Here is a 72,089-nt window from a genome sequence, read left to right as displayed (position 1 = left end):
TTTCGTTTCACCCGACCACTTTGATCCAAAAAAGTTACTGCAATCTGTGAAACCTGTTTTACCACACTTAGTAAAAACTGCAGCCCTTGAATATTGGCGGCTTACATTTCCGGCTTAAAGAAAACACACGCCGTAGAACTTCCCGGTTTAAAAAGAACCATGTTCTGTAGAATCCTCCGACTTAACTGTAGTAAATCCGTAAATAATCAATTTACTCTGAATCCCCTGCGGCTTAAATAACCCACCGTATCTGAATATATATCATTAGTCCCCTTCATAAGCCGCCATTGTAGTTTGAATGATAATCTCCGACTTACAATTAACCCGGACACTTTTCTCTTTACCATAGACCACCAACCTTCACCATGCCTCCCAAGGCTCCCATCACTTGCAACTGGATGAGATCCAATGTTACTGACGACACCCTGGCCAACTTCGTTAAGTCCGGATATCTGCCCAAGAAGGAAGTGATGTCCTACCGTGCCCCTGATCCGTCCGAAGAAAGACCACAGCCGAGGGACGGGGAGGTAGTGATCTTTGCGGATCATATGAGCCGGGGCTTCGCACCGCCCGGCTCAAAATTCTTCCGGGACGTGCTCAACTTCTTTGACCTTCGGCCTCAGGATATAGGACCCAACTCCGTGTCCAACATCTGCAACTTCCAAGTCTTTTGCGAAGTATACCTTGGAGAGGAGCCCAGTTTGCTGCTTTTCAGAGAACTGTTCTACTTAAACCGCCAAAACGAGTGCGCGAACGGGCCAAGTCTGGAATTAGGCGGCATCTCCATCCAACGGCGTAGGGACTGTCTATTCCCTTACGCAGAGCCGCCAAGCCACCCCAAGGACTGGAATATGACTTGGTTCTACTGCCAAGATACGTCCCCGGCTGACGAGAACCCGCTGCCCGGCTTTCGCCCAACACGCCTAGAGCCGACTCATCCGCTATCCGACAAACTGACTGTCGCGGAACGCCAGCCTCTGCTTCCAACGATCAATAAGATCAAGGCCCTGCTAGGCAACGGTCTGAACGGAATAGACCTGGTCCGGGTCTGGATCTCATGGCGGGTGATCCCATTGAGCCGCCGCCCCGGTTTAATGTGTGAGTACACCGGGCGAAAGGATGACCCGCAGAGGCACAGTCGCAATGATCTTCCAGAAGACGTTGCTGAAGAAGAGACCAAGGCTCTGTTAAACGAGAGCCTGGCAGACTGTGGAAGAACCGGGCTAGCCCCGTTCTGCAAGACCAATCCAGCCCCAGCGGTAAGCCGCTGACTTTAACCTTTCAACTTCTTTTGCATGTCACCTTGCTCTGAACCATTTTAAGAATTCATTACTGTATTTCTCAGGCTGATGATAAATTCTGGCGGGTCAAGTATGACCATGAGGCGGCCAAGAAGGCCAGGAAGGCGAAGAAAGCCGCCAAGAAAGCCGCCCCTCGCAAAAAGGGAAGCAGACCCACTGCTTCGGAGCTACTGCAATTAAGCGACAGCTCCGAGTCAGAGGTAACCCTTAAACCTTTAAACTCTTGCCATATTTGTTGTTTGTTGCCGTCCGCCTTATCAACATTTTGCTTATTGACAGGATGACACCGGCGCCAGTAACCCGGTGGTTGAAGAGGTAATGTCACTTTCCTCCGACTCAGAGCCTTTGCCACAGCTGAAAGTCCGAAGAGTAACCCGGAAAGTAAGCTTTTCACATCCATTAGCTCATCAAGACCCTCAATTTCTTTTGAAGCAGCAGGTTCACGAAAGCCAGCGTCACACCCGGGCCCGCAAGGACACCGACCTCTCCGTCGGGTTACCCGACGCAACAAGGAAGCGTCGCACTGAGGTTTTTTCTCACCTGTACCCTTTTCATCCGTTGGCGGGTGTCATCCGTCAGCCACTCAACTCTTCTGACTCCAATTATCAGGAGACCTCCCCCTCTTCGGATGACTCCATGCAATCAAGTCTGCCGGCCTTCAAGACTGCACCCGGGTAATAACAATCTCCTTACATTACCTGTCTGTATTTACTCTTTGTATGCCTTACACTTCTGCCTTTTCAGTGCCTAGGCAAAGCTCACCAAAAGAGCAAAGAAGACCAGGTCAGCCGGAGTGCCGGACTTGCCTGAGCCGGAGGCGACGGCTCAAGAGCCGCCAGCTACCTCCGCCCCCGAAGCCACCATTCCCATGGACACGGCGCCTGAAGCCCCTGCCCCGACTACCAAGACAACGACCGAAGCGTCGGTTAACCCGGAGGCCTCCGGCTCAGCCCCGCCAGCTGACGACCCGGACGTGGTAATTACCCGGACGGAGTATGTTGAGCCGGGGCGGCCGACCGTGCTGGCCAAATGCTCCGCGAAGGGGGAGTTGCTGCAACCCCACCGGGTGAATCTGGACCTCTCCAGCTACACCGACTTGAGCATTGGAGAGCTCGTCTCTGGCTACATCAGCCAAGTTCACAAGAGCCGGGACGCCGAGATTGCCATGGTCAACCAGATCCAACAAAAATCTGAGGTATCCTTCTGCTGTCTTCTTACTTTCTGCATAGTGACCCTTGCCATGCTAGCCCCCAAGTCGACAACTTATACTTGAATATGTTGTAGACTTAGGCCCCGGCTTACTCAACTAAGCCGGCAGTACGTAGATAGATACGTTCAATATGCATTAGCCCCCAAGTGCCAAGTGTCTTTGCTTGGAAAGTGCTTGGGACTTATAGAATGACTGTTAATAACCCGGAAATATATGCAGGCTGTCAGCAAGAAATTAGAGTCGGACCTTGCGGATCTCAAGAGCCGGCTAAAGACACAAGAGATGGAGACCCGGAAGGCAAACGCCAAGTTTGTCTCCAGCATCGCCGCTCAAGAGAAGCTGAAGACCGAATTTGATGCTGAGCGGAAGGCCTGGGCTAAGGAGAAAGCCGCACTGGTGACCCGGGCAGAACAGGCGGAGAAGGCCATCACTGAGAAGACCGCTGAGCTCTCCGGCCTAAAGCGCCAGGTTTCCCAAATGGTGGCTGCTATCTTCGGTAAGTCGCCTCGCCGGCTTTCATCAAGTCTGTATATGTTATGATTCATTCTTGTCACCGGCTTATCTGATCTTTATTAAACAGGTCCCAGGAGTGCCAACCTCAACCAGAGCGTGGTCACCAAGTTAAAGGCCGTGTACACCCTGGTGGAACAACTCTACACCGGGTCACAGCGCGCCTTAGCTGTGGTGGCCCTATCCAACGAGGTGCCAACCCATCTGGCCGAAGTCCTGCGCCGGCTCGCTGTTCTGCCGCAGCGGATCCAGGAGCTACGCCGAGCCTCCGCAAGAGCCGGAGCAATGGCCGCGCTGAGCCGGGCCAAAGCATTCCTGCCGGAGCTAGACCCGGCAGACATCGCCCTGGGTTACCCAAGCCTGAAGGAAGACGGCTCAGCCTTCGACCAGAAGGACTTCCGGCATGTGTGAAGGTTGTACGCCCGGTGGCCACCATCATCGGGAATGACACCGACTTAACCAAGTATCAGCCGGGGTACAACGCGGAGAATCAGAGGATTCCAACCCCTCGCTATGAAGCTCTCAATCTGATTCCTCCGGCTCGTCAGCACACCTTCGCCCCGGAGATTGACCCGGCCGGGTTAATTGACGAAGAAGCCCAGTTCGAAGCTCTCACCGGCATCAACTGGAAGTCGTCAACCTTCGAGGTCTTGGGATCAGCCGGAGAAGAAGACAGGAACGAGCCGGGGACTTCAACTCAGCAGGCATCATAAAGCGGCTGGCGGTTCACCGAACAACGCTCCATCCTTGAGACTTGATGAATTTTGTAATAGAATAGGTGCAACAATTTATCTCTGCCGTGCCATCGTGCATGTAATGAATGCTGAAATCCCTTGAAGTTATCCTTTTGGTGTTCCTCCGGGTCATAATTATCCCTTTGTCCTTCTCAACCTTAAAAGGTGCCTTTAAGTATCTGCATAGAAAGGCAAATCACAAATCTCAAGGCGGCTTACCACCCTGAGAATCAGGTGTTTGAGATGGATAACCCGGAATATGAATCAAAAAGGACTGGTTCCTAAGTATACTCTGGACATAGCCAAAATAACACACTGAACAGCCTGTATGCATCTTTCGGTTAAGATAACCCGGGCAGCAAGGTTGACACCTTAACTCTGATTTACTTGCCTTAATGACACCCATGACGTGCAACTAACACTGTAAACCAAAGTTAAGCCGGCAAGTGAGACCCGGTCATGCACACCTCAGAATAAACTTGTGAAAAAAACAGAAGAACTTAGGGGCTTCCGGTTCGAATACGACCAAAGACCCGGCCCCAAGGGGTTAAGCTAAGATTCGGATACGATCATATAGCCCCCAGTGGGTGTGGCGATGCCAATCAAAAGGGTACCGACAGCTATGTTCTCTTTGGTTCAAATACGACCCATGTTTGAACAGGAAGCCCCCAAGTGATTCTTAAAACTGTTTAACGACGCTGATTCGAATACGATCCACGTTGGTTCTCAGAGGGGTTAAACTATGATTCAAATATGACCAAAGGTAACCTCCCAATGAGCTCGGCACTTCGCCAATCAAGTGGGTATCGACAGCTATGTTCTCTTTGGTTCGAATACGACCCATGTTTGAACAGGAAGCCCCCAAGTGACCTTACTGCTTACGGCTAGATTCGAATATGACCATAAGCCGGATCCTCCTTTAAGTCAGCATGTAAAAAAGCAACACACGCATATTTGGAGGAGAAAAAAGGACAGAGGTCCTGCTTTATTGCTTATCATGATATATACATGTGTGAGATAAATATGTACACCACGAGAGCCGGTAGCTCAAGTGTAGTAAGGCCGAAGCTGAGCTATATTCCACGGCCGACGAGTCTCCTCCTCAGATTTACGCGAATCTTTATGCTCCCGAATATCAATGAGGTAATATGACCCGTTGTGCAAGTTCTTGCTGACCACAAAGGGCCCTTCCCAAGGTGGGGATAACTTGTGTGCATCTGTTTGATCCTGGATGAGCCGGAGCACAAGGTCGCCTTCCTGGAAGACCCGGGATTTGACCCGGAGGCTATGATAACGGCGCAGGTCTTGTTGGTAAATCGCTGAACGGGCTGCTGCCACATCACGCTGTTCGTCCAACAAGTCCAGAGCATCTTGGTGCGCCTGTTCATTATCCGTCTCAACATAAGCCGCCACACGAGGTGAATCGTGACGGATGTCACTGGGGAGGACTGCTTCTGCTCCATAAACCATGAAGAAAGGTGTGAAGCCTGTAGGCCTGTTAGGAGTAGTGTTGATGCTCCATAAGACGGAGGGCAACTCCTCCACCCAACAACCCGGCGTCCGTTGCAAAGGGACCAAAAGCCGGGGCTTGATGCCCTTCAGAATCTCCTGGTTAGCTCTCTCAGCTTGACCATTGGATTGGGGATGAGCCACTGAGGAAATATCAAGTCGGATATGCTCTCGTTGACAAAACTCTTCCATAACGCCCTTGGATAGATTGGTGCCATTGTCAGTTATGATGCTGTGCGGAAAGCCGAAGCGGAAAATCACCTTTTTCATAAATTGAACCGCTGTGGCTGCATCGCACTTGCTAACTGGCTCAGCCTCCACCCACTTCGTGAATTTGTCAACTGCCACCAAAAGGTGGGTCTTCTTATCCTCGGACCGTTTAAAAGGCCCAACCATATCAAGCCCCCAGACCGCAAAGGGTCAAGTGATCGGGATCATCCTCAACTCCTGAGCCGGCACATGAGCCCGTCGTGAGAACCTTTGACAACCATCACATTTACTGACCAAGTCCTCTGCATCAGCGTGAGCCGTCAACCAATAAAAACCATGACGGAAAGCCTTGGCCACAAGAGATTTTTAACCGGCATGATGGCCACAATCCCCTTCATGGATCTCGCGCAAGATCTCTTGACCTTCCTCAGGAGAAATACAACGCTGAAATGCCCCTGAAACACTGCGATGATGCAACTCGCCATCGATAACAATCATTGACTTAGCCCGCCGGGTTATTTGCCTGGCCAGAGTTTCATCCTCAGGCAACTCTCCCCGGGTTATATAAGCCAGATATGGCATTGTCCAGTCTGGTATGACATGAAGAGCTGCCACCAGCCATGCCTCCGGGTCAGGGATAGCCAAGTCCTCCTCTGTAGGCAACCGAACTGAAGGGTTATACAGGACATCCAAGAAAGTGTTAGGCGGCACCGGTTTTCGCTGGGAGCCTAGCCGGCTTAAAGCATCAGCCGCCTCGTTCTTCCTGCGATCAATGTGCTCCACTTGGTATCCCTGAAAGTGCCCAGCAATGGCATCAACCTCGCGGCGATAAGCCGCCATGAGAGGATCCTTAGAATCCCAGGTGCCTGATACTTGTTGAGTCACCAAAGCACCTTACTCGGCTTAAGCTCATCTCCTTAGCCACCCGAAGACCGTGGAGCAAAGCCTCGTATTCAACCGCGTTGTTAGTGCAAGGAAACATCAACCGTAGCACATAATGGAATTTGTCACCTTTAGGGGAAGCCAATACAACACCAGCCCCCGAGCCCTCCAGCTGTCTGGACCCATCAAAGTGAATAGTCCAATAAGTGTTATCTGGCCTTTGCTCAGACACTTGTGACTCTATCCAGTCATTGATAAAATCCACCAGAGCCTGAGATTTAACAGCAGTGCGTGGCACATATTTGAGGCCATGAGGTCCAAGTTCTATAGCCCACTTAGCAATTCTCCCTGTAGCCTCTCTGTTCTGGATAATATCCCCAAGAGGGGCAGAACTGACCACAGTGATGGGATGACCCTGAAAATAATGCTTGAGCTTCCGGCTCGCCATGAACACACCATATACGAGCTTCTGCCAATGCGGGTACTGCTGCTTGGACTCAAGAAGCACCTCACTGACATAATAAACCGGCCGCTGAACCGGATGCTCCTTACCCGTCTCCTTGCGCTCCACCACAATAGCCACACTGACAGCTCGTGTGTTTGCCGCCACATACAGTAGCAAGGGCTCCTTATCAACCGGAGCAGCAAGGACGGGGGGCTCTGCCAGTTGCTTTTTCAAATCCTCAAAAGCGGTATTAGCTGCATCATTCCAGACAAAGTTATCAGTTTTCTTCATCAACTGATATAAGGGCATAGCCTTCTCACCCAAACGGCTTATAAACCGGCTTAAAGCAGCGATACGACCCGCCAAACGTTGAACGTCATTTATACACGTCGGTTTAGCTAGGGAGGTGATGGCCTTGATCTTCTCCGGGTTAGCCTCAATGCCTCTGTCAGAAACCAAGAAGCCCAATAGTTTGCCTGCAGGAACACCAAAAACACACTTGGCCGGGTTAAGCATCATCTTGTAGACCCGGAGATTATCGAAGGTTTCCCTTAATTCATCTATCAGGGTTTCCTCCTTGATGGATTTAACCACAATATCATCCACGTAAGCGTGAACATTGCGCCCGATCTGTTTATGAAGACAATTCTGTACACAACGCTGGTAAGTCGCCTGTGCACACTTGAGTCCAAAGGGCATAGACACATAGCAGAAGGCTCCAAAGGGAGTGATGAACGCCGTCTTCTCCTGGTCCTTAACTGCCATCTTAATCTGATGATACCCGGAATAGGCATCCAAGAAACTTAAGCATGCACAACCTGCCGTAGCATCAATGATTTGATCAATACGGGGGAGAGCAAAAGGATCAGCCGGACACGCCTTGTTCAAGTCCGTGTAGTCCACACACATCCGCCAGGTGCCGTTCTTCTTGAGCACGAGCACCGGGTTAGCCAACCACTCTGGGTGAAAGACTTCAACGATAAACCCGGCCGCCAAGAGCCGGGCCACTTCTTCACCAATAGCTTTTCGCCTCTCTTCATTAAACCGCCGAAGGAACTGTCTGACCGGCTTAAATTTCGGATCCACATTGAGAGTGTGCTCAGCGAGTTCTCTAGGTACACCTGGCATGTCAGAAGGTTTCCACGCGAAGATGTCCCTATTCTCACGGATGAACTCGATGAGCGCGCTTTCCTATTTCGGGTCCAGATTTGCACTGATGCTAAACTGCTGAGACGAGTCACCTGGAACAAAATCAACAAGTTTAGTCTCATCAGCTGATTTAAATTTCATTGCTGGTTCATTCTCCGTGGTTGGCTTTTTCAGAGAGGTCATATCTGTTGGGTCAACATTGTCTTTGTAAAACTTCAACTCCTCTGTAGCACAAACAGACTCTGCATAAGCCGCGTCGCCTTCCTCGCACTCTAGAGCCACCTTTCGGCTGCCGTGAACTGTAATAGTCCCGTTGTGACCCGGCATTTTGAGCTGTAAGTACACATAGCACGGCCGTGCCATGAACTTGGCATAAGCCGGCCGTCCAAATATAGCATGGTATGGACTTCTTATCTTGACCACCTCAAAGGTCAGCTTCTCCACCCTGTAGTTGTTCTCATCACCAAAAGCCACTTCCAACTCGATCTTGCCGACTGGATAAGCCGACTTACCGGGTACCACACCATGGAAGATAGTGTTTGACTGGCTGAGGTTCTTATCGACTAGCCCCATACGACGGAAAGTCTCATAATAGAGGATATTGATGCTGCTGCCTCCATCCATGAGTACCTTTGTGAACTTATAGCCTCCCACCTGAGGAGCCACCACTAAGGCCAAGTGGCCCGGGTTATCCACCCGGGGAGGGTGATCCTCCCTACTCCACACTATAGGCTGCTCAGACCACCGTAAGTAGCGTGGAACCGCCGGCTCAACAGCATGAACAGCTCTCTTGTGAAGCTTCTGATCCCGTTTGCACAAACTGGTGGTGAACACATGATACTGTCCACCGCTAAGCTGCTTTGGGTTGGTCTGATAACCCCCTGCTGCTGTTGAAGACCCTGACCAGACTGTTGATTAAAGCCCCCTTGACCGTTCTGAGGACCGGAATTTGAGCCGTCGCCCGGGCCATGAAAGCCGTCGGCGCCTGAGCCGCCGCCTGGGCCATTGTAGCTCTTAAAGGCCTTCATGATTGCGCAATCCTTCCACAGATGAGTCGCTGGCTTTTCTCTGGAGCCATGCCTCGGACAAGGTTCATTCAACAGCTGCTCCAGCGTTGGACCTGACCCGCCTCCTCGGGGAGGGGGCCTCCCCTTGCGTCGCTGATTGTTACCTTGGGAGTTGGCGTTGGCTACAAACTCTAGGCTGCCATCGGCCTTACGCTTGCCTCCTCCTTGGTTCCCCGGGTTAAACTGAGGAACCTTGTCGTTGCCATTCTTCTTTCCCTTCCCTGCCCTTTCATCGTCTGAAGGGGGATCCTTGGTACCATCGGAATCGGCGTACTTGACAAGAGCCGCCATTAGGGTACCCATATCGGTGCAGTCGCGCTTGAGCCGCCCAAGCTTCATCTTAAGGGGCACAAAGCGACAGTTCTATTCCAACATTAAGACTGCAGAGCCGGCATCCATCTTATCTGATGAATGTATGATCTCCTTGACCCGGCGAACCCAATGGGTCGTGGACTCACCCTCCTGCTTCTTATAGTTAGTCAAATCCACAATTGACATAGATTGCCTGCAGGTATCTTTGAAGTTTTGAATGAACCGAGCTTTCAGCTCAGCCCAAGACCCAATGGAGTTTGGCGGTAACCCTTTCAACCACGTGCGGGCAGTTCCATCTAACATCATGGTGAAATATTTGGCCATGGCCGCCTCACTGACCTCCAGCAATTCCATAGCCATCTCGTAACTCTCAATCCAAGCTGCGGGTTGTAAGTCCGCTATATAGTTAGGCACCTTCCTAGGGCCCTTGAAGTCCTTAGGTTGACGTTCATTACGGATGGCTGGTACCAAACAAGGGACACCCCCGGTCCTGGTAGAAATTCCCACATCAACGGACGTCGTCGGATAAGCCGGGGGGGTCTGATAAGCCGTCAATTGAGGTGCCTGCTCCGCCTCTTGCCGCGCTTGGTCTGTTGCGTAGAAGGCTCCATTGAGCCGGGCCATGGCCAGGGGGCGGGTCATGGCGTCGTACATTACTTGAACCGGTTGCTGAGACCATGTGCCGGCTGTAACTCGGGCTCTGGCCTGGACGGGGGGTCGAGTGGATCCTGTCGCGGCTGTAGGAGTACGCCTCTTGTTGCGCTAGTGCCGTCTGCAGGAGTTCCCTGACCCAGCGGGTTTCAATGGCCGCCGGAGAATCGCCGTCAACGGGGAGAGCCGCCAGCCGTGCTGCCGCAGCTACCATGTTCTCCAGCGGGTTATCATAATGACCCGGGGGTATTGGCACATACTGAGGCGGGGCAGGGGGCACCTGGGGAGGCCCCATCACTCGTGGCTGAATAAGGGGTCCAGACCCGGGCGCAATGACCCCTGGCGGGTTACTAGACCCTGCACCCGGCGTGTTGAAGAGATTGCGTGGATCGTAAACCGGCGGGAGTCGAGACTGGGCCTTCCGATGCCTCCTTCTCATGACCTCGTTGGCCGCGTTCTGATCCATCGTGAGTTGGAAGGACTGCGCCTGAATCAGCTGGGTCCGGGCGTCGAGAGCCGCCCGCTCCGCACCCAGCCTGATTCCTTCTGCTGCCAGATCCTCCTTAGCTTTTACCAGATCCAATTTTAACTGTGCCACCTCCGCATCATGCTGAGCTTGATCCGCCGGGTCAACCGCGGCGGTTAACAGGGTCGTCATCTTGTCCGTGAGATCCATCAGCACCTGAGCCGGAGAAGGCACCAGGTTTCCCGATCCAGCAGCGGGGTTCTGAATAGGCTGTGCACCAGCCATAAAAACTCCGACCTGACTTGGCGGCTCAAAAAGGTCCGGAATGCTGTCGCCATCGGAACAACCCATGAGCCTGCCATCTTGAAGTTGGTACAAAGAGTTTGACTCATCAGTGGCCGACTCGCCGTCAGAGCCGGCGGCCGCCTCCTCACCGGACCCGGACGGATCAGAGGGCCCTCCATGGATGCATCCCACAAAAACGCGCCTTAAGGCAGGCCGGGCCCGGGCGGGTTGTGCGCGCTGAGCCGTTTCGATGAGGTCGGCGCAGAGATCCGGCTCGGGGCCCGGCTCACCAATCTTGCCAATGAAGACATGAATTGTGCCAAAGGGGACCCGGTACCCGTACTCAATTGAGCCGGCGTCGGGGCCCCAGTCCGCATCGTCGATATAGAGCTTGCCGCGACGACTCTTGGTCATCCGGCCCACAGCGTATCCCTTGAGCCCTTCGAAGCTGCCCTTCAAGAACTCAAATCCACCGTGCGCGAGCCCCACGGTGGGCGCCAACTGTCGTGGAATTGTCACGGCAGATGTCCTCAAGCTAGGGCTTAGCCGTGGAGCCATCGCAACTAGGAAGCTTGAAGGGGTTATGCGGGACAAGGAACACGAGGATTTATACTGGTTCGGCCCCTTACGGTGAAGGTAAAAGCCTACGTCCAGTTTGAGGTGTTATTGATTAGGGTTACGATCGCCAGGGAGCTAAACAGCTATGCCCGGTTCTCGATGAGATTGTTGTCGCCCTTAAACCGCTGCCGGGTCATCCCTTTATATAAGGAGGCTGACACCCAGCAGCCCTTAGAGTCCCGGCCAGCTCATAAGAGTGTCCGGCTCGGACTCTAAACTATACTTGCCTTATACTACAAGTTCTGCTATAATAATGATGGTAACTACAGGCTCTAAGCCATATCCGGGTCTCAGCCCATCTCTGGCCCATCATCTTGAAACTTGGCTCCGGGCTTCTGGCAATGACCATCCAAAGAGTAACCCGGCCCCTCCTGTCGGGTGACTCTAAGGTCTACATCCTCAACAGTCATCATGGAGGTTTTCAATGTGTCCAAAGCCACATTGAATTCCTCACAAGAGACCGCGGTTCCCCCATCGGCCGTAGACGAGACCGGAGTCACACCGGAGTGCTCCTCCCCACCGTCTACGGTGTCAACCATACTCTTCGGGCGGCAAAGTCCTTAATAAAGAGACGAGGCTCTGATACCAATTGAAAGGATCGATATAGTTGACTAGAGGGGGGTGAATAGGCAACTAACAATTTTTAGCTTTTCTTTACCAATTTAAACTTTGCATCAAAGTAGGTTGTCTAGATATGCAACTAGGTGAAACCTATATGATGCAACAACAACAAGCACACAAGCAAGCAAGGGATATAACACAAATAAGCTTGCACAAGTAAAGGCACGAAATAACCAAGAGTGGAGCCGGTGAAGACGAGGATGTGTTACCGAAGTTCCTTCCTTTTGAGGGGAAGTACGTCTCCATTGGAGCGGTGTGGAGGCACAGTGATCCCCAAGAAGCCACTAGGGCCACCGTATTCTCCTCACGCCCTCTCACAATGCGAGATGCCCTGATTCCACTATTGGTGCCCTTGGAGGCGGCAACCGGACCTTTACAAACAAGGTTGGGGCTCTCTCCACAACTGAATTGGAGGCTCCCAACGAAACCACGGAGCTTCACCACAATGGAATGTGGCTCCGAGGTGACCTCAACCGTCTAGGGTGCTCAAACACCCAAGAGTAACAAAATCCACACAAGAAAGTATGGGGAATCAAATTTCCTTTGGTGGGTGTGTAGATCTAGGTCTCCTCCTTCAATCCCTAGCAAATCAACAAGTTTGAGTGGCTAGAGAGAGAGATCGGGCAAGAGAGCTTGAGTGGCATTAATGGTGGAGTGAGAGAGGTAAGAGGTAAATGTGGTAGGTGGAAGAACCACCCTTATATAGCAACCCTAAAAATCCAACCATTACTGCGTTTTCTGTACTGCAGCAGTACAACCGCTCCTTGTCCCGATACAACCGGGACTCACGGTATACCTGCAGAACCCTACCAGGCGGTACAACTGGGCGACTAGGCGGTAGTACCAGTTCATGTGAACAACTAGACCAACCGCCCAGCCACCGCTCAACCACCACATTGAAACAGTAGGGAGTCACCCCTGAGTGCGGTAGTCGAGCGGTACAGGACCGGTGCAACTGCTTCGCCTTGGGCGCTTGGGCGGCTAAGTCCTGAGCAGTAGAACCGCTCAGGGCACCGGTGGTACCGGTAAGCGTGGAACGACCGGACCAACCAGGCCACCACCGCCCGAGTACCGCATCAAAACAAAAGTTTTACCGGTAGTTGGGCGGTACTCGGCCGGAACAACCGCCGCAGTCTTTGTTGAGCATGGTGGAGGTACCACCGTCCGGGAGCAGCGGTACAACCGCTCGATCAAGACTGGGAAAGCGCCAAGAGCCAGCGGTACAACCGCTCCAGCGAGCGGTACAACCGCTGGGAAACCACAGCAAGCAGTATGATAAGAAGGGAAGCACTCTCTCTCAAAACTAAGGAAGGCAAGAGAGGGGTGAGGCAAGTGTACGTGAAAAGATTCCCCAACTCCTTCCAATGTGGATTCCCTCTTGATAGTACGGGTTTCCTACGACCAAAAGGATAAAAGCATAGAAACCTCCTCTTCGATCTTTTCCTTCCGAAGAGAGTGACTAACCGTTGTAAGTCTAATCACGGGGAACCTGAAGCACTTAGCACATGATTAGACCAACAAAGGGATGTCATCATCATCCAAAACACAAAGTAGGGAAATGCCCTTACACCTATTTAACGTGAATGCATCTGTTTCTAATGCATAAGCCCAAAACGATAGTGGTAAATCGGTAAGAGACATCATAGATCGCACCATATCTAATAAAGTATGGTTACGACGTTCGGACACACCATTACGCTGTGGTGTTCCATGTGGCTTGAGTTGTGAAACTATTCCACATTGTCTTAAATGAAGGCCAAACTCATAACTCAAATATTCGCCTCCGCGATCTGACCGTACAAACTTTATTTTCTTGTTACGATGATTCTCCACTTCACTCTGAAATTCTTTGAACTTTTCAAATGTTTCAGACTTGTGTTTCATTAAGTAGATATACCCATATCTGCTCAAATCATCTGTGAAGGTCGGAAAATAACGATACCCGCCACGAGCCTCAACACTCATTGGACCGCATACATCGGTATGTATTATTTCGAATAAGTCAGTGGTTCGCTCCATTGTTCCGGAAAACGGAGTTTTAGTCATCCTGCCCATGAGGCATGGTTCGCAAGTATCAAATGATTCATAATCAAGTGATTCCAAAAGCCCATCTGCATGGAGTTCCTTCATGCGCTTTACACCAATATGACCTAAACGGCAATGCCACAAGTATGTTGCACTATCATTATCAACTTTGCATCTTTTGGCATCAATATTATGAATATGTGTATTACTACGATCGAGATTCAATAAACCATTTACATTGGGTGTATGACCATAGAAGGTTTTATTCATGTAAGCAGAATAACAATTATTCTATGACTTAAATGAATAACCGTATTGCAATAAATATAATCCAATCATATTCATACTCAACGCGGACACCAAATAACATTTATTTAGGTTCAACACTAACCCCGAAGGTAGAGGGAGTATGCGATGTTGATCTTATCAACCTTGGAATCATTTCCAACACACATCGTTACCTCACCCTCAACTAGTCTCTGTTCATTTTTTTAATTTCCTGTTTCGAGTTACTAATCTTAGCAACTGAATCGGTATCAAATACCCAGGGGTTACTATGAACACTAGTAAAGTACACATCAATAACATGTATATCAAATATACCTTTGTTCACTTTGCCATCCTTCTTATCCGCCAAGTATTTGGAGTAGTTCCGCTTCCAGTGACCAGTCCCTTTGCAGTAGAAGCACTCAGTCTCAGGCTTGGGTCCAGCTTTGGGCTGCTCCCCGGGAGTGGCAACTTGCTTGCCATTCTTCTTGAAGTTCCCTTTCTTTCCCTTTGCCCTTTTTCTTGAAAATAGTGGTCTTGTTAACCATCAACACTTGATATCTTTCTTGATTTCTACCTTCGCCGATTTCTGCATCGCGAAGAGCTCGGGAATTGTTTTCGTTATCCCTTGCATATTATAGTTCATCACGAAGTTCTAGTAGCTTGGTGATAGTGACTAGAGAACTCTGTCAATCACTATTTTATGTGGAAGATTAACTCCCACTTGATTCAAGCGATTGTAGTACCCAGACATTCTGAGCACGTGCTCACTGACTGAGCTATTCTCCTCCATCTTGTAGGCAAAGTACTTGTCAGAGGTCTCATACCTCTCGACATGTGCATGAGTCTGAAATACCAATTTCAACTCTTGGAACATCTCATATGCTCCGTGGTGTTCAAAACGTTTTTGAATTCCCGGGTCTAAGCCGTAAAGCATGGTGCACTAAACTATCAAGTAGTCATCATACCGAGCTTTGTCAAACGTTCATAACGTCTGCATCTGCTCCTGCAATAGGTCTGTCACCTAGCGGTGCATCAAGGACATAATTCTTCTGTGCAGCAATGAGGATAATCCTCAGATCACGGACCCAGTCCGCATCATTGCTACTATCATCTTTCAACTTTTCTCAAGGAACATATCAAAAAAAGGAGCTATATCGCGAGCTTTTGATCTACAACATAGATATGCAAATACTATCAGTACTAAGTTCATGATAAATTAAGTTCAATTAATCATATTACTTAAGAACTCCCACTTAGATAGACATCCCTCGAGTCATCTAAATGATTACGTGATCCAAATCAACTAAACCATGCCCGATCATCACGTGAGATGGAGTAGTCTTCAATGGTGAACGTCTCTATGTTCATCATATCTACTATATGATTCACATTCGACCTTTCGGTCTCCAGTGTTCCGAGGCCATGTCTGTACATGCTAGGCTCGTCAAGTTTAACTCGAGTATTCCGCATGTGCAAAACTGTCTTGCACCCGTTGTATGTGAACGTAGAGCTTATCACACCCGATCATCACGTGGTGTCTCGGCACGACGAACTGTCGCAACGGTGCATACTCAAGGAGAACACTTATACCTTTATATTTTAGTGAGGGATCATCTTATAATGCTACCGCCGTACTAAGCAAAATAAGATGCACATAAGATAAACATCACATGCAATCAAAATATGGGACATGATATGGTCATCATCATCTTGTGCCTTTGATCTCCATCTCCAAAGCACCGTCATGATTTCCATCGTCATCGGCTTGACACCTTGATCTCCATCGTAGCATCGTTGTCGTCTCGCCAACAATTGCTTCTACAACTATCGCTAACGCATAGTGATAAAGTAAAGCAATTACATGGCGTTTGCATTTCATACAATAAAGCGACAACCATAAGGCTCCTGCCAGTTGCCGATAACTTTTACAAAACATGATCATCTCATACAACAATGTATATCACATCATGTCTTGACCATATCACATCACAACATGCCCTGCAAAAACAAGTTAGACGACCTCTACTTTGTTGTTGCAAGTTTAACGTGGCTGCTACGGGCTTCTAGTAAGAACGTTCTTACCTACGCATCAAAACCACAACGGTGATTTATCAAGTTCGCTGTTTTAACCTTCAACAAGGACCGGCCGCAGTCAAATTCGATTCAACTAAAGTTGGAGAAACAGACACCCGCCAGCCACCTTTATGCAAAACTAGTTGCATGTCTGTCGGTGGAACCGGTCTCATGAACGTGGTCATGTAAGGTTGGTCCGGGCCGCTTCATCCAACAATACCGCCGAATCAAAATAAGACGTTGGTGGTAAGCAGTATGACTATCACCGCCCACAACTCTTTGTGTTCTACTCGTGCATATCATCTACGCATAGACCTGGCTCTGATCCCACTGTTGGGAAACGTAGCATGCAATTTCAAAAAGTTTCCTACGCTCACGCAAGATCTATCTAGGAGATGCATAGCAACGATAGGGGGAGAGTGTATCCACGTATCCTTGTAGACCGAAAGTGGAGGCGTTTGACAACGCGGTTGATGTAGTCGAACTTCTTCTCGTTCCAACCGATCAAGCACCGAACGTACGGCACCTCCGAGTTCTGCACACGTTCAGCTCGATGACGTCCCTCGAACTCTTGATCCAGCAAAGTGTCGAGGGAGAGTTCCGTCAGCACGAAGGCGTGGTGACGGTGATGGTGAAGTAATCCGCGCAGGGCTTCGCCTAAGCACTACGTGAATATGACCGGAGGCATAAACTGTGGAGAGGGGCGCCGCACACGGCTAGGAATCAATGTTGTGTCTTCTAGCGGTGCCCCCCCTCATATATATAGGTTGGAGGGGAGGAGAAGCAGCAAAGGGGGCGCCCCAAGTAGGAGGAATCCTACTTGGGCGCCTCCCAATTTGGCCTCCCCCATTCCATATTCATCCGGAGGGGGAAGGAAGGAGGAGGGAGGAGAGAAGGAAGGGGGAGGCCGAATCCCTCCCCTTCCTTTCCCTCTTCTCCTCTTTCCTTCCCCCTTATTTTGGCCTACATGGGGTGCACCAGCCCCCTGGGGGCTAGTTTGTCCCCTTCTTGGCCCATTAGGCCCATGTAGTTGCCGGGGGGATGCCCGAAACCCCTTCTGGTGACCCGATATGTACCCGGTACCCCCAGAACACTTCCGGTATCCGAATATCATCGTCCTATATATGAATATTTACCTCTCGACCATTTCGAGACTCCTCCTCATGTCCGTGATCTCATCCGGGACTCCGAACAACATTCGGTCACCAAATCACATAACTCATATAATACAAAATCGTCATCGAACGTTAAGCGTGCTGACTCTACGGGTTAGAGAACTATGTAGACATGACCGAGACACCTCTCGGGTCAATAACCAACAGCGGAACCTAGATGCTCATATTGGTTCCCACATATTCTATGAAGATCTTTATCGGTCGTACCGTAATGACAACATACGTTATTCCCTTTATCATCGGTATGTTACTTGCCTGAGACTCGATCGTCGGTATCTTCATACCTAGTTCAATCTCGTTACCGGCAAGTCTCTTTACTCGTTCTGTAATGCATCATCCCGCAACTAACTCATTAGTCATATTGCTTGCAAGGCTTATTATGATGTGAATTACCGAGAGGGCCCAGAGATACCTCTCCGATACTTCGAGTGACAAATCCTAATCTGGATCTATGCCAACCCAAAAACACCTTCGGAGATACCCGTAGAGCATCTTTATAATCACCCAGTTACGTTGTGACGTTTGATAGCACACAAGGTATTCCTCCGGTATCCGGGAGTTGCATAATCTCATAGTGGAAGGAATATGTATTTGACATGAAGAAAGCAATAGCAATAAAACTGAACGATCAACATGCTAAGCTAACGGATGGGTCTTGTCCATCACATCATTCTCCTAATGATGTGATCTCATTCATCAAATGACAACACATGTCTATGGTTAGGAAACTTAACCATCTTTGATTAACGAGCTAGTCTAGTAGAGGCTTACTAGGGACACGGTGTTTTGTCTATGTATCCACACATGTATCAAGTTTCTGGTTTGGCCAACTAGCTTGATTTATCTTGCAATGGGAGAGATGCTTTGTGTTGGGTTCGATCTGACAAAAAGGGACATGCCACGTATTTGTATCGATGCCATTAAGGATAAAAATATGGGGTTTATTCATATTGATTGGGTTTACTTTGTCTACATCATGTCATCTTGCTTAAGGCGTTACTTCGTTCTTTATGAAGTTAATATTCTAGATGCATGTTGGATAGCGGTCGACGGATGGAGTAATAGTAGTAGATGGAGGAAGGAGTCGGTCTACTTGTCTCGGACGTGATGCCTATATACATGATCATTTCCTTGAATATCATCATAACTATGTGCTTTTCTATCAATTGTCCAACAGTAATTTGTTTACCCACCGTATGCTATGTTCAAGAGAGAAGCCTCTAGTGAAAACTATGCCCCCTCGGTCTATCTTTACCATATGTTAAAAACCAAAAATACCGTGCTGCAATTTAGTTACCATTATTTTATTTTGTGTTTTTGTTTATCATCTACCATTATCGAACTTGATCCTTGCAATTAACCGCCGAGGGGATTGACAACCCCCTTGATCGCGTTGGGTGCAAGTATTTGTTCTTTTGTGTGTAGGTGTTGTTCACGAGGTCTTGCATGATTCTCCTACTGGATTGATAACCTTATTTCTTAACTGAGGGAAATTATTATCTCTATTGTACTGTATCATCATCTTCTCTTCAAGGAAATCCCAACATAGCTCACAAGTAGCATGGCGCGCCGAGACAGCGGCTCTGCCATCGGAGAAACCGAACGGGCGGTGAGGAAAGAGAGAGAGGGATTGCTTGTGAACTGGCGAGGGAGGTGACAGGAAGGAGTGTGGGGAGTTATGAGACGTCACATCGTCTCCCGAGCTTCCCCAAGCATGTAGGCGCTCGCCAAGCGTGGCTCGAGCGAGCCTGACTCGCCAAAAATGGTCGATTTGGTCGTTTCTCCAGAGCCAGGCCTAGACCTGCTTTGAGGTTCGTGCGGTCCAGAAATCAGATGCAACCCAGGCAACAAACTAGCCAAAAATTTCCCGCGCGTGCCCGGCTGGACCTAATGCAGCCTACCAAACGTATTCTTAGGTTCCTTTTGCTGTTGATCCATTGAAGTTTCCTAAAGAAAACAAGTTTCCTTGAAGCCAGCAAGAAGAAGGCCAATCAGTTTCTCTTACAACAAAAGATAAGACAGGCTAACCTGATCGATAATTTAGTGTGTTGCTGCGCAAACTATTTTGCTGTCAACAATATGTGTGGGGCTTCGCTCGCGTCTTCGGCGCCAGAGTCTTGACAGGGAGTTCTCGAATAATGGTACCCTGGCTCCGCGCAAACTATTTTGATGTCAACAATAGTGCTAGCTCTCATCAATGTTACCACTGATCATTGTTAGCTTTGATTAGTGTTATCATTGATCATTGCTAGTTGTGATCACTATTAGCACTGATCAGTGAGCATTTGCACCGCCAATGATCATCTGTGATTGCTAGCTCTGATCATTGGCATTTGTTGCTAACTATTGTCCACCATGCGTCGGAGGAGCGTAGGTCATCTTCGGCACAGAGGGTGTGGTGTGTGGAGGACCTCGTCCCCACAAACTGGTGGCTGAAGAGGGCGGTGGTTCCTGGCAGGGTGGACTACATGAGCTTGCCGCTTGACGCTGGCAGGAGGCCAAGGACCGGCCACATGGAGGGTGCACTGGAACCTATGAGGTTCTACATGCAGATCTAGGACCAGGAGGACATCACCATGCTTGTCATCCCGCCTGCCTTCAGGCCAGTGATGAAGCAATGGCTGATCCTTGGACCTCCTCGCTTCGTTAGCCTCTTCGCCAACAAGTGGTGCGAGTTCTAGGACCAGGTGTAGATGTTCAAGGGGCACATGATGCTCGGGTGCGACTGGGAGTACTTCTGCCACAAGCACAAGATCATCCCCGGCGACCTCCTAGTCTTCAGGCTCTCCGGTCTGGGGTTGAAGGTGCAGATCTTCAACGCCAACATCTCCAACATCTGCAGGGTCTGGTGCTCCAAGCACAGCGGCGTCGGCGACATCTCTTATGCCATGTAGTCTGTCTATCAAGTATGAATTGAAGTAGTTTAGGTCCGAACTTAAGTTTGAACGTCTCTTTTGCTATGAACATGTCAATATTTTGCCCAGGACCAGCACCCTAGGTCCAGTAGGGGCATGGGATGCCCTGCTATTTAAACTTGTGCTAGTAGTGTTCTTATGTTGCTTATGCCTAGCTTATCTGCTTGTTTTCAAGTTTTTGCTCTGTTCTCCATGTTCTTCTGTTGTTGTTCTTGATTGTGTGTGTTGTGTGCTGTCAAATGGGTGATACATTTGAAAGGTGTGAGCAGACGAAGTACTTGTGCACAGTCAAACAAATATACTTTGCATCTGCTCACCCCTAAAGCACAAACACATGCAACCAAACAACATGCGCCCATCTGGGCCTTGATGCAATGCAGGCAACCAATCAACATGTAGATATTGATTTTTTTTCTACATATGCTCAACCAGGCCCAACTGGGAAAAGCATGCAAATGGGAAAAAAAATGATGCAGGTAACCGAACACATCCTATGTGACGTCTAGGCCCCGTTTGCCGGGTGCAGCGGCGTAGGAGATCTTGAACAGAGGTAGGCGATGGAAAAATCGAATGATAGAAAACAGTGCGTAGAAATAGTAGATTTGTTTTTTGTCGATTTGGGTGTCCCCTCTACCAGCCTCAGCCCCGGGTGATCTGGACTTTGATCTTTTGAGTGATCTGGTTACAATTTGGTTTCATCTGATTCGGATCTTATCTCTGTGCTTAGATCTAAACATGTATCTCCTAGTTTTCTTGATAATAAAAACCGTGCAGACCAGCTTTCCCCGCTCCCCTCGAACTCCACAAAAAGCCAAGTGTGTACTTCTATCACAACAATCTCATCCGACAAATTGATTACTCTGTACATGAATAATACTGAAGCCTGGATCTGAAACTTCATGTACTAACCTACCATTTCAACTCCATAGGCGTGTGGACATCTTCACTTAAGGAGCAACCTTCACTTTTTTTTGGAGACAACAACCTTCAGCTTAGAACATAAGCTAGCAGATGAGCATCATTGAGAATTTGAGACTAATGCTTTGATTCGCGATCCACATTTCTACTCTGTCAAATTTAGGCATTAACATATATATACATACCCCACCTAGATCTACGGTTCCCCAACCTCCAGCCGCCCTGAGGGCACCCGGAGACGGTGGTGGAAGGACCAGAAAGATGAAGATGCCGCCGATTACTCCTCTCTACTGTAGCTCTCGAGAAGAGTCTCGTACTCGTAGGCTGGCTGGGCACTAGGAAAGAGTGTTGTTGGGTCAGTTGAAAGGAATCTCTGATCCTAAAATTCTGGAGGCCCCGCATCGCTCTTCACGAGCAACTCGGGTGGCGACCAGCCTCGCCGCCACCGGCCTTCTCTTCCTCCCCTCTTCTCCTTGCCGCCACCAGAGAGGGCCGGAGGGCAAGCCTCGAGTCTCCCAAGGATGGCGACACGGTTGTGGGCTTCCTTGGTGCGCGGTTGCGAGGCGACAGCGTGAAGGCATGGTTGAGGTGTGATGGTGGGCATGCTCGAGCCGGGCGTAGTGCTCCGATCAGGAGGCACGGCGTCGTTTTGGCTGCCGGTGCACTCCTGGTGTGGGAGGCTGAACTTCGCGTGAGCGCGCATCAGTAACGGGGATCTGTCTTTCGTGCTCTAGATCTGGCCATGTCGACCCATTGGCCGACGGGCATGGGCCGAGCTCTTTTCGGCGAAGTGGTAGTCGGCGGTGATGTGCTCTGACGTCGGTGTTGGTCCGAGTGGTGACCACTCTGTCTTGCAGCTGCAGCCTTACTGCAGATTGTGGTGGCCACCAAAAGGTCTTCGTGAGGGTTCTTCCTTCAGATCCGATGGTTGTCTTCGATGATGAGACGCAATCTATGAACGACGGCTTGACGCAGAGGGCTTGATACGCTCGACTGATTCTTTAGGGTGAAAACTTAGAAAAATCTGGCCTTTGGTAGTTAGTTTCGGTGACAGCAACGCTTGAGTGTCGCTTCGTTCCTGAAGGCGTTGTGGTTGAAGAACATCGTCGTCCTTATGGTTCATAAGATGTTTGGTGCGGATAAGATCATTGTTGTAGTTTGTCAATCATGGATTTTTTTTGCGAAAGAACTTTTCAATCTATTCATCAATTATGGCAGTACAGAGAACATTAGAGGTAATAAAATTACAGCTAGGTCCATGGATCAACTAGTGACGACTACAAGCACTAGGGCCAGGCGAAGGCGCACGGCCGTCATCGCCCTCCCTCACTGGAGTCGAGCTAACCTTGTTGTAGTAGACAGTCGGGAAGTCGTCGTGCTAAGGTCCCAAAGGACCAGCATAGCAATCATTGCTGATGAAGAGAGTTGTAGATTAAAAATGTCAAACCTACAACCACACGAACGAAGACGAACAAAAATGGATCGAAATAGATCCACTGAAGACCATCACCGACTGAATCCCGCGAGATCCTACGAAGATACACCTCCGCACATCCTCCGACGATGCTATTCGCATCATTAGGATGGGATAGGACATGTAGACATTATTCCTACTGAGAGACATCGCCATCGCCACACAGCCCCAACCAAGACATTGAACTTAACAAAAATGAGAACAGGGTCCCTCCTGCCGACGGAGGGCGAGGCCCTCTACACTCCACAGCCCAAAGACCATTGAAGGTGGGGCGGATCACGGCGGCATCGGCGGGAGGAGGAAGAAGACTTTTCTTGAGGAGGAAAGACATCTTTTCTTCTCTCTCCCTCTCCAAAAACTAGTTTATCTGCTTCTTCAGGTCACGGCGGCACCTTGGCCTGCTTGCGGACCTGCCCGGAACTGACCGAAATTTGCAGGCCTAACAAAGCAAAACAGTCGGTCCGGTTAGTAGAAATAGGCTCGAAAACAGGCCCGGTCCCGTTTTGCCTCGGTCTGCTCGGCTGACCGATTTTTTTTGTATTTTTCTGAAATAAAGGGACGAGACCCAGTCTATTTCGTACTCTATTTTTTTTTCTCGATAAATGGTGAATTTTATTGGCTGAAATGAAGTATTAAAAAGATATACACAAAAAGTACACATCGGTCTCTGCATAGTTAGGATGCACACACCAAGCTAACACACACACAAAACACACCGACAATAGCAAAGTCATGTATGACCAAAGCTATATGTAGGCGAGAGAGAGAAAAAAGAGGCCAGGTCTATAATTGGCAACAAAGACCATATTGGCACCAACCATGTTATGACACCACACAAACGATGAGGTTTTTCAAGAGCAACGCCTTTAGGAAGGGAGCGACGCTCAATCGCCGTCGTCATCAGATTCAACCACACAAGGCTAAAATCTAGATTTTCACCCTGAAGAATCAGTCCGAGCATATCCAAGCAATGCCTTCAACAAGGTAACGATGTAAAAACATCGCCATTGCCAGGTATAATCCAATCCATTTCGTACACTGGTTTAGGGGAACTTTTGCTCCACGTAAGCTTTTGACAGGCAAGAAATCACCTGAAACTTCCCGCCGCGTCGTCGCCCCGAAGGAATGCTGCCGCCCGTCCGCCACCGTCACCCTCCCGCGTCAACATCGCCCACTGCCGCCCTCCCGCGCCGCAGCCGCGCCACCACACTGTCTCGTGCCGCCCTTTCCGAAGACCGTCACACGTGTTACTGACGGACGGGCCCTAGGACATTTATCTAGTTGTGTATCATGAAAAGTAAAATAAAAAATATTTAGGGGAAGAAGTCTATGGGATCTGACAAAAATAGCTTTCAGGAAACTTCCGACATAAGTAGTTTTGTTGGAGTTGATGATGGCGCCTACCTAGCTGGAACATACAACCAGGGAGGGTTTTTTCCATCATGGATGATGGTGTAATCTTTTGATAAGATCTATATTTTGGTGTAAAACAGTAGTTTTTTTTACCGTGTTGGATGTGTTGTATGCATCATGTTATGCAGAGATCAGACATTCGTTCAGTATGGTTGTATCATCTCGATATATCGATTAAATGAATGAAAATATCCTTTATCAATTTTTTATTGAAGCCATCTTAAATAATTTAAGCCCATAACCGAATCTACTGTTTGGAGGCTGTCATGATGATTAAAGGACGTGCTACAAATAAATCTAAGTATGCATTTTATTATTGGAGAGATTATTAGTAGTCCGGGACAGAGAGATTCTTGCATTGCTCATACTCGTCGGAACTGTAATATTGTTAGTCATGCATTGGCTAGTTTTGGTAGATTGCAACGCCGGACTATGGTTTGGCTTTGTTCTGGTCCAGAGGAGGTCCTGGAACTTGTTGGACGAGATTTTAATGTGTGATTTTGAGTAATGCAAGAATTTATTTCACAAAAATAAATAAATGGGTGTAAAATTAAAATTTGCGTCGCCATCAGTATGTAGCTTAAACTTGAACTAAATACTGATGGGTACAAAAAAAATCACATCCTTTCCAAGCGGACTTTACAGTGTTCTCTCTGACGTGGCAACCCTAGAATTAGCAATAGAGCACTATGTATTAAGAGTAGTTCAGTCAGTCGTCAACCGCTGTCCATAGACTATTCTTAGTTTAGACGTCGCTATAGAGACCTATCGGATATCAAGAAAAATCCAATTTTGTGGATACGGCGAGTCGACTCGGCGCACAGATGACAATGAAGTGGTACCAGCAAATTTTTAGATTTGTAAATCTGGAAAGGTACTTTTTTGATAAAGATCTGAAAGAATGTACTCTCTCCGTTTCTAAGTATTTGTCTTTTTAAAGATTTCCAATTGACTACATATGGATGTATATAGACATATTTTGAAGTGTAGAGTCACTCATTTTGCTTTGTATGTAGTCACTTGTTGAAATTTCTAGAAAGACAAATATTTAAAAACGGAGGGAGTAGGTACGTATGCACATGCATCCATGCATATGGAAGAAGTTTTATTTATGTGAATCATATCTTTGAAACGGCTTATAATAATCTTGCTTGTGCCCCTATATACAACTTTACCTTATCCAACAAAAAATACAACTCTACCTAGTATATACATATTCTCAAATCTCAGATATCACTGACTTCTCTACTGTTGAATAGGTCACCATTTTTCTTAACTTGCACGCAATGTCCATGAATTGAGCAAGTGTAAACGTAACTAAGAGTCTGCACAGTCACACGGAGCTTATTACAAATGGATAAATATTTACTGGAAAAATCTCTTGGTTGGAACCCTAAATCCCTTGGAATATACTATTCCCTCTGTCTCGAATTACTTGTGACGAAAAGGGATGAAAATGAATATATTTAGAACTAAAATACATGTAGATACATTCGTTTCTGTGACAAGTAATTCCGGACGAAGGAAGTATAAAATATGATGCCAATCACCATTGGGCGTCGGCAGATCACAATCCTTTACGCTGTTCTAATTTTAAAACTAAATAATATGTTACAATGGTTGATGCCGGAATGAAACCAAACGTTGTAGTGTCATTTTTTGCCACAACACGAAACTTGCGCAATATTGTTATAAATAGTGTGGCAGTTAAGTGAATTGGATAATGGCCAATGGGTACCATGATGATGACTTGTGTGTACCTTGTCCCTATCCACCTTTGTTAGGTGGCACATCATGATCATAACTGTGCTCAGTCGTCCAAAATATGTAGCTGGTCTGCCACGTGCTTACATAAGGTTCTTACTATTATGCTACAGCACCTAGCAAGGAAACTATATGTGTATGAAAATATCTTTCAAGAAAGTTTACTCATAAAAGTTTCAAGTATTTTCTAAGAAACTGGACCAGGAGGGGGAGAAGCCCCTACCGCTTTTAATTAAAATTATTAAGATTAAGAAAAAAAATGTGAGACCCATGTTAGAACCGAGGTTCAAACCCGCGCCGACTAGAAGGCAACGCTGCACTCTGACTACTGGGGGCCTAAGAGCCCATTCACAAGTTTCAAGTATCTAAACTGAGCATTCCGTAAGTTTTAATATTCAAGTAAAAACTGATTTGCCTATTTCTCCGCGGGTCGCTTTTTTCTTCAATATCGGGCATAGCGGGAGGAGGTAAAGATAAATGTAGTGCAGGATTTAGGGGTACGGGTTCAAAAATATCTTCTGATCTTCTCACAACTATTTGAATTAGAGAAGACTCATTTATACGTGTCGTGTTTTGCCTAGAAGGCCCCCTTCTGATATTCTTTTGTTTGTGAGGTCATTTGTTGTTGTTTCGCTAAGTCGTTTGTACTCGTTCCTTCTTCTATGATGATCACATGCAATTCCCCTTCATGGTTTCTGCATGCTTCAGAAAAAGAAAAAAAAACTGCTCTTCTACTCTGTGTCGTCCAAGAAATGCAATGTCGGTCAAGCACATGCTAATGTGTCATGTTAATTACTTAGTGGAGAAGATATGTGTTACATTTTCTAATGGAAACTTAAGAAGTTGGGCCATCAATAAAGTTCTAGCAGCCAGCAGGGACTGTTGCAATTGGTTGATAAGTTCCTCTCGTAAGAGTACTTGACTTGTTCTATTTGCTCACATGCAGGTTCATGCATATCACCACACGCTGTTCCTTGCGCCAGCTCTGCCAATCTGCGGCTATTTAAGCACACCCATCCATGCTTCCATTGACAAAGCAACTCACCATGGCTTCCTCTTCCTCATTGTTTCTCCTTGCAGCCCTCCTTGCGCTGGCCTCATGGCAGGCCACTGCCTATGATCCTAGCCCTCTTCAGGACTTCTGCATTGCCGACATGAAGGCGCCTGGTATGCACGTGCGCGTATACATGTGTGTCCTTAATTCTAGTGATGTTGTAGTTAATGTTGTGATAGCTTAGCATTGATCACACATGGAAGGTTACTACATGCTGATAATATATAGTTATAAAAGCATTATTACTACATGCTCAAGCCATACACATTTCTTACTTTCTAAGCTTTATGCAACTTTCTCTATGCATGCAGTGCGAGTAAATGGGTTTGCTTGCAAGGACCCAATGGCCGCGACCCCGGAAGACTTCTTCAACGCAGCCATGCTCGATCAGCCTAGGGATACTAAGGCCAGCAAGGTCAGGTCTAACGTCACCAACATCAATGTCATAAATTTCCCTGGCCTCAACACCCTCGGCATCTCGCTGGCTCGCATCGACTATGGACCATTAGGTGTGAACACGCCACACATACACCCCCGTGCCACTGAGCTCCTCACAGTGCTTGAGGGGACACTCTACCTTGGATTTGTCACATCCAACCCAAACAGGCTCTTCTCCAAGATAGTTAAGAAGGGCGATGTATTCGTATTCCCAAAAGCAATGATCCACTTCCAAATGAACCTAGCGCATGACAAGCCAGCAGCCGCGTTGTCCTCGCTCAGCAGCCAAAACCCTGGAGTTATTTCTATTGCCAATGCAGTATTTGGATCAAAGCCACCGATTTCGGATGATGTCTTAGCCACGGCATTTCAGGTGGAGAAGGATCTCATTCACTGGCTCCAATCTCAGTTCTGGGGGAACACCAACTACTAAATATTCTCTTTTATCTGGGCATATGGGAAGTTAATATGTAATTATATATAGAATAAATGACATGCAATACGTATGCATGCATGGTTGCGAGCTGTGAATTTTTATTTTCTTTTTGAATCGTGACAAGATATGTTTTTTGTCAGATTCATGTCATAATGTGCTGGTGATGTTTTCACTGTTTGATGAATGGAATACAGAGGTGCTCCTTTCTCTCGTTGCTTTTTTTTTTGCGGGAACCTTTCTCTCGTTGCTGATATAGAGATCCATGATGTTAATGACAAAGCATCAATGATTGGGCACGCATGTTATTTCTAGACACAGTTTACATGTACATGGAACTTGTTTTTGTCTGACAAGTGATTTGTTTACGACCGAGCTTCATTCCCGATCCTCGCGTCGCCCGACCCGGGTGACTCGGGGGAACCCAGCCGCCGCCGGCTCGCCACCCCTCCTCGCCCCTACCCCGCGTCGCCGTCGCAGGAGGGCCGGCCGGCGAAGCCGCACCGGGCCCTAGGATGGCGGCGGCGGGGCTGTTCCCCCCTCCCTTGCCCACCTACCCTCTGACCCGCCACGCCCCCAGATATGTTCCTGGCGGCGCCGGCGGCCCACACTGACGGCGGACGCGGCCTCCCCCAGCGGTCCCCCGGCGACCTCTTCCCCGACCTGCTGCTGTAGCGGGTGGCCTCGCCCCGGCTCTTGGCGCGTCGTGCAATTCCGCCCCGGTTGGATCTGGGGCCTCCCCCAGCTGGTTGTGGTGTTCCCCGGCCGTCCCGCCGTGGCGGCCAGGCGCGCCCTCCTTGCTGCGCCCCCTCCCCACCCCGACCCCCCTCCACTATTGACGGCTTCGGGTCAGCCCCTCTTCGAAGGTGGCCTGGAGGCTCACGGTTGTACCCGGCGGCCGCTACTTCCTGTAGCGCGCCGGCCGGGAATGTGGCTGCGTGCGAACCTTCTTCATCATCCACTCACCCCGCAGGGGCGGCTTCGACCCAGCGGCCAAGGACCTGCGTCCATGGTCGGCCGGCGTGGCTTCGGATCCGGCGCAGCCCAGGAGCTGCGCTATCTCCGGCTCCTATGGCTCGCTGACTCCTTGGCATCTCCGCACCCAACACCCTGTGGTGCCCTTGGTTGGCCGTCCATCCCGGTGCATCCTTGGGTCCGGCGCGCTCCGGGAGTTGTGTCCCCTTCCAGCTCCTTTGGCCCGTTGGTGCCCTTGCTGCTCCGGTCCTAGTGGCCTTGATCTGCGCTCCCTTCCAGATCCCGACTTGTCTGGGGCTCCGGCCACCGTCGCATCCACATTGCATCCCATTCCGCTCAGCCACGCAACCTTGTCCTCCTCCAAAGCTCGCACGTCCGGCGACGACCGGTGTCTTCTTTGGCATTGGGCGTGACTCTCCTTCCTGCAGTCGCAGTTCCGGCCTATGCTTGACTTCCTCTTCTCCGACTTGTGCTCCGACGGCTTGGGATTGCTCAGAATTTGGCCAGGGAGAAATCCCTGCATCTTGTGCTGGCAGCAGCGACACTCGCGGGTGCCGTTCCCTTCTTGGAGGCGCTGTTATGGCCATTATCTGTGCCCCTCTTCGAGCATCAGGGGAAACCCTAGGTCCGGTATTCCGGACCGGACGACGACGGCGTCTTGGTGTCGTTCTCCTTCGTGAAGGCGTTGTCTTGTTTGCTCGCGGTGTCCTTGGTGCTGTCTTTGGGGATGTCGGTCGTCTAGTTGTTGGTTGGATTGCTTCTTCGGTCGGAGAGTTTAGCTGTGTTTTTTATGTTGGGGTCGAGTTTCTCATGTTTCTCTGTTTCGTGCATCATGTTCACGCCTCTTGCGTCCGTGTCATGTGTCGTATCATCTTATGTACTCATTCTAACTCCTTCTATCAATGAAATGATACGCAAGCTTTACGTATTTGCGGAAAAAAAATGATTTGTTTACTGAAACCAAGAGATGCAAACTTGTTCCGTGGCGGGAAATCATTTGGCATGCCGGAAAATTAAGACGTCGACCTTTAACGGATTAAGCAGCATAGATAGAAGAGCAGGGATATAAGTAGTTGTTATGATGTACTCTAGTGTTAAAAAAGTCTTACATTATAGAATGGAGGAAGTAGTTGCTCGCTACCAAGTAGTACATGCATTCCCAATAATGGTTACAGGTAAACACAAAAGATGGGGCACACGCAGACACGCTGGGGCTATCCATGAGTATCATTGATCAATAAAGCCGAGCAGTGTTGAGCTACATCCATACGCTTCTTTTGTGCTTACCCTTTTTTTGTTCTTGATAGATTGCGTAGTAACATGGTTATTACAACAAGTTATCAGCACCATAGTGCTTGGTAATCACGTGCTCCCACACATTATTTGAATTTTACTCAGGTATTAATCGCTTTGTTTTTTATCTTGATTGAACAACGCCGCCATCAAAACAACTGTTATTGGTGATCCTAAGAAATAAAAACAAAGCAACATGCACTGGAGGGATCTGGTGCTGGAATTTAGTCTATTTTGGGACAGCCCAATAACTATTTCAGAAATTCCTAAATAAATTCTAGAGGCCCACTTAGCCCATTCGTGCAAGGCAAGGGACACTACTAAAGTTTAGTCCCACATTGCTAGTTTAGAGGGAGTTGGACCTCCTTATAAGGGAGGTTCTTTCCCTACTTGTATGAGCATGAGAACAAGAGGGACATCCACGCGCGCTCCTCCTCCGCCGCTCGCCACGCCTCGGCGCGGGTTGATGTAGTGGATATTGAATACGAACGCTACACCCTTCGGTTGCTGCCTGCTCCCGGTGCGGGAGAAGGGTGATAAGGTTTTTGGGGAGCACTCCGCGTGACTACTAACTTCTACTTCCCCGACATCGATGACATGGCTGGAGAGGATGTCGACCCCAAGTCCAGTGCTTTTGCTGCTGCTGTCCCGTACGTGTTCTTGCTCTTTCTGTTAGAAGTCCTGGCACAGTTCTTTGCTCTAGTTTCTGCCCTACATATGTTAGGTTCTACTTTATATATGCAACTTCATCTAGTGGCTGTTCTAGATGTGTTTAGTTCAAGTTCATATATGCACATGCTATTTACCTTCTCTCTGTCAGATTGCATGACTTGCTTTATCTCTGCTATATTAGTCATGCTTTATCTAGTATTTCCATTAATAAAATCATTCGGTAAATTGCTCATATTTCCAACAATCCAAAAACCTTATTATAGGCAATTTACCCCGAGTGGTTTTGCTGCTTCCATGAGACCTCCTATGTTTGAGGGTATCCACTATAAGAGGTGACGTGTGAGAGCAGTCTTATGGTTTCAAACCATGAGTTGCTATGATGCCACTCTTGGCAAACCTGAAGGAGAGCTTGATGCTCAACAGGCACAAGCTTTTCAGAAAATGGATACTCTGTTTAAGGCTGCTCTCTTCAGTGTTCTTGGTGAGAACATAGTTGATGCTTATGCGTCAATTGATAATGGAAAAGATATGTGGGATGCACTCGAGGCCAAGTTTGGGGTCTTGGATGCTGGCACGGAGCTGTACATCATGGAGCAATTCTATGATTACAGGATGACTGAAGAGCGCTCCATGGTTGAGCAAGCTCATGAGATACAGTCATTTGCTAGAGAACTTGAGCACTTCAGTTGTATGCTACCGGACAAGTTTGTTGCCGGAGGTATCATCACTAAGCTTCCTCCTTCGTGGAGGAACTTTGCTACCTTACTGAAGCATAAGAGACAGGAGTTTTCCGTCCCGGATCTCATTGGCACTCTTGATGTGGAAGAAAAGGCGAGAGCAAAGGACACACGTGCTCGAGGCATTGAGGGAGGATCTAGTGCCAATCTGGTACAGAAGAAGAACTTCCAGCCCCACAAGTTCAAGAACAAGGGCAAGTTTGATGGTAAAGCAAAGTTTGATGGGAAGAACAAGGCTGTGCAGCACACGAACTTCAAGAAGAAATGTGTTTGTCATGTGTGTGGGGATCCTGATCATTGGGCTCCTAGTTGCCCTAATTGCTATGACAAGCGTCATCCTGGGAAAGGCGGCAAGACCGCTAATGTTGTCATTGGAGACACTGACATGAAGGACGCTGGGTATGGTATATTTCCCACTATTCTTTCAGTATGTCATTCTCCTGATTGGTTGATTACACGGGTGCTAATGTGCATGTATGCGGTGATATTTCCATGTTTTCGTCTTATCAGACCGCAGGGACTTCAACCGTGCTGATGGGCAACGGTTCAAGTGCTTTTGTTCGTGGTGTTGGCACGGTCGATCTGAAGTTTACTTCGGGGAAGATCGTGCGGCTGAAGAACGTGCATTATGTCCCCTCCGTCAATAAAAGTCTTGTTAGCGGATCTCTTCTGTGTAGAGATGGCTACAAGCTTGTCTTTGAGTCGAGTAAATTTATAATATCCAAGTATGGAACCTTTGTTGGTAAAGGCTATGAGTCAGGAGGCCTGTTTCGTTTATCCTTATCAGACGTTTGCAATAAAGTTGTTAATCATATTTGCAACAATAGTGAATCAAATGTGTGGCATTCACGTCTTTGTCATGTTAACTTTGGTTGCATGTCGCGACTAGCGAAGTTGAACATAATCCCTAGTTTCACCACTGTCAAGGGATCCAAGTGTCAAGTGTGTGTGCAAGCTAAGCAACCTCGTAAGTCTCATGTGACTGCGGAAACGAGAAATCTTGCACCACTAGAACTCATACATTCAGATCTATGTGAAATGAATGGTGTTTTGACAAAAGGTGAAAAGAAATATTTCATGACTTTAATTGACGACTCCACTAGATATTGCCGTGTGTATCTTCTGAAATCTAAGGATGAGGCTTTGAACTTTTTCAAGATCTATAAAGCTAAAGTGGAAAACCAACTTGATCGGAAAATCAAGAGGCTTAGGTCCGACCGTGGTGGGGAGTATTTTTCCAATGAATTTGATGTTTTTTGTGCGAAACATGGTATAATCATTGAGAGGACGCCTCCCTATTCACCTCAGTCAAATGGGGTGGCCGAAAGAAAGAACCGTACTCTAACAGATTTGGTTAACGCCATGTTAGACACATCGGGTCTCTCCAAGGCATGGTGGGGGGAGGCGATATTGACTGCATGTCATGTCCTAAACCGAGTTCCCACAAAGAATAAAGAGATAAATCCATTTGAGGAATGGGAGAAGAAAAGATTAAAACTCTCTTATCTACGAACCTGGGGTTGTTTGGCGAAAGTCAATGTGCCAATTCCAAAGAAGCGCAAGCTTGGACCAAAGACCGTGGATTGTGTTTTCCTGTGATATGCTTTTCATAGCATTGGTTATAGATTCTTGGTTGTAAAATCTGAGGTACCTGACATGCATGTCGGTACGATCATGGAGTCGAATGATGCGACTTTCTTTGGAGATATCTTTCCCATGAAGGATATGGCTACCTCATCTAATCAGGAGATGCCTAGTTCATCGAATCAGAAACCAGTTACAATTACTGAACCTGCCATTTCGATGGAACACTTTGAAAATCCTGTGGACGAGAACAATGAAGTTCCTACTAGGAGCAAGAGACAGAGGACTGCAAAGTCCTTTGGTGATGATTTTCTTGTGTATCTCATAGATGACACTCCCAGTTCTATTTCAGAGGCCTATGCATCTGAAGATGCTGACTACTGGAAGGAAGCGGTTCGTAGTGAGATGGATTCCATCTTGGCGAATGAAACTTGGGAGATAACTGATCGTCCTTATGGGTGCAAACCTATAGGATGCAAATGGGTATTCAAGAAGAAGCTTAGGCCTGATGGTACTATTGAAAAGTACAAGGCACGGCTCGTGGCTAAGGGTTATACCCAAAAGGAAGGTGAAGACTTCTTTGATACTTACTCACCTGTGGCTCGACTGACCACTGTTCGAGTTCTACTTTCACTAGCTGCCTCACATGGTCTTCTCGTTCATCAAATGGATGTTAAGACTGCTTCCCTAAATGAAGAGTTGGACGAGGAAATTTATATGGAACAACCAGATGGGTTTGTACTAGATGGTCAGGAAGGAAAAGTGTGCAAGTTGCTGAAGTCTTTGTATGGACTCAAGCAAGCACCCAAACAGTGGCATGAGAAGTTTGAAAGAACTTTAACAGCTGCAGGCTTTGTTGTAAACGAAGCTGACAAATGTGTGTACTATCGCCATGGTGGGGGCGAGGGAGTTATCCTTTGCTTGTATGTTGACGACATACTGATTTTCGGAACAAATCTGAATGTTATTAAGGAGGTCAAAGATTTCCTATCTTGCTGTTTTGAGATGAAGGGTTTAGGAGTGGCTGATGTCATTCTAAACATCAAGTTGTTGAGAGACGATGATGGTGGGATTACATTGCTTCAATCTCACTCTATGGAAAAGATCTTGAGTCGCTTTGGCTATAGTGACTGCAAGCCCTCTCCAACACCATATGATGCGAGTGTGTTACTTTGAAAGAATCAAAGAATTGCTAGAGATCAATTGAAATATTCTCAGATTATTGGCTCGCTTATGTACTTAGCCAGTGCTACAAGACCAGACATCTCTTTTGCTGTTAGCAAACTGAGTCGGTTTGTCTCAAGATGTGCATTGGAAAGCTCTAGAGAGAGTTTTGCGTTATTTGAGAGGCACTACGAATTATGGAATTCACTACACCAGGCACCCAAAGGTGCTTGAAGGGTATAGTGACTCAAACTGGATCTCAGATGTTGATGAGATAAAGGCCACGAGCGGATATGTATTCACTCATGGTGGTGGCGCTGTTTCTTGAAAGTCTTGCAAGCAGACCATCTTAACGAGGTCAACAATGGAAGCAGAACTCACAGCACTAGATACAGCTACGGTCGAAGCAGATTGGCTTCGCCGGCTCTTAAATGACTTGTCGGTTATTGAGAAACCTGTACCGGGTATCCTTATGAACTGCGACAATCAAACTGTGATCACGAAAGTGAGCAGCTCAAAGGATAACATGAAGTCATCAAGACACGTCCAGAGAAGGTTAAAGTCTGTCAGGAAAATGAGAAACTCCGGAGTTATTGCATTGGATTATATCCAAATGTCTAAGAATCTGGCAGATCCCTTTACTAAGGGTCTATCACGTAATGTGATAGATAATGCACCGAGGGAGATGGGTATGAGACCCGCAATATGAGTTGTTCATAGTGGTAACCTAGTCTATGTGATCGGAGATCCCATGAATTAGATGTGGAAGACAAGTTGTTGGTCAACTGAGAGGAGAGTATCCTTACTATTAACAATACCACTCCATGAAGATGCAATACTCTATTAATCTGCATGGCAGGTTGATGTATATCTTAATGTGTTCTAAATGGCTCATTGAAGCAGAGATGTCGTCCTGCAGAACATCTTTTGAAGAACGCACCTATATGAGTCTGATTGTTAAACGTCGCAATCTATGAGAGTAGGGTTCTCTCTAGTAAACTCATGAAAGGTCTCGAAGTATGACGCATAAGCTCCACTCGCGGGGAAGACCCACGGTAGCCACGTATCGGTCAAGGCTTTATGTGAATCTAGATTCACAGAAAACTTGCAGTTCAAGGCCCAGTCCACTGTTCAAGTTGCTTACTAGTGTAGCATAGAGTTCTAGGTGGAAGTTCAACTTAACAGTCTCCACTGTAGTACCGGTATATAAAACAATGTTTTGGAATCAAAGGAAAATTTCGGTGTGCCTCTGGGATCTAGTGGGGGATTGCTGGAATTTAGTCTATTTTGGGACAGCCCAATAACTATTTCAGAAATTCCTAAATAAATTCTAGAGGCCCACTTAGCCCATTCGTGCAAGGCAAGGGGCACTACTAAAGTTTAGTCCCACATTGCTAGTTTAGAGGGAGTTGGACCTCCTTATAAGGGAGGTTCTTTCCCCACGTGTATGAGCATGAGAACAAGAGGGACATCCACGCGCACTCCTCCTCCGCCGCCCACCTCGCCACGCCTCGTCACGACACGACACGCACGGCGCGGGTTGCGGGAATGAGCCGAGCCTATGTCTAAATTTTTGCCACGCACTACGGGTATACGAAAGGTCACTCGGGAGCTGGAAAGTTTTTGTTGTAGTGGATATTGAATACGAACGCTGCACCCTTCGGATGCCGCCTGTTCGTTTCATCTCCCTCGTTCCCTTCAGCTCCTGGCGCAGCCTCTCGCCTCCTTCTCTTGCGCCTATAAAAGGGAGGTCGCTCCTCCCAGAGAGACGCACCAGAACTTCTCCTTCCTCTCGCCACCGGTTCCAATCTCTGAGCTGCTGTTGTCTTCCTCATCCCGGCTTGCGGCGTGCACCGCGAGTCGGGACAGTAGGCCTCTGAAACCGCACCTCTTTGAGTCCTGTACGGGAGAAGGGTGATAAGGTTTTTGGGGAGCGCTCCGCGCGACTACTGACTTCTTCATCACGGACTCCGACGACTACTTCCCCGACGACGACTTCTTCCCCGACATCGACGACCTCATCGACGACATGGCTGGAGAGGATGTCGACCCCAAGTCCAGTGCTTTTGCTGCTTTTGTCCCGTACGTGTTCTTGCTCTTTCTGTTAGAAGTCCTGGCACAGTTCTTTGCTCTAGTTTCTGCCCTACATATGTTAGGTTCTACTTTATATATGCAACTTCATCTAGTGGTTGTTCTAGATGTGTTTAGTTCAAGTTCATATATGCACATGCTATTTACCTTCTCTCTGTCAGATTGCATGACTTGTTTCTCTCTGTCAGATTGCATGACTTGCTTTATCTCTGCTATATTAGTCATATTTTATCTAGTATTTCCGTTAATAAAATCATTTGGTAAATTGCTCATATTTCCAACATCTGGCAAAGGTACGCTTGTGTGTCGATCCTTTCCTGAAGGTGATGTTGTTAAACCACCCTGTCATCTGTGTGGTGTCATGAGATGGTTGGTGCGATGATCATTGTTATAATTTGCTGATCGTGGATCAGATTGCTTTGGATTTTTTTCTTTTTTACTCGCTTATACATAGCTTTTTTTCCTAGGGAAAAGGAGATTCTCAATAGTTAAGGAGGCTTCCCAGCCATAACCAAGTTTACAACAAAGTTAGTGCCGACATTTAGCCAAACTGCAGTCTGAGGGGTACTACGCCCATACGCGACCAGCTCATGGCTAACATTATTTTGCGAGCTACTACAGTGAGTAAATAAAATCTCCCTAGCATCAAGATCTACCAACCTGTGGATCCCCTCAATGAGTGAGTGGTGCCTTGATATACCTGTCGTGGTTACTGTGAGCATCGCCACCACTTCCGCACTATCCAGCTCAACTATGATTGGCAAGTCTGTCCGGTGCAAGGCCAAGTATATCCCTTCTCTACAGGCTGCTAGTTCCGCCTTCAAAGCACTATCACAAGTACGGATCTCCCTGCATGCGCTATAGATAATCTGGCCTCTATCGTCACGGAGAATTATACCACCGCCAACCACGTCTATACATAGTTTTGGTCTCATATGACTTTGTTATTTACGGGCATATTTTTTGTATGTGTGTGTTTGTATTGGTTGTGTGCATTCTAACTAACTATGCAGAGACGGAATATGCACTCATTGTATTTGTATTATTTTAATGTTTTATTTGAAGCCAATAAAATTCACCCCATGTCAAAAAATGTACTGAGAAAGCTCGGTCAGTTATCGACAACGAAACCATTGTCGGTCAGTCATCAAGAATTGACCATACTAGTACTTAGTTCAGTCACGAAAGAGACCTATAATAAATCGATGAATTCCATTTCGTACACATAAACACAACCACCTGGCACATATAGTATAATCTTGCTTGTGCACCTAACAGAAGTACGTGGACCAGAGACGTCTCCATCGTTGAATCCGTCACCATCTTTCCTGGGAGTGGTTACTTGCACGCAAATGAACGCAGTCATAGCGTGGCCTCTCTTAGGTGGACGCCAAACCATATTTATATTTATATATTCCCAGAAATTCTTTACAAACACGTACATGTAGAGGAGATGGTACAACCGTACAAGCATGCCGAATTTCAGGGTCAAAACTTGATGTTGATCTTGTGTTCCCAGGTCAACACACCAACACATGAGTTGATGTCTTATTGCCCTGTGAGGGTCAGTTTTTTTGGCAGCTTAAAAAATAAGCTGCCTCCTTCCCAGCTTTTGTCATAAGCCGTCTCTCTTATTCATTGGATCTTCTAAACTAGTTATGGAATAACTAATTTAAAAAGTCTCAAAAAAAATTGGGGGCAGCTTATTTTTTAAGCGGGGGAGAGACAATTTATTTTTTAAGCCGCCCAAAAGAACTGACCCTGATGTTGATCCAATCCAAAATGCTTAACTGATTATGCGGCAGACGACGGGGAATTGAAAATGAAATGTTGACTGACTGCTTAGTCTGTGGACATTTCACGCCATCATTTTTTATCTTTTGGTGCGAAACTGATTGCATTAATTCAACAAAGTATTACAATCATCGGAATCACTAACTTCCGAAGGAAAATTCCCTTGCCAACGCGCAGTGCACTCCTTATCCTCTTTGACTCACCGTGTCCTAGGCAGCACAAGAGGTGAAATCGTGAAAGAGGTGTTACTTGTTACCCAAACAACTTTAAGCTAAATATCTTAGGCTCCCGGCGCCGGATGGGAGATGAATAAAGAAAAGTTCAAAAGCTTGCAGGAATGACTGCCAAAGCGACTGCTTCAATGGGGTGAAATTTACCTTTCTCAAGGTGGGAAGGAGATCATGTTAAAGGCCATTGCACAGGCACTGCCAGGTGTTTTCAAACTCCCAGACGGGCTTTGTGATGACCTAACAAAGATGGTGACAAACTTTTGATGGGACGTGGAAAAGAAAGACGGCGCGCTCACTGAATCTCTTGGGAGTTGGGACAGTATGCTCCAGCCAAAGACGATGGAAGGAGTGGGGTTCAAGAACCTGCGGCTCTTTAATCAAGCATTGTTACCCCCAACAAGGCTGAGGTCTAATCCAATATCCTAACATCTTATGTGCATAGGTGATTCATGCAAAGTACTACTCAAACGGGTTCCTCATGTACACAGTATTCACAGTGAATGCTTCCTCGACTTGGCACGAGGTCGAGTATGATTTGCAGCTCTTAAAGAAATGTAGTATTTGGCATGTGGAAAATGGGGCCAGCATCCGGGCATGGCATGACCCCTAGGTCCCTCGCGGTGCATCATACCAGCCGATTACCACGCGGCATCGATGTCCCTTGCTCTGGGTCTCGGATTTCCAGATGGCTGATAGTTGGTTCATATGGACTGCTCAACCCATATAGCAAAACTTCTTCCATGTGGACATTGCAGAGGTTCTAAATATCAAACCATTGGGGCGCCTTGAGGAAGACTTTATCGCCTGGCATCCTGACAAGCACTATTTGTTCTCAGTTCGTACTGCCTATGCGCTTGGCCTACAGGTGATCATGGAGTAACATGGGATTGTTGTGACAAATGTGTACCCCGACGGTACACACCCGGCCTGAAAGCTCGTTTGGAAATGCTCTGCACCGCTAAAAGTACACATACTTGCATGGAAATTTGCTGGAATCACATGGTGATTGTGGTATATGCGGGTGCTCTCATGCGAAAAAGATGTGGGGTGCTATGCGCTCAACTTGGGATCTCCCCACGAAAGCATGCTTCTCTTTGATGCGGATGAAAATGGCTTCTTCGGCTGCTATATGAGCTAAATGAGAAGCAACGGTTGATGGTACTCATGCTCTTGTGGGGGATATGGCACGTTCAGAATGAGATAACACATGATAAACCTAAGGTGCCAGTTGAAGCTTCAAGGAGATTCCTCTCTAGTTATGTGGAGAATCTCTTGCTAATTAAGCAGCACCAGAAAGAAGACATGGTGAAGCGCAAGCAAGTGGTGAACTATTCTGGGAGGATACAAGGGTGGTAAAATGACAGGGCTCTGCCGACGTCGATGCAACGGGAACGACCTGCTAATGGGAAGGTGAATCATCCCCCATTGTAGCAGTCGCTTTGGCAGTCTCTCCTGCAAGCTTTTGAACTTTTTTTATTCATCTCCAACCCGGCGCTAGGAGCCCGAAATATTTAGCTTCAAAGTTGTTTGGGTAATAAGTAACACCTCTTTCATGGTTTCACCTCTTGCGTTGCCTAGGACACGCTAAGTCAAAGAGGATAAGCAACGCACTGCGTGTTGGCTAGGGAATTTTCCTTCGGAAGTTAGTGATTCCGATGATTGTAATACTTTGTTTAATTAATGCTATCAGATAATAAATGATGGTGTGCAATGTCCACAGACTAAGCACTCGCCAACATTTCATTTTCAATCCCAAGTCATCTGCCGCATAATCAGTTAAGCATTTTGGATTGGATCAACATCTCACAGACTCGCAGGGCAAGAAGACATCAACTCATGTATTGGTGTGTTGACCTCGGATCACGAGATCAACATCAAGTGTTGACCCTGAGATTTGGCATGTTTGTACGGTTGTACCATCTCCTCTACATGTATGCGTTTGTTAGTATCTCTCAGAACATATGAATATTGTTTGGTGTCCATCTCCTCTACGACTGCATTCATTTGCGTGCAAGCAACCACTCCCAGAGAAAATGGCGACGATTCAATGATGGGGACGTCTTTGATCCACGTAGCTGTGTTAGGTGCACAAGCAAGATTATAATATATGGGCAAAGTGCTTGTGTTCAGGTGCCCGAAACGGATTTTCTCGATTTATTATACTCGATCTCTTTCGTGACTGAACTAAGCAGACAATTCAGGCGGCGATTAACTAAATAACTACCGATAATTCGTGCCATAGATGCATAAAAAATACTGGAGCTAATGTAAATGGTCTGCGTCATGCCCTGGGACGGGTATGTGCAGTACACTGGAATCAAATATCTTCATCACGCCCACCAGCATTTCGCACCAGACATTTAAGTGAAGAGTTAAAGCGTGGCAGACCCTTCATCTGGTCACCATTTAAATGGTCTGCGTTACATTAACATGCGGATTCGCTTGTATCCAGCTCATAAGATGGCTAGCTACCAACTCATGTACGCGTACTTGGCCCAATTAAACTGTGTATTGTTTGGGTATTCATTCTATTCAGATTTCATCCTTGCACGCATCATGTCTTAAAAATCCGCATCGATAATGGAATCACTAAAAAGACTTATATTTAGAAATAGAGTGAGTAGATTGGTTATGCACGTGCATTGTTGCCGGATGCCTCGAAGCTTGGTGTTGTCAAAAGGAAAAAAGGAAAAAAAATCATAGCGAGATTTTATGAAAACAAATCCCACGTGTACACACTGAGATCGTAGCGGCAAACATTCGTTCATTAATAATTTGTTCTTGTGTGCGCCACAAAAAGACTTGCAACAGATGACGATAGACAGCTAAGCCTTGAATGACGCCCTTTTCAAGGACGCGTACGAGAAGGGCGACCTTGCCAACACCACGCGTGTACGAGAGAAAGAGCGACCATGGGCTGTTCAGACCACAAACCCAGAGCCGACATACCGAGCTCACGGTACGAGATGAACAACGCAACAGAAGATCACAGCAGATTGCCTGATCGGCCTTTCGCAGGTTACAACCATGTTATCTACAGCAAGCTAGACGAGCATTCAGTGGGAACAGGCAGAACCAGGCATCCAAATGTTGTTCTCTAGTTTCAGGTTTACATCTCTGAAAAATACACCTAACCGTTCCAGATTCAGAGCGGATTGCGTCAGGAGAAAAAGCTCACACGCTAAACAAGCCCCTCTAGCCGGGGCGAGAAACAGAAGAGCACATGAAGTGCAAGCAAACAGGTTTTCCCTACAAATGGGAACTGGGGTAACAGGAGAAACCAAAGACGAGACCACCAACTAACCATATGCGGTCTCTGTTGCTTCCAAACAGTCATCATCTGAAAACAACAGCGTAGCGATCAGATCAAATGTATCTCAGGAGGATCGACAGGTCAGGTATCACATGACATTTGGATATACTCCCTCCGTCCCAAAATAAGTGTCTCGACTTTGTACTAACTTTAGTACGAAGTTGTACTATAGTTGAGACACTTATTTACAAAGTTGTACTGTAGTTGAGACACTTATTTTGGGACGGAGGGAATAGTATATAAGTACATACTAGACACTTACTGTGCGGCGGCGGTAGGCTACCTCTTCCGCTTCCCGCCTGAGCCTCCGACGGCCTTCCCTGCAGACCCAGGAGCTTTTGATCTTGCTGCTGGCGCCTTCTTTGCGCTCGACCCGTTGCCATTGCTCTTCAGGTTGAGCTGCACTTGAATTCCTGCGAGTGGAATCCAACATATAAATTAGTTATTATATATCCTGGCGATAATAACAATATCAAACAAGGCAGAATATGACAAATAACCTTTCTTATTATCACTCTGCAGGTCCAGTTTTGGCTTCGAGTCACCAGGCACAAGTTCATCTGAAAGAAAAACAGGAGCAGTCTATGCGCTGAAAATTGACTAGTACAAAAAATAAACTAGGTATGACTCTCAGCTGCGCCGATCTGTACAGCGGTGATACAAAAAACTACCATCCAAAATTACATCGTTGATGCTATATATTAGGCGTATAAATATGAACACAGCACTGTTTGGTTTATTTGACAGGCATAGCTACACAAACATTTCCAAGATCAGAGAAGACAAAATTCATCACACCTGGAGTACATAATAATTAAAAAATGCAAAGTTTCTTGTGATGGAACAACAATTCCATGACCCTCCCAACAGTTTTCTGGCATTACTAAAGAACATCAGGAGTACCCAGAAAAGAAAAGAGCATCAGGCTCTGAGCAATTTGCTAGCATCTGTGACAGATCTATAAGCCTGACTGAAGACCAGATTCCAAGTTTCTCATTGAATTTCTGCCCCTGCTGCAAACCCATTTATGCTTTTATGCAAGTAGGAATATATTAGGTACAGCAACAATGCTCTGCAGAAAACAATTCTTCTAGCAGTGCATTGCATGTTACAGATAATGCACTCTGATATCCCACTTTTCACAGAACAAACTACATGGGAGTAGGCCTGAATTTGGCGGTAATGCAAACTAAAAAAAGAGCCTGACTGACCACTGTGATCCTTCCGACTGAATGTTAGAAGTTTGGAGCAAATAAGTACAGACAAAAACGTAGTCTTATTACAGATATTTATTCATAGTTCCTTGGACTGATGATTACTCGATTAGTATCTCTGCCAACACCAGATACACCGTATCATGACTGGCTAAAGACATACTGTATGGCATGTTACAGATAAAATAACGAATGAAAATGCATATGAAAATGTTGTAGCAATACTGGTACCAATTGTGTCAACAGATTTATCTGTATTCCTAAAACAGACCACACTAATCAATATGTACAACAGCAAGCATTAAAGATTAAAGATTCTCTTTTGGTACAATATATTCATTTACCGAGAAAAAAGCACGTACCATCATTTTCAGCATCAGACAATTCCTCTTCATCACCTTCTGCAGATGCTACTCCAGTTTCTTCAGGCAAACTCTCATCCAATGGCTCCAGGATTGCTGCCACTCGTTTCTTTAAAGTTTTTTTCATGCCAGGGATATTTATTAGATCTGCTGATCGAACAACACGAGAGCTACTTCCTTGTTTGTATGCCTTCGTCAAGGCACTTTTAACAGCTGGTTGAATACCATCCATAGGATTTGGATGGCCCTGCAGAACAAAAATGTATTCAGCACCATGTAAAGGAAAGAGGGTAATCAAATTACATTGAAACAACATTGCTCAACTAAGACATTATCCTGCTTGGATGCTTCAATAAATTAATTTGAGCAGTGAACTTAGTTGTAATGATAAAGATCTGAATTGAACAACAATGCACCGAAAAACAAATAAAGGACCTAATCTTTGACAAGCTACATAAGCTTGTGGAGTTGATGGCAAATACTGCGATACTGAAAACATACATTGTCCGACCAAGTAGATTCTATTGTTTCTTTGTTGTATTTTTTAACTTGTCTCTGTATTCTCATCACTACTGCACGAATTATCATGTCCAGAATTCCACACCATCACGAGCTTCATATTTCACTGATGTTTTCAAGCAATTTTTATAGCTCCCACGATGCAAACTATGAAAACATTACACAGAAGACAAATGCAACAGTTGCCGATGCAATTACCACAAACACGTTCTCAAAATAATTAGCACAGTGCAACATAGTTTGCATCATCTAGAATATCTACAATGGATAACTTTAACATTACATTAAACCAAATACGTTTAAGTATATGTATTATCTGTCAACTAAATTGCCACTCAAAGAGACAGTTAATGAACACCATCAGGCAGTTTTTAGAATAATAACCAACCTTAAATTTAGATAATTCAACAAGCGTGTCAAAGTCTTCCTGGCTTAAAGAGTAGGTATCCATAAACTCCACCACCTTTTGGACAGCTTCCTCCTGCAGAAAATTACAAATATAAGATCACCGGCAGATTTCTCAGTTAAAAGGTTTCTCCATGGGAGATTACTGCATTGCAAACGAGCAACCAATAGTGTGCGTGCAGAGTGCATATTTTGCCAACGAAAGAAATACTAATTCTAAGATGATAATAGTTGAATTGAGAAAGCATGCAAAGTTGCAAGCCTTTGTGTGTCAAACCCCGCCTAGCCCCTTGACAAAATCCTTAAATAACAAAAATAAGATTTCTCCTCTTTTTATTAAAAATAAAATTAGCCAATTCATCATGCATTACTTCCTCACAAGGAGCAGACCTGTCAAGGTACACAATTCGGACAATATGCAGCAATATGCTTGAACAAATGCAGCAGTTGACATATGATACTTCGATGAATCTTCTGTGGAAGCTTTGAACAAAAAATCAATTTTATGCTTCGCTCATTTAGTGAATGATCAAGAGTAGTCCAAGAAGGTCATGATAAACAATACCTTCGGCATTGTCTTCAGTGGGCCAGTCAACTGTCTCAAGAGAAGAGTGAGATAATCGAGCCTCAACGCCTCCCTGCAGATTCCAACAATTACAAGACTGAGACTACAATGAAACATAGCACAGATCCTTTACGGTCTTTCAAGTTACAACTTTTGTCAAAGGATCTTGAGTTCTGGTAAATGATTAGTTGTTTACAACACAAAGACGATCTGTTTTCTCAGCTTACATGGTTTGAAATAGAAAATCATAATCTTCCATCTCGAAGATGTGACCAAGGCAAGTTAAGAGAAGGGTAAGGCACCCTTTAATTCGCTGACTGTTGAGGCACTTGTTCATAAGTAGTTACATTGGAAAATGAGCAAGCCATGTCCAGCAACTAATAGTTGGCTGGCCACTTAAAAGAAATCCATGACCCATATATTTTTCCTAGCAGATGATAATGTGGTCCTTGTCTTCACTCATGCTGAAAGTTCCATATCATTTTATCATGGTTACAAGTAATAAAACAATTAGCCAAGAAAATCATTAGCTTGTTTTTTTGTTCTCTGATCTATATCGATAATCCAACAATCAATGTACATAAGTACCCTACTCTTTACCAGTGAAAAACATGGTTCTGGTGGTTCCAGGGTAAGTATCAATTTTACTACTAATCCAGAAACTTAACAAAGTAGGATTCGGCAGAAAGCAAGCTAGTTTTGGACTATACCCACCTATCCAAATTAGCTTGCTGTGATGCAAGAATATGACTATGGACATCTTCCAGTAGCCTTTTGTTTTTGTTAGTGGTTGAGTACTTGCCCAACCATCCACCAAACCTATTAAAGTTTCTTTCACCCTGCAAAAAATCATTATCCAGTTCAGTCTACTAAAATTCAGAAAAAATAGAATATACTCAATAGTAGTAATGGATGGTTAGGGTTTGAACTTTACTGCTTCAAGGACTTCTCTATTTCCATGCATCAAAGCAGCACTGAAATTTTTTGAAAGAGATTAGATAACTGTGTTGAAACATTCGAATAAATCAATACCGCTACATATTAACCATTGGGAAAGATCAATGCACATACGGTACTATTGATGAAGCCAAACAGGCAGCTTGGGACAGCTGCCACTGTCGATATCTTCTTATTTGCACATTAACAATATCACCGTCCGCTATAGACTCAGCGGCACGGGCAAGATAATTCATTCTTTTAACTCCACTGTCATCCTTCCCAACGGCACTAGGCCGATAATTGATATAATTTTCCTATAATGGCACATATTAGCACACGAATATAACCAGGCTTAATGATAGAAGCAACTAGGGTAACAATAATTCAAAGACAGAAGCAGTCCTAAAGCACATATTTGTACACAATTCTGGTACACACCAACTAAACCATCATGTGTAGTTCAATACAGCAACTAATAGCTGGAATTTCTTTCATATAATAGCTGAGATGATTGAAAAGAAAAAATGAAAGCTAGCATCCAAGCTTTCCAGGAGAAACGTGTCAACATATGCAAAGCTGTAACAGCATTGCTATGAAATGGGAATGCCTTTGTGTTGACCAATTCAGAAATATTAGCCTAAGTTAGATGATGCACTAACAGTGCAGAGGCACGGTTGTGGGCTTCAGCAAGAGCGACCGGCCTCCAAGCATCACTAGCAGTGGAGCTTAGCTCATAGTGCTTAGGGGTGTGGCATGTGACATGGTTACCTACTCGCAGTCTTGTAGATTGACTTATTGTACCTGTCAATCCAAAAAAAGTCGAGAAACAAAAGTAGTCTGATGGATAACCTTAGGCACGCTACAATTTGTTAGGTGTGTGTTTGGTTTCTAGCCACAGTTATGGCTTGCCATGCTTTCTCATCCACATAAACATAACTTCCCGCCACACTTGTGGTTTCAGTTACCATGTATTGTCTAAGGGTAGTTGTGGTATGGTCAACCTTGAAGCAAACAAGACCTAAATTTGCAACAAAAAAACACAGATGCAATTTAGGCTCAACACTTAAATTGCACGCTATGACGGACTACTGATTACCATAACTTAAAAGAGTCGACATTTCAAAAAAAAATCAGCCATGAACTCTAACCACATCATTGGCATGTTGCCACCATGAACAAGCAAAACTGAAAAAATAAACAACCAAAACAAACTATTCATCCGTATTTAAAAAAATAACAAAAAAGTACTGGAAATGGAAGAAATATTGGTAAAAACATGTAAAAAAAGGATTTGATGACATGCCAGCGATGTGGCATTTAGTGGCATCTGCATGGCATCCACATCAGTCAAAACCACTTGGGAAACCGCTTTAGGTTGGAAAGTTGACTGTTCCAATAGTTTGAGGTTGCATTTCAAACGGTTTTAGAGTTCACAGTTGAAAGGTGAATTTTGGCCATAGTTCAGGGTTGAAAAGTGGAATTTTTTCATTACAATTATACAAGCATAAGTAGCTCTGCATTCAGTACACAGAAAAGAAATACATAGTAATAAAAAAATCATGATGCAAATGCGAAGGATTAACATTTGCACAGATGACAAAAACAAATTTGATTCAAAACCTGGATAATAAGGGGAACTAAATCAGGATCGCTCATGCTCAAGTCGATTCTCTCATCCATCCTTAGTCTCCCACCATTGAAACCGAATAGCCTGAAAGTTGAATAAATAACCATGAAGAACACTAGGTTTGAAAGCCATTCAAGCAATTAACCAAGTATAAGCATAGATACATTTAATTAGACGGGAGTGAGCATGGAACTAAGTGAATGAAAAAAATATCATTTGATCTGCTTAAATCTCACTAATCTATATAAAAAAGATAAAAGCAAACTGACAAATTAATTGCAGGGGCAAACAGTTTCAACTTCCAAGTGTCTAAACTAGTTGGGAATTGACATGTTTAGCCATTACAAAAAGCTACTGAGTCTTGTTCTCCAAAAAATACCAAAATCTATAGGGCATCATCTTCTTTTGACCGCTTCTAGGGCTGCATCTCAGTACATGTACAAACGTTTTATCCTAAATCAATTTAGCAACAAATGAAACCTTTAGATGAAGCTCAACGTCATCAGCACCAGCATCATCATGTACTTAAGTCAGGTACTTTTCCAACGGATATACAGTAGAAACTAGGAAAATGGTGGAGTTAGTTTTTTTTAAGGCAGCCCGGTGCATGTAGCTCCCGCTTGCGCAGGGTCCGGGGAAGGGTCCGACCACTTCGGGTCTATTGTATATCTGTAATGTGATATGTTCCCAATGCTAATAAAAAGTAACCCATCCCCAAAAGAAATGACTGGATCAAATACATTTGCATTAATAAGATCAAAACAGGGCGAGCAGAGTAAGTGATCGGAAAACTTTGTTAATCCTTAACACTTCCATAATTAGACAGGATATGTAGTTTCACACCAAACGCGAATTAATCAATAAACATGAAGAGATCATTGAAAGACTGACAATAAATATTCTAAATAACTCCATAGAATGACATTGATATACTAAAAAGAAGGAATAATACTTGTCCACAGCCGTGAAGGGAGAGATATCTTCATCTTTTGAGCTACTATTAAGACGCAACCTTATATCATCATATTTGACCACAGACTGAGAGAGACTCATGTATTGCAAATGGTTGAGTGCCATGCGAATATCCCCATGTACTCTTTCTGCAAGCTCTTCCATTGCATTCTAGCAGATGAGAAACCATATATTAGCAACTGAACGTGAAATATGCAAAGAATATTATGTGATTTAGTATTGAATTAGTTGAGCTATGTTTCCACTTTTTTTGAAGTTTTGACCATCAATAAGAACAGAACCCTGAGAACATATTGAACACACCTCTTGAGCTTGAATGCCTTCTTTTCTGGCAATCTCCATCAACCTCTTGCCCATCTGTTGAGTACAGAAGTTAAAACAAACCCCAAAACACAATTTGTTTTGTTAGAAATACAAATAGTGCTGAACCTGCCCCATATTAGTATATATAGTGTGAGGAGATGGGAGAAGTAAACCAGAAAAAACATAAAGTCAAAAAAGAAGCAACTTTTGCCAACAATTAAAAAAAATACCAAAATGAATATAACCACGTTTTCTTATGTTCAGAAAAAACATTAAGAAGGCGGATTTTATCAGATTAACTGGGTAGCAGCAAGCAATTGAGAACAGCAGTTCAGTTGTCATAGGTACGGGCAATAATAGGGTAATAGACAATAGTAGGAAAGCAAACAATAATTTACATCAATCATTAGAATATGGTGGCATGAAATAACCTGCTGCTTTGTTGGTTTCCTGAAGTTGAGTAGCAAACAGTAATTTACAAGGCTCTTCAGCTTCTGGCTATAACGATCATTACAAATGCAAACTATAGGAATCTTGGATATCTTGATGCTGGCAATAAGATCAGCAACTCCACCTCTATCACCAGCAGACATACCATCAACTTCGTCCATGATTAGTACAGCCTTAGGCTTCTTTGTCCTGTGAAATTGCTCCACACTTCATATAACAATAAAAACAAATCAAAGTGCAAAAGTTCAGGATATTGTAGTACAGACCGGTTGTCACTATAATTCAGAGTAGCATTGCTGATAAGCTCTTTTATAGAATTTGATGTGCTCCCCCCAACACCTTTCTCGATCTTGGAGTCTGCTTTACCACGACTATCACTTGCATTAACCTGTTATGCATATATTACTCATTTAAATTTATGACTCAAAGGTAAATAAAGAACACATAATTACCTGAAAGATAATAAGTGAAGTATGTAAGAACAAAGACACACCTCAATGGCCTGCAATCCAAGCATCTGACTAACAACTTTTGCAGTTGTAGTCTTACCAATGCCTGGAGGTCCACTCAGCAATACAGCTTTTTTAGCTCCACCATCGACCTGCTTCTTTCCTTTGCCCTTTTGGCCAGAATGAAGGAATTGATCCTCCCAACTTTTCAACCAATCATGAAGTTGTTTAACCTATATACATTAGAAGTTCGTCAATGCTCCCCGGAAAAAAACAATCCTTCATACTAAGTTATGTGTGCATAGATGTACATGACCAAAATAAGCAAAATGCAGAATTTCTCACCATTGATTGGTTGCCAACTATGTCGTTTGGAACTTTTGGCCGATATTTCTCTGTCCATTGCAAAGAACCGCGGTCAACAACCTTGACCTTTTGGTTGTTGGTGGAGTTGCTTTCTTTATTACTCTTTGAGGGAGTACTCTTGCCCATGGTACCGACTTGATCGACAGCTAAAAATTCAAAATCAAGATATGCATAAGCATCAACAACATGAGAAATGTCAATATTAAGAAAATAAATCATATCAATGGCATGTTATTTGCAGGATCAACCTAACATCTACTCCCTCCATCCCAAAGTAAGTGTCGCTGAATTAGTATAACTTTGTACTAAATCAGCGACACTTATTTTGGGACGGAGGGAGTACAAAGTTAGGAGTGAACTACCACGGTAATTATGTTCCAGGTTAATGCAACTAAGCAGGATTATGTTTGTCCTATAAACTATAGATGCATTACAATTTAGAAGTTCCTGGTTACCTCTTCTTTCAGCTTTAACTGGAGAGCTCTTCGTCTGTGACTTCTGTAGCTTTTCTGAATTGCTGTTACCTTCATGTTTGTTTACAGGAGCCTTTGCAGGCTTTGATTTCCGGATCATATCAAATAACCCATCTTCAGTCAAGAACGGGACGCTGCAATAAACGTGAGCATGTATCAAGCAGTGACAATTAAAAACAAACTTACAGAGTCCTTCTCAAAATAAAGCCATCAAGTAATACCCCAGATCTTTTGCTTTATTAGATTTCACTCCCCCAATATCTTCATCAGCCAATAGGTAACTCTGCCAACAAGCAATGTCAAGTTGTCAACAAAGATATAAGCCATTAATACTTACAGCGGCAACTTTTATAATACTACACATACCGTCTTTTTACTAATTGAACCGGTAACACGTCCCCCGTAACGCTTTATTAGATCACCCGCTTCCTCCCGTTCAAGACTGCAGACAAACAGAAAATTATGATTATTTACTGGCCAGATCATCTCAATAAAGAAAGTTGGAAGTGTTAAGATAATTATGTGCATTGGCCGTTGCATGATCAGAAAACAAAACACTTCGGTATAAAAAAATGAAGAAAGTAACCCGCACCTGTCAAGGGTACCACTTATGACAAATGTCAGACCAGCTAAACAGTCAGGGGCACCCTCTGGGACTTCCTACAGAACATGGAATGAACAGTTTAGGGTTGAACCTTTCAGAACATGGAATGAACAGTTTCGGGTTGGGCATTTCAGAAACTTATGACAAGAACTATGAATTACCTTCTCCCCTTTGTGAGGGGGGTCCTTCCTTTCACCAAAATTCATGAAACCTCTCCCACCCCCTCCTCTACCTCTTCCCCCAGGAGTAGCTCCTGCTCCTCTGCCTCCTCTTCCCCTTGCAGCTGCTTTGGAAGGGGTCTTGTCATCTTCATCCATCCTATCCTCCTCACCATCATCATCAAGACCAGTAGTAGTCTTTCCATGAGCCGTTCCTCCTCCTCTTCCAACCCTTCCCCTTCCCCTTCCTCTTCCCCTTCCGGCTGCTTTGGAAGGGGTCTTAGCATCTTCATCCATCCTGTCCTCCCCACCATCATCATCATGACTGGTAGTCTTTCCATGGGCTGCTCCTGCTCCTCTTCCTCCCCTTCCCCTTCCTCTTCCCCTTCCAGCTGCTTTGGAAGGGGTCTCGGCATCTTCATCCATCCTTTCGTCCTGGTCATCATCATTAGATGCAGCCTTCAACTTCTTTAGTGGTGGTGGCTTCACTGGAGTTTTCTTTTTCGAAGGCGCCACAAAGTCGTCGTCGTCGTCTTCTTCATCCTTAAGGGCCTTGTTTGCTGCGAAAGGCTTGATGTCATCCTCAAGGTCCTCGCTGCTTTTCTGAAGTTTCCTTTTAGAAGAACTCTTCTCAGCAACATCTGCATCTTTTTCTGTTTTGGGTGCAAAGTACTTGCTTGTCTTCCTTCTAACTGAAGCATCTTGATTGCCAGGCACCTGCATGGTCCAGATACAGTATTTGATTACAGGTGACGTATATAAACTGGGGGACATCAAATAATTTAGGTCAGTGGAAGCAACCAAAGAATTAAAGCGAGCCATTGGTCTAACTGCGATGGTGGTACAAGAATATACCCAGCTTAGAATCTGATTGACAGTACTATCTGCTAATACATCCTTATATCATGGGCTCATGGTGCACAACCAGACATGAAACATCAAAGTCGGTTCTTAAACTGTATAAACAGTGCATGCGAAAATCAAATCTAGAATCTTTTTGGGTGGTCTGTGTATATATATAACGATATTAATGTATGGTTTGCACAAAAGATTCCAACACTGATTAGCAGAAGGAATAAGGCATTTTAACAGGTTATGGTTGGGCCACTGCCGCAGGAAATGCATTAATCTAGAATTATTAAACTGTATGACCGAGGAAAATCGAGTTGCTGAGCCGATGCACTGCATCCTGGACAGCAATGCTAGAGAAAACAAACCGCTAAAGAAGACCTAGAAAAGCACCGAACCAACCAGATGAACGAAGAAGCAGAAAGAAAGAAGTCAGCATTCTACCGAAGATGTCGCGGCCTTCTCGGGGATGCTGAGCACAGGCTTCTTGGCCGCCGCCGGCGCGGCGCCGGCGGCAGAGGGCTTGGCCGCACCGGCATTCTTGTCGTGCGGCTTCATGAACCATTTCCTGATGTCCGACGACTGCGCCACAAGAAATCCAAGAACGGCGAAACCGTCAGCCGAGAAGAGCGGATCGAAAAACCAACCTTCCGCGTCGAACCAAGAAACCTGGATTAGCGAGGGGTCAAGAAAGAACTCACCATGTCAGTCCTGGCCCGGAAAAGCCCGGCACCGGCGCGCGAACTCGCCGGTTCTTGGCTCAATCGCGACGGGGAACCCTCTAGGGTTTTAGGGGCGTGGGCGTCGTCGCCTCCTTGCCCTCGATTTGGGTCGAATGGCGCCGCTAGGTATTGGCGCCACGCGCAAGCGGGGGGGCGATGACGGGAGAGGAGGAGGAGGAGGAGGGGGGAGGCGGCGGTGGCAGTGCGGGGTGGTTTCGGGTGGATGGGAGGGCGGAGGGGGGTGGGGGGAGACTGCGGGTCGGCGACGGCGGACGGGGGCTTGGCGACGGGTGGGCGTTCGGGTTTACCCGAAATTTGTCAAAAAAAAAAACGGAGATTCGGGAGGGGGAGAATCCTGATATAAGTATCTAGGGAGAACATGGGCCTCCTCAGAGCTTAGCGATTCTCGGCCGTCGGATCGATTTTTGATGCGTTGTGGACCGTTCGATCTCACTCCTGGTCGATATCAGCCGTTGGATCAAAAAAAGTTACTGCTACAATGAATAGTAGACCGTTGTATGCCCTCCAGTGTGCCACCGCCTGTAATTTCGCTGCCCCGCCGAGGGCATTTCTGTCATTTCGCGTACAGGGGTATAAAAAGTGGGCCGCTGTCGTGGGATGACCTAAGCCGCCTCCTCCCTCCCGCACCCGCGCCTCCCCCGCGCCCAGCTCCTCCCGCCTCGCCTCCCTCTCCCTCGAAACCCTAACCCGCGCCCGCCTCCCGCCCCCCCCCCCCCCCCCCCCGCCGCCGCCGCCGTCGTCGCCTCCTCTCCTCTTCCTCCCGCCCACGCCTCCCTGCCCCGCTCCCGTCCAGGGCCAGCCCCACACCGCCGTCATCTCGCCTCCGCGTCCTCTTCCTTCCTCTCCTCCCCATGGGGCGACGGCGGCAAGGACGGCGCGCTGCGCCCGCCCCCTCCGCTCCACCAGAGCCCTCCCCGTCCCCGTCTGCGCCCTCGAGCTCAAGGACCCCCGGTCGCCCTCGGCCCCGGCGTCCTACCGGGTCCTGCTCGCCGCCCTCGCCTGCGCCGCCCTCGGCGTGCTCGTCTCCGCCCCCTCCACTTTGTTTCCTCCGTGCTTCGATCTGGTACCTCCACTCCTCTCCATCTCCCCCTCTCACCCACCCCCTCGCCATGCGAGTGTGTGTGTGTTTGTGCAGCACTCGGTTTGGTCGGTCGCTGGTTCCTCCGAACAGTTGGTCCATTGAGCCCTGGGAGACCTTAGGGGTTAGGGACGGTCCCAGCGATGTGAGGGATCGAGCAGCGGCAGTAGCGGAGCTCTTCAACTTTTCTGATTATACTAGATACTAATCTACAATTCTATATATGCCATGCTATTTGGCTACCCATTTTCTTGATCTACTTGAATTAGTACTACAGAGATGTCTGATGTACGTGTGTGTGTGGTTTTGCTATTAGGAGAATCAAGGAGGTTCTGTTAGGAGAATTTCCTTTTGTTTCCATGGTTAATTAATCTTGGGAGTATTCAAAAGCAGGCCATCATTGCTATTAGGAGGGTCAAGGAGGTTCCGACAGTCTTTTTTGTTTAGTGTATGATGGTCACATTTGTATTGACATCAATATTCAGATTTAATATGTTTATTGGGAGACCTTACTTCTATAACTAGATCATGAATATCTTTTGATCTTCTAAGAAACAGTTCTCCTGGATATTCCAATTTATACCTGCTCATACATCTGTTATATTACAAATCATGAATATCTTTCGATCTTCTAAGAAATAGTTGACCACGTCAGCCCACTCCACATTGCATTGAACTATATGCAGTTTACTTTTATCATAAACCATGTGGCTTAAGTTAAGCTTGGCGGGTCACTGATTACTTAGTATGGCAGCTCTTGTCAAAAAAATAGTATGGCAGCTTAGTATTTAGTGCTTACTGTATTAGTCAGTCAAGTATGCCGAATACCCTATTCTGAAAGCACACACATGATATTTGAAGCTTTACATACACTTGGATGGTAACATAACACCCATGCTTTGAATTTTAAAATGCCAAATTGGCAATGGTCCTTAACTACCATATCTGCTCTGTAATCTCTGACTTGGTCGATGGAAAAGATTTGTTTATGGTTTCTGTAATCTCTATCGGCTATTCCCATAGCAAAATACTTGAAAGGTTTTGTTGGGGATCGTTGCAGAATTTTAAAATTTTCTACGCATCACCAAGATCCATCTATGGAGTTTACTAGCAACGAGAGGGAAGGAGTGCATCTACATACCCTTGTAGATCGCGAGCGGAAGCGTTCAAGTGAACGGGGTTGATGGAGTCGTACTCGTCGTGATCCAAATCACCGATGACCGAGCGCCGAACGGACGACACCTCCGCGTTCAACACACGTACGGAGCAGCGACGTCTCCTCCTTCTTGATCCAGCAAGGGGGAAGGAGAGGTTGATGGAGATCCAGCAGCACGACGGCGTGGTGGTGGAAGTAGCGGGGATGCCGGCAGGGCTTCGCCAAGCACAAGCGGGAGGGAGAGGTGTCACGGGAGGGAGAGGGAGGCGCCAGGGGCTAGGGTACTGCTGCCCTCCCTCCCCCCACTATATATAGGCCCCCTAGGGGGCGCCGGCCCTGGAGATCCCATCTACATGGGGGGCGGCGGCCAAGGGGGGGGAACTTGCCCCCCAAGGCAAGTGGGGCGCCCCCCACCCCTAAGGTTTCCAACCCTAGGCGCAGGGGAGGCCCAAGGGGGGGCGCCCCAGCCCACTAGGGGCTGGTTCCCTTCCCACTTCAGCCCATGGGGCCCTCCGGGATAGGTGGCCCCACCCGGTGGACCCCCGGGACCCTTCCGGTGGTCCCGGTACAATACCGGTGACCCCCGAAACTTTCCCGATGGCCGAAACTGGACTTCCTATATATAATTCTTCACCTCCGGACCATTTCGGAACTCCTCGTGACGTCCGGGATCTCATCCGGGACTCTGAACAACTTTCGGGTTACCGCATACTAATATCTCTACAACCCTAGCGTCACCGAACCTTAAGTGTGTAGACCCTACGGGTTCGGGAGACATGCAGACATGACCGAGACGACTCTCCGGTCAATAACCAACAGCGGGATCTAGATACCCATGTTGGCTCCCACATGTTCCACGGTGATCTCATCGGATGAACCACGATGTCGAGGATTCAATCAATCCCGTATACAATTCCCTTTGTCAATCGGTACGTTACTTGCCCGAGATTCGATCGTCGGTATCCCAATACCTTGTTCAATCTCGTTACCGGCAAGTCACTTTACTCGTACCGTAATGCATGATCCCGTGACCAGACACTTGGTCACATTGAGCTCATTATGATGATGCATTACCGAGTGGGCCCAGAGATACCTCTCCGTCATACGGAGTGACAAATCCCAGTCTCGATTCGTGCCAACCCAACAGACACTTTCGGAGATACCCGTAGTGTACCTTTATAGCCACCCAGTTACGTTGTGACGTTTGGCACACCCAAAGCACTCCTACAGTATCCGGGAGTTGCACAATCTCATGGTCTAAGGAAATGATACTTGACACTTGGAAAAGCTCTAGCAAACGAACTACACGATCTTTGTGCTATGCTTAGGATTGAGTCTTGTCCATCACATCATTCTCCTAATGATGTGATCCCGTTATCAATGACATCCAATGTCCATAGTCAGGAAACCATGACTATCTGTTGATCAACGAGCTAGTCAACTAGAGGTTCACTAGGGACATGTTGTGGTCTATGTATTCACACATGTATTACGATTTCCGGATAACACAATTATAGCATGAACAATAGACAATTATCATGAATAAAGAAATATAATAATAACCATCTTATTATTGCCTCTAGGGCATATTTCCAACAGGTTTAGTCTTAGGGAATTCTTCATATTTATTTCCTGTTCGAAAGAGAATCCCTCTTCCCGCACCTCTAAGCGGAGCACCCCTTCGAGCCCAAGCCGTGGTCAGTATCCTAATTAACCTGCCGCTTCTTGGATTATTAATTAGTGAGACAGGATCAATGGAGTTCGTAGTATACTTTGAGTTTATTTTACTGCCTGGAGAAAGAACAAGAGCCCTTTCTTGGAGGGGCGTTCACGTGGATGACCGAACTAAGTCCTCTTCTTTTTTGTATCTTGAAGTACAAATATGGTTTGATTTGATATTATATCATAGTATAAATTGTTAGATTCTGAGTCTATAATCTATAGACAGTTACAGTAGTTATGGTCAATTAATCGCTCCCCTGATTTTTGTACATTATTCTCACACGGAAAATATTGTTTGTTCCTCTCTTTTTTCAAGTTCACGCGTTGTACTGGAGATTACTGTAAGACACGAGCAGAGAGGATGATGTGGTAGTCAAGTTCTTCGTGGAAACCTTGCCTTGGTTGATCTTGCGGGCAGGTAATAGCTATTCTTTTTAGGCTGCTATTTTCTTTTCACCATGTCAACAAAAGTAAACTGCAAAACAATTTTCTTTGAGCAGTGAGCAAGCCTCTGAAATGAATAATTTTGGCCAAAAGCTCAATTCGATCTTGCTGTTCTGTGGCTCAAAGGTTGTTGACTACCGTTGGCACTACCCAGTTAAGTCTATCAGGTTGTAAGCTCCTCCATGTTATGTTCCTTTGTTTACTTTTAGTAAGATTTGCCCAATTGTTGGACTGGTTAATTCCTGTATGACCAAATAATACATTGGAAGATAGAAAAACATGTCTGCATGCATGTAACATAGAAGCCAGTGTTGAGCATGAGAGCCCTTTAAGAGAAGCTATCTGAAGGGTTATTTTTTGTACTATTCCATTTTAGGTTCCACTGATCATATATTTCTTTGGGGGCATTTTAGGCTCCTTTCAAGGAAGAACGGTTAAAATGGGATTAGGACGATCTTCGAAAGCGCTAACAGGGAAGCATGTTTCTGGTGTACCTGGTACTACAGAGTAAAATTAGGCATGCACCAACTGTTAGCTTCTTTCATTTTTCAATTCTTCTGGCCAGTAAACTCTGGTATAATGAACTGGTCACACAAGTTCCCGAGTCAGCGTTTGTTAGAAGGTTTTGGTTCCTCAAGGTCGGGTTTGCACCCTCGCACACATCTGCACCTCCGTGGACTGCAACTCCACCCAGGCCGTTGCTATAGGTTCACCTACTCCCTCTCTCTCTCTCTCTCATGGCTGGTCATCTAATTCTCTTGGATTGCAGGTCACCACTATCACAGGGCAGGACAAGGTCTTTGCAGTAGCTTGGATGTGTCATCGATCTCCCGAGCGCAATTCCATGACTAGCTTTGTGGTGGTGGGTAATTTAGTGCAACTTTGCCTGCTCATATCTGGAGTATGATAAGAATTTGGTGATTTTGTGCGGTACTTTAGCTTGCTGTAGACTTGTAGATATATGTAGCGAAAGCAAGTAGGGCATGTGATTTTTGTAGCTTTTATTATGATACATCTTTTAAACATGTGCTTTGTTGTACTTATTATTAGCAACTGTAGCAAGAACGGTTGCTGATCTCTATTGGACACACCCAGATGGAGATTTCGATATTTGCATCAGATATCTGTATTTATTTTAATTCTGCTTGCTCTGATTAAAATAGAAAATACCATCATTATCTTACACATTGTTCTGTTAGGATTGAATACAACAAGACACGTGCCCATTTCCGCTATTGTACCCTTGAATAAAATGGTAAATACTGCAGTTATCATATACAATCTCTCGGGAGTGAATACAACAAGCGCATTTTTGTTAATATCTCCTGCTTCCTGATGTATTTGTTTCTTGGTAAAAGCGAACTTCCAATTAATATTTTTGTGCTGGAGCAGGCTACAAGGTATGTATTCGGCTGTGCATATTTAATTTTAGTATCTGGTGGAGATGCCCTATTCAAGGAGAGGGAGGGTGTGTAAACTTTGTGAAATCCTTTCCTATTGATGACTTTGCAAACTTATCAGGAGGCGGTGTGAAGAAATCTAAACAGTTTATGAACTATATAGGAAGACATTTATAGGTTAGAAATAGTCAGTTCTACTTCTGCAGATTATCTAGATAAGTGATGAAGTTTAGTTAGTATTTTTTTCTCTGTCACTTATTTATCTAGCAAAATTGCGAACCCATGGTATGAGCCACTATTGCAAGCATTATCATTATGTTCTGAGGGAAACATCAACTTTCCAAAGACAATATCCCAAACTGGACAGTTGATACATGGAACCATTTTACTTTAACATTTAAAGTATGGCTGCAAATCTGGGATGCAGGAGGTGAAAATTCATTGTCTACTCAGTTTCTCAGTTTTCCTCTTTCAAAAGCAAGAGATTTTTCAAGACCTTGCTCCACTGCTGTGGCACTCCTTTGGCACCGTTGCTGCACTGCTCCAGGTAGGTTACAATTATTGCAAAGTTCTAAATTCAGTTGCAATGGCAAGAGTAAGTATGTACTTGTGTAGTTCTGGTTATTTGAGTTAGGGTGGTTGTGCATGTGTATTGATTCTTTCAATATAAAATTTATTGATGGTTCTGTGCATTCTCCTTATCCAGCTTGTCTTGCTGTTTTGAAAATATATGCAGGAGATTGTCTACCCTTCATTTTCATCTCCTACTTTGTTGCCAGTTGCATCAAACCATGTCTGCAATGCACTTGCACTTCTTCAGGTATGCTTTTACATGAGAAAGAAAGGAAACCCTCACTCCTGGTGGGCCTTCTGGTGGATTGAGAAGACTACTGCTTTCATATCATGCTTGCTTGCCATCTGCCCCTCAATTTCATTTTACTTCTTTTTTTAATTGCAGTGTGTTGCTTCACACCCTGAGACTAGGATCTCGTTCTTGAATGGTACTAAGCGCTACTATTTCTATGCCAAGTCTTAAATATTTCCATCGTTTATAATTATTAAAAAGCTTTCCTCATTTTGGTGACTTTACAGAATAAGTAAATCTTAACTAGCAGTGGTTAATAATTGAGTCTTCTTCCTTTTCCTTTGCAGCTCACATCCCACTGTACATGTACCCGTTCCTAAATACTACCAGCAAGACCAGACCTTTTGAGTACTTGAGGCTTACCAGCTTGGGTGTTGTTGGTGCTCTTGTGAAGGTAATTTAAAACTAGATACTTACGCAAACTAGGAATGGATGGTCCATATTGATTTTTGCTTTAAATTGTGAGAGGGTTGAACCAGAGGGGAAAACGGTGATTGGGATTGGTTGTATTCTTTTTTTTGTAGACTATATATTGTTCTTTTGGTATTCTCATTCCAGTAATCCAGTCATTTTAATCAAATGGACTCATTGGGATTGGATCCCAGGAATCCCAACAATAACCGTTATTTTTGAACCGAACAGGCTAATGATTTGTTAGAAATTATATTGTTTCTTCTTTTGGATATCCGATTTGCATATCATAAGAGTATTTTTTGTTGCTTTGTTTTTTATATATGCAGGTTGACGATTTTGAAGTTATTGGACACAAGCAGCTGCTTGAAAGGACATCTAGAAAAAATGGTGCATTATTAGATGCCGCCTCTCCTAATTCATAACTGCCACTAGGCTTCTCTTTTTTACATATACAGTATATATTACTTGCTTGGCTAATAGCATCATATCTTACGTCCTGCTCGAACTCTGTATTTAGTTCCATTGTGTTGTTGCTATTCTCTTGCTTGTGGCGTGTGGCCTATAATATGCAAATATTCATGACAATGCTTTTGGACTGTGCAATTCAGGAGTAGAAATAGTTGTAAATAAATTATGCTTTTGTGCAATTCATGAAAATGATTTGAGTACCGAGTTCTTCGAAAGGGTTGGAATGTGTAAGGTTAATTATTGTTCGGAGGTCATTAGGTTTATCCATTTCTACTCTTGGATATTTGCTCGGTGGGAAGACTTGCTAGACTATTGCAGCATTACAACCTGCTAGATTGAAGTATACGAATGTTTGCTTAGCACCTCCAGTTTAATGGCATGTCATTTCAGCCATAATTTTGTTGTAGGTTTGCATAGATAAATTAGTATCACTCTTGGTTTCAAAGTGTGTGTTTCATGGGACTTAGCTTTGTTCAAGAGACGTAACTCCAATTACAATTTTCAGCCAAAATTCTGTTGTATGGAAACATTCAGTGATTCTTTCTTTTTTATTTGAAGTAAGCCATAATTCTAATGGCTGAACTGAGCCATCAATGTGCTCCTCTTCCTCTCCAGCCGCCGCTCCCATCATGACACTACGTGGCATCCTTTGGTTGAGGTGCCCCCCCTCCCCATGCCTCTTTCCTGTGCCTTCTGACATCGTCGAGCCGATTAGAGTCGATGGTGACAAGGATCACGCTCATGGGATTTCGCTTTGCACCTCAACCACTCCTGCTAATGTGGATCAGGGGATGGATTGATGGATATCGCAATTTTGGTTGCCTGCTTGGACTGAAGTCTCTGAATGTTACAAATTCATTTGTCATCATGATCCTGTTTTTTTCATTGTTGCCTTTGGATAGTCAATATGATGTTAATTTAGCTTTCGCCTATGCAAGTTTGTCAGGCACAATAAAGATTTGAATGTTTGAATCATATCAGCAACAACTTGGAGGTGCTTATTTTCTCCATGGGGTCTTTCGGAAGCTTAAAAATAACACAACAAAGGTTCGCTCTAAATGTAATATTTTCATGGTTTTTGTCTACTTGCTTGAAAATTGGAAAGGGACATTTTCTTGATAATTTAACCCATCAACGGTCAATTGCTTACATGTTGTCGTTTCTCACGGTTTGATTTATATGTACTGTGAACTGCAAATACCTCGGCTCCTTGCAATATAGGAATCAATGGTACCCTATTTACTTATTGAATTATTTATTTCCTATATTATTTTGCTTGCGAAGTTCAGATTCAACTTAAGAACATGGACTGTTTGTGCTTGCTTGTAGGTTCCGATATTACACCAGAACTTTAGCTTTCTCGGGCATGTGACGATGGCTCCATGGAAAAAATCATCAAAGTGATTGTCGATGACCTTCAGGTCCATATCTCTCTCAATCTCGATTTTCTCTTATTTTGCAGATCAGAAGTGGACTAAAAACTGAGATATGACATGTCTTGAGAAATGCTAATGCCATGATAGTTTGATGTCTGTAGCAGCTCTTTTATTTTCGTTGAAACTTTTCTATGTGATATTGAGCACTGTATAAGTATCTTTTGGCAACTTCTACCATATATGTTTTACTTGGAAATTTAGCCCTGGAGCATCTATTTGAGCATGGTTCAACATTGCATAATGCAGTTGTTTTGTATTTGATTGCAAGATTTGCGCCTAGAATGCATAATGCCCAAATAGTAGGACGTGTTACTGCTCTTGTCTTGTGGTGTTTGCGCTCACATGACTTGCGGCCGTCAGGCAGATCTTGTAGTTCATGACTTCACTTTTTACACTATCTAGCGAAGAAATACCGAGTTGTTGGTTACTTTCTTCCACTGACTATGATCTGCCACATTCATCTATAGGTATATCAGTGTCAAATGACAAAAGAAGGCCTCCAGAAAGTTTGTTCATCAGGCACAAGCGAACGACAAAATGCAGGATCAAGTACATAAAGTTATCTTTTGCTTTTTTTATCCTTCAAACAACCAAGTAAATTGATTTCTCATGGCTCTGTTTTCACTTTTACAGTGGAATTCTCTTTCAACAGAACATCTGCATGATCTTTTTACTCTTCATGAACAAGTCAGGTGAACTTTGCTTCTCATGGCCCACTGTAGCATTTTCTTTGTGAAACATGTAAAGTTAAAACACTGATTTCGTATCCCATTCATTATTATTCCTTAGTATCCAAATGATATTACATCTGTTGTATTAACATGATTGGATTTTGTGTTTTCTTTTGCTACTAAATAATATTTGCTTACAAAATCTTATTCCGGTTTCAGTGCGAGAGAAAGTTGCATGCTATATGAGTGTTAAACGCCATCGAGCGATCTGAACAGAGCCGTGGCTCGAGTCGTTTTCGCTGTCCTGATCCATGGGTCAGGATTGATGCTTTCCGGTAACTCCGACAGTAGCCGAGTAAACGCAAGCATGGGTCGCTGGGAGCAGCTGTCTCCTACCTCTCGAGCCTGGATCCATCTTTTATCTAGAGAGGCAGCCTCGGCGAGCCACCGTCTGTGAGAAGGGACCTGCGGATACCCGTGAAGATGGGGTTCCTGCTGCAGCCGATTAACAGGTGCAAATTTGTGTTAGTGATGTGCGCAGTTCCGCAAGGATTTGTTTCCGCATTTCTGCATCTAACCTGAATTTTGGTAAATGGGGTTATGTAGACGCAACATGAGGGAAGCAGTGTGGACGGCCAAATCTGTGCGGCAGAAGTGGGGGCAGAGGCAGCGATTGGGGATTCCGCTCAGTCATCTGATTAATCCATAGAACAGATCGATCCCAAATTGCCTGGATAGACTAGAAGGTATGTCAGATTCCCGATCATATAGTGTTTGGCTGAATTACATCTTGCAGATTTGAGTAGAAAGTGCCACCACTTTTCGGCAGAAATGTAGTTAATAGAAAATATTAAAATAACAAGGTTGGTGTTTGTTGCCATGGGTAGCGGGGATTTTAGCAAATAATTAAAATTGTTGGATGATGCATGTGTGGCGCTTCAGCCAATCTATATTTTTAATCCGTAAGCAGTTAGTTGTTCCTGATGAAAAGAATGTGATTATGGATCAAATAAACATGGTTACAATTAATTCATAGTGTTGTGTTTCGTGGGGAGGGATTGTTAGCTATATATTTTTTTTGGAATCATGCCTGCATCATTATTTGAGAAGAATGTGGTGGGCAATCTGTTGCATGTACTAATTGTGTATGAACACTTTTATTTGCACACAGAGTTAGGATTTGGGCCACCGACCCAGGCAGGGCGCATGTGTATACTCAATTTGATGGGTGTACTGTTACATTTAGTTGGTTACTAACTTTTTATAATAATTTTGTCCATCAAGTATTCATGTGGTATAACTATCACGTGCCTGATCATATTCCTGTGGTACCCTGCAACTCATGTGCTTGTGTTGAACATTACATGTGCTTAAGATTTATTAAACCATGGAATAGATATGGAAAATTAGCATAGAACTATAGATACTGTGTACTTATGTTCAGATTGAAAAATTCATGTATCATGTCCTTCTGTAAGAAACTTTCTAATCCAAATGATTGGAGTGCTATCGTTTGGCCATACAAAAGCATAGAGGAATTGTAAGTAATGTGGTCGATGCTCGATAGTATCAGGTTCGTGTGAGGCAGTCCCTATGAAGTACATCGACAAGACAGATGAATTGCGGCACTTATTAGTATGCTTCCTGATTATGGCTCCGTAGTTGGCTCTTCTTTATTATGTCCCGTTCTTATTACCTCCTCTTATGTGTTCTTACTTTTGGTATCGAACTTCGTGTCGAATGGTTATCTTTTGCGGTCGTATGAACGCACCGAGCTTGATCCTGCCTTATAAACTTATGTTGATCTTAAGCTCTATCACAATTAAATGTTTCTTTACTTTATTATCCTCTATATGTGCAAATGTTATACCTGGTTTCTACTAATATAGTGTTATATGCTTCGGCAAAATGCTGAGACCGGCACCCTCGCGCCAAGGCGCGATTCCGATCTAATGGGAGATGTGGTCGCGCGGCTCGCGCCGAGCCGCCGACGAGCGAGGAGGTGTCGTGCAGCTGCGGCCCGTGCTGGTGCCGTGGCAAGTGAAGGCCCAGCCCAACATAGCATAAGGTCCTTATGCTATGTTGGGCTGGGCCTTCGCTACAGGCAGCGATTTTGCTGGGCCTTTTTTTTTCCTGATTTCAGGTTATTACTATATTCCTAAAAGAAAAGGTACCGGGACTATAAATCCGAATTTACCGCAATCAGGAGCACTTTTTGCAAAGGTCACTCACACCTTCCCAGATTGCGATAAGTGGCGCACTGTGTGTCACTTGTCACAACCACGCAGTGCGCCACTTGTCGTGACCTGCGAGTTTTCCCTTTTTTCATAGATCTGATTATTCAAAACATTTTATCTCTTAAACTGTGCATCCAAATGTCGAACTGTTTTCACCATTGGATTGGATTCCTCGCGTCAAGATCGTCAAAACTAGATCTCATGTTGAGAACTTTTGACGAATTTTTTTTCACGAAAAAACCGAACCAGGAGCACGCTTTTTTTTTTCTTTCCGAAAGAGGCACGACCGTGCCTCTCACGGAAAGGGAAAAAAAGAAAACATGTTTTTTTCGTTTTCGAGAGGCACTGTCTTATGCCCGGTTTCCGCTTCTTTTTTTATTTTCTTCTTTCTTTTATATTTTTAGGAAATAAACGGTTATATAAGAAATTGTGTGATTTTTAAAAAATTGCATGAATATTTTGAAGCTAAATGAACATTTCCTAAAATTATAATAACACTATTTTCAACATGTGACCACTTTCCTAACGCACAAGGAAGGGTCGAATCGACGCCCTGCGGCCAGTGGCGGAGCTACATTCTTTTTTTTTTAACTCGGAGCTACATGCATTGTTGAGGGGGGCGCCTTAGCATATTTAGTGAAGGAAAGAGAATTAAATACTTGAATTAAGAAGAGTATAGCATTTGCCCTCCCCCCACCCCCCGCCCCATGCATATTTTCTCTCGGACCCCCCTTTGATTCTCAACTAACTCCGCCACTATGTGCGGCACTAGATTGTGTGTTCGTTCGGCTACGAAGGCCTAATGATTCAATGTGAGACGCTGGATTTTGTGGAGGTGCGGCGAGAGGAGCAAGAAAGGGCTACCAGCACCATAAAATAAGCATCCACCATGATTGTCAAATCCCTACCTCCCTATGCATGCGATGCCGACAAGAAGGCACCAAAGTCTCAATCAAACGACACGAAGACGAGGCCGGAGACATCATCCTCACAGATTGACATGTTGGGTCCATGCAAAGGCAGACCGAAGCTCTCACATCCCTTCCTTTCTATGGAGTTTAGGGCCTCCACGGGTAACCCCAAATCGGACACAACAACAGACCACTGACACAAATATAGAAGCCGTCCATCCAACCATGTGCACCTAACTCCGCTCATGTCCACACATGTTTTTTTTCTACACTCGCGACACTCAAAATAATTATAGATATATAGAAATAATTCTTCAAGTAGTGCAAATATTCGAATGCAATAATAGTTCAAATATAAATATTACTCCCTCCATCCCATAATGTAATCTTAACATTAAGTTTTAAAATAAAGTAGTTTAAATCTGAATTCAACTTGTTTGCACATATGTTATGGTTCTCCTTAAAGCGACCACAGATGCTCAATCAGATCATTCTGAAGCTACTCATGAGTTCCTCGGTGTCGAATCCATTGCTGCATGTGGCTAAAATCCCGGAACATCATCGGATTATGCTCAGGAAGTTGGGTAGATCACCCATGTGCTCAAATTTCAGACCTTCGTCAACTTTTTTTTTGAAAAATATCAAGACTTTATTCATTAGATATAAGAAGTACATCGTTCATGAGGATCATTATAATCTCATCTACAGGTTCCTCAAACCAGACAGAAGTCAAAGAAAATCTAGCTAATTTAGCAAGCTCATGGGCTACTTTATTTGCTTCTCTATCACAATGTTCGAATCTAGTAATACTAAAATCACAAGCGTAATGAAAACAATCATCGAAGATTGCTGCTGCCGCACCCGCTGATTGTCCTCCATCCTGCATAGTATAAATTACCTCCAGGTTATCTGAGTTAATAATAAGGCGATTACATCCTGCCCTTTGCGCCAGAGTTAAACCAAACTTGAGAGCAAGGGCTTCCGCCATCAGCACATATGCGCAGTAATCGATCTTCTCATTTCCTCCAACAATAAACCTGCCTTTGTCGTCTCTCAGGACCGCCCCCATCGTTCCCCTAAGCATATCATGGTCAAAAGAAGCATCAACATTAAGTTTCACAAAACCTCTAGGGGGCAAGACCATCCTTCCTTCTTAATGGTAGCCTTGGGCGATGAAGCATTAACAAAGTTTGTGGTAAGTGCTAAAACACCCATTGAAATCTGCAAGGCATTTTGGGATGTCTCCTTATGCACTAACTTCCGTCTTTCCCACCATAAATACCATGTTGAGACAACAATCATCTCACGCACATTGTGGTGACCTATCATCCTCAAATCTTGGTCCGGGAGAAGTAGTAAGTACTCCAACACCGCCTCTCCGGCATGGTCTACCTCGCACGCTTTATCGATAATATCAATTATCCCTAGCCTTTTCCAAACCTCCTTTGCTTCCCTACAACGAAAAACATATGTTTTGTATCTTCTAAGCCCTCTGAGCAAGTGGGGCAAGTGGCCGAAACCTTCATACGTCTATTAGTAAGCGTAACCTGGCATGGGAGAGTTCCATGAAGCGTGCGCCATATAAAATTTTTCACTTTTGCCGGGCAAGATAACTTCCATATCTTACTCCAAATAGGGTTAACTGTGGTTTGCCCCATTCCATTGGAGTATTTTAATTTGTTACCATACTGATTTTCCCACTCGATGGAATATGCTGACCGAACCGAGAACATTCCATTTTTTGTATAGCTCCAAGCAATAAAACCTGGCATATCACATTGCGAGAGTGGAATTGAAAGAATCCTTTGTATATCGATGGGCCACATAGTTTGTTTGATGAGTTCTTCATCCCAATTATTGGACACAGGATCAATGAGATCACCTACCTTGGTTAAGAGATGCCCCCCTTCGGCGTTACAATTCTCCTATTAGCACAGTTTGGGATCCAAGCATCTTCCCAAATATTTATTTTTTGTCCGTTCCCCACTCGCCAGATATAGCCTCTTTTCAGGGTAATGATGTCTGCCATAATACTCTGCCATGTAAAAGAAGAGCCTTTCCTTTGTTTAGCATTCATCAAGTCACCATCAGGGTAGTACTTTGCCCTTAAGATAGAAGCACACAAAGAATCAGGGTTATCCAGAAGACGCCATGCTTGTTTAGCGAGCAACGCCAAGTTGAAACAGTGAATATCACGAAATCCCGTGCCACCTTGATTTTTAGGAACACGCATTTTCCACCAGGACATCCAATGCATCCTTTTTTGGTTCTCCCCGTCTCCCCACCAGAAATGCGCCATCGCATCAATGATTCCTTTACAATTTTTTTTAGGAATTTTAAAGACCGACATTGCATGGGTGGGTATGGCTTGGATCACAGCCTTGAGCAGGATTTCCTCCCCCCCGGTGGACAACAATTTCTCCTTCCAGCCAATGATTTTCTTAAGAATTCATTCAATCAAAATTGGAAACAGTCTGTTTTATCCACCCCAACATTTGCTCGCAGGCCCAAATATTTATCAGTAAGAACCTCCGTCATTATATTCAGTGTTGTACATAATTGTGCTCTGATCTCCACCTTCTTATTTGAAGGAAATATGCCCTAGAGGTAATAATAAAGTTGTTATTTATATTTCCTTATATCATGATAAATATTTATTATTCATGCTAGAATTGTATTAACCGGAAACTTAGTACATGTGTGAATACATAGACAAACAGAGTGTCACTAGTATGCCTCTACTTGACTAGCTCGTTAATCAAAGATGATCAAGTTTCCTAGACATAGACATGAGTTGTCATTTGATTAACGGGATCACATCATTAGAGAATGATGTGATTGACAAGACCCATCCGTTAGCTTAGCACTATGATCGTTTAGTTTTTTGCTATTGCTTTCTTCATGACTTATACATGTTCATATGACTATGAGATTATGCAACTCCCGAATACCGGAGGAACACTTAATGTGCTATCAAATGTCACAACGTAACTGGCTGATTATAAAGATGCTCTATAGGTGTCTCCGATGGTTTTTGTTGAGTTGGCATAGATCGAGATTAGGATTTGTCACTCCGATTGTCGAAGAGGTATCTCTGGGCCCTCTCGGTAATGCACATCACTATAAGCCTTGCAAGCAATGTGACTAATGAGTTAGTTGCGGGATGATGCATTACGAAACGAGTAAAGAGACTTTTCGGTAATGAGATTGAACTAGGTATTACCGACGATCGAATCTCGGGCAAGTAACATACCGATGACAAAGGGAACAACGCATGTTGTTATGCGGTTTGACCGATAAAGATCTTCGTAGAATATGTGGGAGCCAAGTTCCGCTATTGGTTATTGACCGGAGATGAGTCTCGGTCATGTCTACATAATTCGATGACGATCGGTATTATGAGTTTATGTGTTTTGATGTACCGAAGATTATTCGGAGTCCCGGATATGATCGCGGACATGACGAGGAGTCTCGAAATGGTCGAGACATAAAAATCGATATATTGGAAGGCTATGTTTGGACACCGGAAAGGTTTCGGATGAGTTCGGGCATTTTCCGGAGTACCGGGAGGTTACCGGAACCCCCCGGAGCTTAATGGGCCTACATGGGCTTTAGTGGAAGAGAGATGAGAAGGCCAAGAGGAGGGGCGCCCCCCAAGCCCAATCCGAATTGGGAGGGGGGCCGGGCCCCCTTTCCTTCTCTCCCTCTTCCCCTTCCTTCCCCCTCCTAGTTGGACTGGGAAAGGGGGGAACCTACTCCTAGTTGGAGTAGGATTCCCCCCATTGGGGCGCACCCCTTGAGGCCGGCCGGCCCCCTCCTCCACTCCTTTATATACGGGGAAGGGGGCACCCCATAGACACACAAGTTGATTGTTTAGCCGTGTGCAGTTCCCCCCTCCACAGTTTTCCACCTCGGTCATATCGTTGTAGTGCTTAGGCGAAGCCCTGCGTCGGTAACTTCATCATCACTGTCATCACGCCGTCGCGCTGATGAAACTCTCCCTCGGCCTCAGCTGGATCAAGAGTTCGAGGGACGTCACCGAGATGAACGTGTGCAGATCGCGGAGGTGCCGTGCGTTCGGTACTTGATCGGTTGGATCGCGAAGACGTTCGACTACATCAACCGCGTTACTTAACGCTTCCGATTTCGGTCTACAAGGGTACGTGGACACACTCTCTCGTTCGTTGCTATGCATCTCCTAGATAGATCTTGCATGGTAGGAATTTTTTTGAAATACTGCATTCCCCAACAGTGGTATCAGAGCCAGGTCTATGCGTAGATGTTATATGCACGAGTAGAACACAAAGAGTTGTGGGCGATAATAGTCATACTGCTTACCAGCATGTCATACTTTCATTCGGCGGTATTGTTGGATGAAGCGGCCCAGACCGACATTACATGACCGCATTCATGAGACTAGTTCTACCGCCGTGCTTTGCACACAGGTGGCTAGTGGGTGTCTGTTTCTCCAACTTTAGCTGAATCGAGTGTGACTACGCCCGGTCCTTGTTGAAGGTTAAAACAGAACACTTGATGAAAAATCGTTGTGGTTTTGATGCGTAGGTAAGAACGATTCTTGCTAGAAGCCCGTAGCAGCCACATAAAACTTGCAACAACAAAGTAGAGGACGTCTAACTTGTTTTTGCAGGGCTTGCTGTGATGTGATATGGTCAAGACGTGATGATATATAAATTGTTGTATGAGATGATCATGTTTTGTAACAGTTATCAGCAACTGGCAGGAGCCATATGGTTGTCGCTTTATTGTATATCACCATGTAATTGCTTTACTTTATCACTAAGCGGTAGCGATAGTCGTAGAAGTAATAGTTGGCGAGACGACAATGATGCTTCGATGAAGATCAAGGTGTCAAGCCGGTGACGATGGTGATCATGACGGTGCTTTGGAGATGGACATCAAAGGCACAAGATGATGATGGCCATATCATATCACTTATATTGATTGCATGTGATGTTTATCCTTTATGCATCTTATTTTGCTTAGTACGGCGGTAGCATTATAAGATGATCTCTCACTAAATTTCAAGGTACAAGTGTTCTCCCTGAGTATGCACCATTGCGACAGTTCTTCGTGCTGAGACACCACGTGATGATCGGGTGTGATAAGCTCTACGTTCACATACAACAGGTGCAAGCCAGTTTTGCACACGCATAATACTAGGGTTAAACTTGACGAGCCTAGCATATGCAGATATGGCCTCGGAACACTGAGACCGAAAGGTCGAGCGTGAATCATATAGTAGATATGATCAACATAGTGATGTTCACCATTGAAAACTACTCCATCTCACGTGATGATCGGACATGGTTTAGTTGAGATGGATCACGTGATCACTTAGATGATTAGAGGGATGTCTATCTAAGTGGGAGTTCTTAAGTAATATGATTAATTGAACTTTAATTTATCATGAACTTAGTCCTGATAGTATTTGCATAACTATGTTGTAGATCAATAGCTCGCGATGTAGCTCCCCGTTTATTTTTGATATGTTCCTAGAGAAAAACTATGTTGAAAGATGATAGTAGCAATGATGCGGACTAGGTCCGTGATATGAGGATTATCCTCATTGCTGCACAGAAGAATTATGTCCTTGATGAACCGCTAGGTAACGGACCTATTGCAGGAGCAAATGCAGACGTTATGAATGTTTGGCAAGCTCGGTACGATAACTACTTGATAGTTTAGTGCACCATGCTTTACGGCTTAGAACCGGGACTTCAAAAATGTTTTGAACGCCACGGAGCATATAAGATGTTCTAAGAGCTGAAATTGGTATTTCAGACTCATGCCCGAGTCGAGAGGTATAAGACCTCTGACAAGTACTTTGCCTACAAGATGGAGGAGAATAGCTCAACCAGTGAGCATGTGCTCAAATTGTCTGAGTACTACAATCGCTTAAATCAAGTGGGAGTTAATTTTCCAGATAAAATAGTGATTGATAGAGTTCTCTAGTCACTATCACCAAGTTACTATAATATGCAAGGGATGACGAAAACGATTCCCGAGCTCTTCGTGATGCTGAAATCGACGAAGGTAGAAATCAAGAAAAGCATCAAATGTTGATGGTTGATAAGACCACTAGTTTCAAGTAAAAGGGCAAGTGAAAGAAAGGGAACTTCAAGAAGAATGGCAAGCAAGTTGCCACTCCCATGAAAAAGCCCAAAGCTAGACCCAAGCCTGAAACTGACTGCTTCTACTGCGAAGGAAATGGTCACTGGAAGCGGAACTGCCCCAAATACTTGGCGGATAAGAAGGATGGCAAAGTGAACAAAAGTATATATGATATACATGTTATTGATGTGTACTTTACTAGTGTTCATAGTAGCCCCTGGGTATTTGATACTGGTTCAGTTGCTATGATTAGTAACTCGAAACAGGAGTTACAAAATGAACAAAGACTAGTTGAGGGCAAGGTGACGATGTGTGTTGGAAGTGATTCCAAGGTTGATAAGATCACCATCGCACACTCCCTTTACCTTCGGGATTAGTATTG

The 72,089-nt window shown here is 45.3% G+C and overlaps 2 protein-coding genes and 2 long non-coding RNA genes across 8 annotated transcripts; 3 read left to right on the top strand and 1 right to left on the bottom strand.

Moving 5' to 3' along the window:
- Nucleotides 1-26,895: 26,895 nt before the first annotated feature.
- Nucleotides 26,896-28,136, top strand: LOC109751653 (germin-like protein 8-4). The gene is made up of 2 exons (XM_020310534.4): nt 26,896-27,164; nt 27,363-28,136. The coding sequence occupies exons 1-2, from the start codon at nt 27,017-27,019 to the stop codon at nt 27,920-27,922; spliced, it is 708 nt and encodes a 235-aa protein (XP_020166123.1). The 5' UTR covers nt 26,896-27,016; the 3' UTR covers nt 27,923-28,136.
- A 13,381-nt stretch (nt 28,137-41,517) lies between these two features.
- LOC109751645 (replication factor C subunit 1) lies at nt 41,518-53,092 on the bottom strand. Its single transcript, XM_020310526.4, has 23 exons — nt 52,732-53,092; nt 52,475-52,612; nt 51,185-51,898; nt 51,012-51,079; nt 50,786-50,861; nt 50,641-50,702; nt 50,402-50,553; nt 49,926-50,092; nt 49,625-49,813; nt 49,398-49,519; nt 49,113-49,320; nt 48,682-48,735; nt 48,359-48,528; nt 47,400-47,490; nt 45,912-46,093; nt 45,775-45,814; nt 45,555-45,679; nt 44,841-44,913; nt 44,259-44,351; nt 43,352-43,598; nt 42,276-42,335; nt 42,038-42,188; nt 41,518-41,802 (listed from the first exon to the last, which is right to left on the bottom strand). The coding sequence occupies exons 1-22, from the start codon at nt 52,732-52,734 to the stop codon at nt 42,055-42,057; spliced, it is 3,168 nt and encodes a 1,055-aa protein (XP_020166115.1). The 5' UTR covers nt 52,735-53,092; the 3' UTR covers nt 41,518-41,802; nt 42,038-42,054.
- A 285-nt stretch (nt 53,093-53,377) lies between these two features.
- LOC109751646 (uncharacterized) lies at nt 53,378-59,119 on the top strand. Of its 2 annotated transcripts, none has more exons than XR_005763705.3 (5): nt 53,378-54,889; nt 56,607-57,147; nt 57,230-57,340; nt 57,587-57,880; nt 57,943-59,119. It is a non-coding gene; the product is annotated as an uncharacterized lncRNA (long non-coding RNA). The 2 variants fall into 2 exon arrangements; XR_002230142.4 differs by having other exon boundaries at nt 57,550-57,880.
- A 197-nt stretch (nt 59,120-59,316) lies between these two features.
- LOC109751648 (uncharacterized) lies at nt 59,317-63,484 on the top strand. Of its 4 annotated transcripts, XR_012188353.1 has the most exons (9): nt 59,317-59,393; nt 59,532-59,574; nt 59,726-59,832; nt 60,179-60,239; nt 61,650-61,741; nt 62,224-62,305; nt 62,390-62,448; nt 62,647-62,939; nt 63,034-63,484. It is a non-coding gene; the product is annotated as an uncharacterized lncRNA (long non-coding RNA). The 4 variants fall into 4 exon arrangements; XR_012188351.1 differs by having other exon boundaries at nt 60,179-61,741; XR_012188352.1 differs by having other exon boundaries at nt 59,726-60,239.
- The last annotated feature ends 8,605 nt before the right edge of the window (nt 63,485-72,089 follow it).

The sequence above is a fragment of the Aegilops tauschii genome, chromosome 7, assembly GCF_002575655.3.
Source record: "Aegilops tauschii subsp. strangulata cultivar AL8/78 chromosome 7, Aet v6.0, whole genome shotgun sequence".
NCBI classification, from domain to species: Eukaryota; Viridiplantae; Streptophyta; class Magnoliopsida; order Poales; family Poaceae; genus Aegilops; species Aegilops tauschii.
Note: the sequence above shows the minus strand (reverse complement) of the source record. Positions and strands in the feature narration are given on the sequence as shown.

Excerpts from the sequence above, each read along its gene's own strand:
- LOC109751653 (XM_020310534.4), top strand. The coding sequence starts at position 27,017 with ATGCTTCCATTGACAAAGCAACTCACCATGGCTTCCTCTTCCTCATTG. Across the intron at positions 27,165-27,362 it reads TGCCGACATGAAGGCGCCTG|TGCGAGTAAATGGGTTTGCT; the intron begins GTATGCACGTGC and ends CTATGCATGCAG.
- LOC109751645 (XM_020310526.4), bottom strand. Across the intron at positions 46,094-47,399 it reads TAGTTCCCCTTATTATCCAG|GAAAATTATATCAATTATCG; the intron begins GTTTTGAATCAA and ends GTGCCATTATAG. Across the intron at positions 42,189-42,275 it reads GCAGAGTGATAATAAGAAAG|GAATTCAAGTGCAGCTCAAC; the intron begins GTTATTTGTCAT and ends TTCCACTCGCAG.